The sequence below is a fragment of the Marmota flaviventris genome, chromosome 5, assembly GCF_047511675.1.
Source record: "Marmota flaviventris isolate mMarFla1 chromosome 5, mMarFla1.hap1, whole genome shotgun sequence".
NCBI classification, from domain to species: Eukaryota; Metazoa; Chordata; class Mammalia; order Rodentia; family Sciuridae; genus Marmota; species Marmota flaviventris.
In genome coordinates this window covers 53,442,102-53,514,190 of record NC_092502.1, presented here as the reverse complement: position 1 = coordinate 53,514,190, position 72,089 = coordinate 53,442,102, and the positions used below count along the sequence as shown (strand labels likewise).

General features: G+C 38.0%; 1 long non-coding RNA gene across 2 annotated transcripts; it reads right to left on the bottom strand.

The window, feature by feature from the left end:
• Nucleotides 1–31,252: 31,252 nt before the first annotated feature.
• Nucleotides 31,253–58,054, bottom strand: LOC114103620 (uncharacterized). Of its 2 annotated transcripts, XR_003584703.3 has the most exons (5): nucleotides 57,965–58,054; nucleotides 45,183–45,296; nucleotides 37,779–38,045; nucleotides 32,568–32,790; nucleotides 31,253–31,435 (listed from the first exon to the last, which is right to left on the bottom strand). It is a non-coding gene; the product is annotated as an uncharacterized lncRNA (long non-coding RNA). The 2 variants fall into 2 exon arrangements; XR_003584702.3 differs by lacking the exon at nucleotides 37,779–38,045.
• Between the last annotated feature and the right edge of the window lie 14,035 nt (nucleotides 58,055–72,089).

Below are 72,089 nucleotides of genomic sequence, written 5' to 3'. Positions count from 1 at the left end.
ATTTAGCACTTGTATCAGGGAATCAGCTAGAAAGAATAGAATGCATCCTACTCCAAAGGATATTTTAATCTAAATAGACATGTGTATAACTGGGTACTGTTCCCAGTAACCTGTGGTATTAGTACTATGATAGAATGTTAAAAACTATAATAATGGTGCTCAGAGGAGAGAAATATTTCAGAGTCAGGTCACAGAAGAGGTAGTATTTGAACAATCTATGAAGGATGAAAACTTTTACTAATTGTTGCCTTCATTACTACTATTCTCTGGGAAAAGCTCAGAAATTGTTTTTAACATAGTTATTGAAATTTTTCTATTTATCTACATAAAGAAAAGCTATCTTTTGTGTAAATGGATGCACTATCAAAAAATAAAGATAGTTCTAATGAATTGTTAAGGAATCAGATCTATAATGATATATTTATTAACATCAGTATCATGTAAAATAATCTTATATCTTCTCAAGAGACACATTAAAAAGCCCTCAAAAAGATACCTTAAATAAGAAAACTTCATATTATATAACTCATTCACTAAAAACATGGATTAGATGAAAAACCATCTAGAGTATTTCATCTTCAATATGTGCAATAAAGTATCTGATGGCTGAGGTCATTACAGTAATAATAATTTAGAATTTGGCATGTTAGTTACTGAAAAGGTCAGAGATGGTCAGATATTAGCAGTAATAATAATAATAATAATAATCAATCATTACTTTGAGGATTAGATCAAATAGATTCCCTAAAGCTGTACTGCAGCAATACAGGGAAAGTAATGATAGCAGGTAGAAGCCAAGGTTTTAAGTTCTAGTTCTACCATTTTACTCATTAGCACTTTTGCTTCCTCATCTATCCAAATGGCAAAGATGCAGACTATGCCTCCTTGAAAGGTTACACTGCAAGCATTAACAGTGTTGGTTGAATGCCCTTTATAAAACATAAATCATTATCAAATGTATAGTAGTTGTTACTAGGCAAGTATAATTTAAATTAGTTCAAGTTTTCTAAGAATGTCTATGAAGAAGAAAAGTTGGAGAAATCACAAGATGTATCCAATTGCCTTATTTGGACTACCGTAGTGGGAGCAGAATTGAAACCTCACTCAGATGGGTTTCCTGTAAGTGGCTAATTTGAAAGAAAACAAAATAAACTCAGCCAATCACAGGCAGCCAGCTGGTCATTGTGTTGTCTTGAATTTCCCACTAAGGTAGTCCAAATAAGGCAATTGTTAAAATTTTAACTAAATAATTTTTTTTTTTTTTTTGCTTTGCTTCCATAGTCACCCTATAAAACCTTGCCTTCAACTACCTCTGGCAGAACTCAGATTGCTTGTGGTTTGGCGCTGCCCAATTCATAAACTACTGTTTGCTCAGATAAACCAGTTTTCAATGTTCATTAGTTTATCTTTTAACAGAACTATGAAAACATGTTTTGAAATCCAAGGTGATATTTAAAAAAAATTTTTCCCTAGAATTATGCATTTAGACCTTGTCCTAGCATATCTTATTGAAATTCTGTAATTATATGTACTTTGTTCTTGCCCAATTCTTTGCCTTTTCAATGTCTCATTTTCTTTATAGATTGGGCAGAGTCTCTTCTGCCCTGTTAGGGAATGCCCCTAGAGCACCACCTTCACTGCATATGGTTTTGAGGAGTAGTCAGATCATTCCTGACTTACAGAATAATGAAATAAATAAAAGAAAGGCTTGCATATTCATAACTATTCCAAAAGAAATAAAGAAATTTGTTTTACCAAATGTTACTAAATGTGACAGGCCAAAATAAATTCTGTCAGGGAAAAGAGTCAATAAAGGAAAAAGGAAGATAGAAAGAACAAAAGAAAGAAAGAAAGAACAAGCAACCTCAGGGTGCTGAAGTTCTTTTAAAACATAAAGGCACAGAAACAAGCCCTTAATGTAAGGATTGATAGATTTAATTCCTTAAGTCAAAAACACAACAGAAATAAAACTAAAATGAAAACAAATTAGGGAAACTATTTGTAGCATATGTGACAGATTTATGTCTTTATTGTATAGGGAAATAAGCTATGTGTGTAAGGATGGATATGAAAGGATTTTATAATAGTGATAAATTCGATAATTCAGTTTGTAAAATAGGAGTAACTTATGGAATGGTCAAAAAAGAATATTACATATTCTTACAAATTTGGGCATAAACAAATATTTTGAAAAGAATATACATAAAGGTATATAGACCATAAATAAAGTACTTAATAATATTTAGAAAATAATCACATCTTATTCAATTAAAATTGTTATAGCATGCTTAGTATGATACAAATTTTTATGTAAGTGGATATTTTGACAAAACTGCCAAAATGATTAGTTTAGAAGATGTGATTTTGGGCATTAAAATTTTTCTTTTCATTTTTTATTTTCCAAAATTTCAACACTGAATATAGAGAATTTAATGCAAACTAAATATATTACTTTAAGGTCACAGCATAAGCAGATTAAACATAAACACTGAGTAGAAAAATATCACAACATATTTAAAAAAAAAAGGTTAGTATTCTTCCCTTGATACCTCTTCCCCTTTCCTGGGCTTAATCCTAATTTTATCCTATTGTTGAAATACTTGGACAGAGCTGTCACAAATCTCATATTAAGAATTTACAGCACAGAGAAAATAAGTAGAACTGCTATAATTGTCCAATCATAAAGTTAAATAAGTTATGTTAATGCAAAGGTAGAATAATGTACACCTATAAAATATGCATGTTTAAAAGAATAGTGTTATGAACAAAGTAAATTGCACAGTGCTCCGTTCAAAATGATCCAAATTACATCCTTGTTCAAGTATCTCCTTTTGGAGAAGACTTCCCTGACCACTCCATTTAAAGTCACAAACCCTGCACTCTGCCTCCATATTACTCTGGCTACCATACTTAACCTGCAGTTTTTTGCATACACTTGGCATCCTCTACCATACCACATCATTTTGTTTTTATTATGATGATTGTTCATTGTCTGTTTCCCCATAGAGTGTACCTAATGAGAATTCAGTGAATGAGTGGATGAATGAATGTGGATAGATACATATAAAAATTAGAAAGTAAAAAAATAATAGCTGGTTTTAGATGAGTGTGATTATAGGAGTAAATATTTTCTGTGGTGAACATGAGTGCATGCATCACTCAATCATTCTAGATAATTCTGCATTTTCAAAGGTTTTCCAGGGAAATGATTTTACTACCTTTTTCATCAATCTGTGTCAGTTTTAATATTCTAAAAGAACCAAGAAATGTTTCTTTCTGTCTAATTCAGCTCGATTGCCACTGGAAGGTTCAAGAGTGCCTGTGGGTATAGTGTCAGACATTAGGACAGGTGGTGAAGACAAGAAAAAGAAGAGAGATGAATTTTTTCAATGACAGAGTAATGACAATGGAAAGAAAGGCAAGTGGGAGGAGAGAAGAGGAAAGATGCCACAATTATGGGTTGTGAATATTTGTGCCACCTCTTATGTGCTAGCACCCTGTGGTGGATGCTGAAGGATACCTGAAGATGATTGCACAACAGAGTCCTGGTGCTCAAGGAGTTTACAACATGATAGGAGGCTCTTGGGCTAATATTTACTTCTTGTTTGCTTCCTTAGCTAGCATATATTGACTTCAGGCATGCAACTCATTGATGACTGCATTTAGTGGCCCTCTGATGAGTACAGAGCCAGACACTCAGTGTCATAAAACTGTTTTGATTGTAAAAAGTGACTCCTTTCAATTTTCCTTCAATGGATTATCTCCCGAGGCATTATCTGTGGCTTTATTTTATTGGATACTATCTTTTTGCTTTGTTTTAATCCTTGACTAGCTTTTCCTTAACACAATCATGATACATGCTTAGAAGTTTCAGAACAACTTAAGACTAGCCAGGATGAAACACAAACAGGTAAATTTGGAATAGGAAAGAGAATCACATTAAAATTCCAGAGCAGAACACAAATGACCTTTAGTTTTTGTTTTGTTTTTTAATATATACATATATATAATATACATATACATATATAGGTTGTAGATGGACACAATATCTTTATTTTATTTATTTATTTTTATGTGGTGCCGAGGATCCAACTCAGTGCCTCACACATGCTAGGCAAGCGCTCTAGGGCTAAGCCACAACCTCAGCCCAACCTTTGGTTTTGTAGTTGCAGGTATTGGTTTCTGGCATCTCTGTTTTTCTCTAAAACTTGAAAAATTGCCTGTCAGGCTGGTATGATCCTGCTTCTACCTTCTAAGAGATGATAAATACTAAACTAAACTGGTCATTCCAGTCAAAGAATAGTCTTGAAAAGCAAACTTTGAGAGTTTTTTTTTTTTTTTTTTTAAGAAATGAAGTTTCTTCAACTTTCCCTTGTTAGCATCTATTTTCTAATCGTATTTCTTCAATAAACATGTTCTAAATCTTCCACTCTCCTGAAGCTGTGGGGTCCTATCTGACACCAGAGTTGCGTTAATTCTCATGTGTTAAGTATGCCTTGGCTCTGATTTTGAATCATACATTTTGAATTTTTTACATTCAAATAAAATGTATGTTTTAAGGCACCAGTGTTACCAGTAATCAGTGTTGCTGATTTATATGCACCTTCAAGCTATTTGTGCCCTATCCTTTCTGCTCCCAGACTGCTGAGTCCCTGTGGTTTGGTGGACTCCATAGGAACTGAAATCAGGAGACCTAGGATCAGGTTCCAACTCTGTCCCTTTCTGCCTCTGTGGCCTTGGTTAAATTTGGTTCAAGTCCCTAAACCTACATTGGGCTGTTATGAGCATTAATCAGAAGAGCAAATGAAAAAAATGTTTCCCTAACTGGAATCAGAAATACAAATATTCCCCCTTTATTCCTGTTTTTGTTGTTTTGTGTAGGGTGTCCCTTGAATCTGCCCTTGCTCCTTTCTATCAAACTGCACTCTTCCTCCAACTCCTTCTGAGTTAAATCACATCTGCTTTCAGATGCCAACAGTCAGAGCTCCAGGAAGACTCCACCACATATTTATTAACTGGGGAGTTTCCCCTTCAGATAGGCTTAACAGGGCCATGCACCTTTGCTCCTTAGCTCTTGGAAGAGTTGGAGATTTCCATTGATCTATAAGATTATTTTATTATTAAAAGTCCACATGACTGAAGAGGCACATCACCTGGATCCTGCTCCTGGCTGAGGCTTACCAGCTGTGTAACTTTGGGCACTGTAAGAAACGCCTCTGAGCTTCAGCCCTTGAACCTGTAACACAGAGGTGATTACACTGCCTACTTCACAGGGCTGCTGTGAGAAGTGGTTGGACCAGTCAGTGCATGTAAGCCACTTAAGCTGTGATGGCCACACAGTCAATTCTTGGTGAAAGTTGCCTGCCGTTGAGAGGGGCATTTGCCTTCTTCACTCACCACCAGCATGGGAGGGAGCTTTATAAGAATCATGGCTTGTCTTTCAAATGCAAGGACAAAGCCTGGCTTAGAATAAATGTTTAATAAAGCTTTTTTTTAAATGTAATAATAAATGATTAAGTGCATGGATTTAAAGTCTAAACTGGGATTCATCTTAAAATGCTGGGATTTTAATAATTTTATTATTCATGTTGTATTAAATCAAGTAAGTGTTAAAAAAAAAAGAGGGCTTAAAAACCAAAGCTTTAGGAAAAGAGTTTCCCCTAAGTTGTAGCTAAAATACTGATCAGTTTTATGTATACCATAAATTTTCATCAGTTATATTGCCTAGTTTGTTGTTGTGTCAAAAATAATAATCATTTATCAACATGCAAAGAATTCTGCTAAGCATTTTGAATAACACAACAAATGACTCTCTCTCTCTATTCAAGATCTGCCTGGAAAGTTATAACAAAGCACCAATATAAGTCTCCTGTATAATACATATAATAATAATGTATGATAATATAATAAAGAGGAGCAGTCAGTTCTACCTGTCGGTGGCAGAGGGTGGAGAACACTTAGCCATGGGTCAAGAAAAGATGGAAAAAATAAAAATTACTAGCTTGCTTCTCCTCCCTCACCAAATCCATAATTTTGTTATTACTAAGATAACTCGGGATGTACTTTTCTTACCCTCTGCCCTATAATTGCAATTTTTTTTCTCCTAATGGAGAGTTCTAAAGGTTTTTTTTGATAGACACCTTGAATAATTTTCACAATATTTATTTTTTTTGGTGTTAAAAATCAAGGAATGAGGGCTGGGGATGTGGCTCAGGCGGTAACACGCTCGCCTGGCATGCGCGGGATGCTGGGTTCGATCCTCAGCAACACATAAAATAAAAAATAAAGATGTTGTGTCCACCGAAAACTGAAAAATAAATATTAAAAAATTATATCTCTCTCTCCCCCCCCCTCTTTAAAAAAAATCAAGGAATGATTGTAAATGTAAAGAAAAACTTACACTGAGACAGCAAAAAGTTTGTTAATTAATTAGATTATATAAAACACATTCTTTTCAAGGGGAAATAAATATCTCTAAGAGACATCTCATTTCCATGTTCATTGCAGCATGATTCTATGATGTGGAATCAACCTAGGAGTCCAACTACAGAATAGAAAAAGAAAATGAGATTTATAAAATGGAGTAGGGTTTGGTTTTAAAAAATAAGAAAATGTCATTTGTGACAGCATGGATGAACCCAGAGGACTTGTTGCTAAGTGAAATGAGCAAGCCAACCAGACATAAACACTGCTTAATCCCACTTGCATGTGGAATCTAAAAAATTTGATCTTGTAGTCCCAGAGAGTAGATTGGTGGTTTTGAGAGACTAGAGAAAACAGGAGATGCTGGTTAAAGAATAAAGATGTTCAGTTTTGAAGGATAAGTAAGTTCTGGATTTAATATATAGTTAATAATACTACACTGTATACTTGAAATTTGCTGAGAGATCTTAAATATTCTCACTACACATGTGAGCAACAATTAAGAGAGGTGAAAGATATGTTAAGTAGCTTCATTGTGAAATCATTTCACAATGTGTGTATTTCTAAAAAAGAATCACATTGGGCACCTTAAATATATACAATTTTAGTTTGTAAGCTATACCTCAATAAAGTTGGAAAAATAAAATGTGTTTATGTTTCAAAGCAATTGTGTCTGTTTCAGTGAATTATGAAAAGAACACATATTTCAAGTTTGTGGTTTAGTATAAGCAACTGCATCTCGAAAAGTAAATCTCCTAGGTAAGAACTTATCTTAAAGGTGCTTATTTATGATATTATATGCAATAAAAGCATTTTCTTGGTTGAGCAGGTGGTTTTAGAGGATGACACTTTTATCAGATATGGCAGCCACAATAGTGTCCTGTGACCTTATGACTCTCCATCTTCTTTGTTACCAGGGTTTATCTCCCTAGAGGCACCATGCCAAATATTTGGGTGATTTTTCACCTTATATACAGAGAAAGCCTGGGCATAAGATCCCAGGGGGTACAGAAGGAAGTTTCTGGGAAAGATTTTCCCCCTAATTACAAACAAAACAAAACACTTTTTTTCTGCCTTGACATTGTTTTAGAAAGATGCGATGTCTGGGGTCACAGCAGCCTTCTTAAGATTCTTAGATAAAAGCCCACATAATAAACATATTATAGCAGAAAGATGTGAAGAATCTAGGCTTCTAATGACATCTCCAACTGCTGTACTCTTCTTCCTGGTGTGTGATAAAATAGAAGTGTCTGTGCTGAACTATCTTTTAAATTTTTTTATTTGTTTTAATTAGTTATGCATGACAGTAAAATGCATTTATGCACTTTGATATATCATACATAGATGGGGTATAATTTCTCATTTTTCTGAGTGTACACGTTGCAGAATCATTTGGTCATGTAGTCACATATACATGTACATACAGTAATAATGTCTGTTTCATTTTACTTTCTTTCCTATCCCTACATCTCCTCCCTTTCCCTCCCCTCCCATCACTTCCCTCTGCCTAATCTAAGGTAATGCTATTCTTCCCTAGTGCCCCCCCCCCTTATTGTGAATTTAGCATTCACATATTAGAGAAAACATTTGGCCTTTGGTTTTGTGGGAGTGGCTTATTTCTCTTAGCATGATATTCTCCAACTCTAGCCATTTACTGGCAAATGCCATAATTTCACTGTTATTTAAAGATGAATAATATTGCATTGAGTATATATACCACATTTTCTTTATCCATTCATTTATTGAGGAACACCTGGTTTGGTTCCATAGTCTAGCTATTGTGAATTGAGCTACTATAAACATTGATGTGGCTGCATCACCATAGTATGTTGATTTTAAGTCCTTTGGGTGTAAACCAAGGAGTGGGATAGCTGGGTCAAATGGTAGTTCCATTCCCAATTTTTCTGAGGAATCTCCATACTGCTTTCCCTAGTGGTTGCACGAATTTGCAGTCCCATCAGCAAGGTATGAGTATGACTTTATCACCACATCCTTGCCAACATTTATTGTTGCCTGTATTTTTTGATGATTGTCATTCTGACTGGAGTGAGATAAAATCTTAGAGTAGTTTTGATTTGCATTTCTCTAGTTGCTAGAGATGTTGAACACTTTTTCATATATATATAGACAAATATTTTGGAATTTTTCAGTGGTTGTGATTGCCTTATTTGTTGATCAATTGTATTTCTTCTCTTGTGAAGTATCTGTTCAGTTCCTTGGCCCATTTATTGATTGAATTATTTGCTTTTTGGGGGTTAAGTTTTTTGAGTTCTTTGTATATCCTAGAGATTAATGCTTTATGGGAGGTGCTGATTATTCTGTTATAAGCTGTCAAATATATATGATACGGTGCCTTTTGGCCCATATAATACAAGACCAAACTAAATAACTTATTTTCAAAATGGGCCTTTATGGATCCCTGAAATATTTAAAAAGGGTGATGGGAGTTAGAAATTATAAGTTCCACCATTTCTTTTCTAACATCAGCTAGTTAAGCAATTATTGCTGAAGAAGTCATAGATGCTTTTCCATGTTTAATTTCCTTACCTGCAAAATGAGGGATTTGCATTGAGAAAGTGCTTAGGTTCCTTGCATTCCTAGCATTCTTGGATTCTAGGTTAATAGCAGTGTCAAGGTTTGGGTTCTCCGAAGAAGCTTACTGAACCACCCATATGTTTGGAGAGGTCTAATAGGAAGTGCCTTGGTATTAGCACCTGTGGAGGCGGTGGGACAGATGCAAGTTGAACTAGAGGGAGAAGGTGAGCTGCCATGTGGTCTCAATGGAGGCCTCTGCCAAGCCTATGGGGTTGCTGAGGGTGTGGTACTGGAATTGAAGAAACTGGAGCCTTTCCTACCCCCACATTAGTCACAGCAGGAGGCTGCCCCAGGAAAAGTGTGCAACCTTGGGTGAAGTGGCTCCTCTCCACCAAAGACAATCCACATCCAGACTGGTGGCCAAGGGCTTTCTGTGGAGAGCTCCCCTGCAGCTGGGGCTTTCATTCCTGAAGGGGATCTGAGCAACATACCCACCAGAGATAGGAACCAAAGCTCACCTGTGTTAACAACGTAAGCTTCTTCTCCTTTCTAATCACTGAATTAAAATTAAGTATAGAAAAATTTCAAACTTCTTCAAAAGTAGAAAGAATTGCATAATAAGCTGCCACTTACTTATCCCTTCAGCCTCAATTGTGACCCATGGACGACCATTCTTGTTTCATGTACTCCCTCTCTCTACATTTCCTCCCCCTCGTCTGGAGTACTTTAAAGCAAACTCAAAATATTATAATAATTAATTATGGTTGATTAAACAGCATACTATAGATTATTTAGGATATCCACATGTGTCTCTAATCTTAATGTTTTCATCTATGAGAATATTTTAAATTACAATATAGCTTTTCCCGCCCCCTTCTATGAATTAATTGCAAGGGCTTTTCAGGATCCCTAAAGAGATCTTCCAGGCATAGGAGTTTTCATTTGCCCCTTTTTCACCCCATTATAGGAAAGTGTGACCTTGGGTTTTAGTTTGGGAGTGTAGTTCCCATCATTAGCTGAGTCCTTTAGGGGCTCCTAGTGGGGAGTGTTTTTTTGCTCATCAGTGTGCAGATGAACAATGGCAGGCTGTGAAGCACGGCTTGGAAAATGATGATTTTCTAGTTCCCAAGGTCAGTAGGTGTAGGTTTTAAAATAGTGCTTGTTTTTACCATGCCCTCACTTTTCAAAAATTTCTCCACATAATGGCCCTGTTCAATCATTTTCATTTCCAAACAACTATGTCTAGTGACACTTCTAATAAAATGGACGGTCTCCACCCCATTACCATAAAAGGGGTCCCAGGCCAAAAGAACCACTAACAAAATGAACAGTTTGATTCCTCTTAAATGTCAGTTGGAGGTGTAGACAGAGAGACAACTGGAGAAAGTTGAGATGGGATCCTCCTGAGCCACCGGCTCAGGAGTTCATGTGAGGGATCTGCCACTCACTTTGTTTTCTGGGGGTGCATCTTTAACCCAGTGTTGTTTCCTCCCTTGTGAGAAGCTGAATGCAAAGCTCTACAAATATTTTGGAATTTTTTCAGTGGTTGTGATTGCCTTAAGCATGAAGGCCCACAGAGGGACAGGTGAGGACTGGAGACTGCAGGGCCTGTCCTAAAAAGAGGGACGGCTCAAATGTGAGGAAAAATTGGGCAATCCAACCAGAACACTTACTTGAAAGCACAAAAATAAGTTGACTGTGATTCATATAAGGATAAAATTGCCTTGAAAGAGAAGCTCTCCACAGTTTACCGTTATGTGTGATGTTTATCCTTTATCAGGCTCAGTATCTAAGTTCTATTCCTTCTTTGATAGGAAATTTGTTTGTTTGTTTGTTTTTGTTTTCTTGCAGTGCTGGGGATCACACTCAGGGGTCCTTTACCACTGAGCTACATCCCAGCCATATATATATATATATATATATATTTTTTTTTTTTTTTTTTTTGAGATAGGGTTTCTCTAAGTTGCCCAGGCTGGCCTGAAGGTGAGGATAACAATATGTAAGAAATTGGATGCTTCTGATGCTGCTTGAAATGTTGCTCAGATAATAAACTCAAAGTTTAAAATTCAAAGAATGCAAAATATACTTGGGGATTGAAATGCCAAACATATATGGTATTCCAGGATGCTTATGGCAGAGGTTTTTGTTTGAAAACATTACCAAGGTTAAAAAGTAGAATATAGTTTTAATGACGCTCCTAAGGTTCAGTATCATTGGGGCTGGGCAGAGACTGCTTAAATTATTTTGCTTCAAAGGAATGACTTGGAGCATTAGATAGACAAACCCTAAGAAAAATATTAGTAGACTAAACCCAATAACAGAAAAAAAAGTAAATATATATATATACACACACACACACACACACACACACACACAATCAAGTTTTTTCTGGACTGCAAGTTTAACTTAACACTAGAAAATCAATTACAGAAATGTATCACAGTAATAAAGAAAATTATCTCATAGAGAATTATCTCAATGATGTAAAAGTGACAAAATTGAATACACATTCATTTAACAATAAAAATAGCCCTGTAGCTGAGTGTCCTGGTTTGTGATCCCCAGTACCATCACCACCAATAAATAAATAAATATATTTATTTAAACATATAAATATAATATAAATGTATAATATTTAAATATAACAATATATTTATATGAAATATATATAACCAAATATATTTTTATGTAAATAAATGCATATATATTTATTTATATATAACAAAAACATCTACAATAAAAAACAACTTCTTATCATAGAAGGAATAGAACTTGATGAACCTGATAAGGATTTTTATAGTAAATATCACACTTATGTAGTCAATTATTGAAAAAGTTCTTTTCAAAGTAAAAAAATAAGACAAAGTTCATTGTTATTATTAATTCTGCTCAATCTTGTATTAATGGTATTTTCCAATGTAATTAAGGTAAAATTAAATAATTAAATAAAAATGTTATAAAGATTGAATAATAACAAACTGTTTTGATTCCCAGATAAGATCATTGCATAGAAGAAAATAATCATCAGGACACAAACCACTACATTGGCATATGGATATTTAGTTTATGACAGTAGTATTACATTTCAGGGACTTTGAATAAAGAATTACAAGCTGCTGGATACCAAAATTAAAAAAAAAATCCTACATAAAAATCAGTAGAATTTCTACATTTCAGTTAAGAAGTGTAACTTTTAAAAAATATTAATATGTCATCAAAAATATAAAGATTCTAGAAATAAATGTAATAAAAGATGTTTAAGACTTTTAGAATAAAATGAAAAATATTTATTTAAATACACTGGAAAAGTCTTAAGTCATATTACATACTATGTTCATGGATTAGAAACTTCAATATCATTAAGGTTAGTATTCCCCAAGTTGATATTTAGATATGATTATATTTTTCTTTTTTTTTTCTCCTGTAAAATTGACAAGTTGATTCTAATATGTATATGGAAAATCAAAGGGCCAGGGGGAATTTAATTTAACATATATAGAAATTTATAATTCATAATTAATTCAATCTTATTAATTTAGAGATAGACAAATTGATCAAAGGAATAAAGAGCCAAAAACAAAAAATATGAATGGTGTATTAGTCTGCTTGAAATGCCATAACAAAATAGTATAGACTGGGTGGCTTAAACATTTATTTCTCACAGACTGATTTTAGACTGGGAACTCCAAAATTAAGGTGCCAGCTAATTTGGTTTCTGGTAAGGGTCCCTACCAGGTTTGCAAATGGCTGCCTTCTCACACTGTGTCCTCATATGACACCGAAAGAGCCATTTATCTTCCTATTTTTATAAAATCCCATCCTCATGACCTCCTGTAACCCTAGTTGATTCCCAAATGTCCTATCTCAAATTACCACCAAATTGGGAGTTAGGACTTTAACACATGAATTTTGGGGAGGATACAAATCAGTACATTGGCATACGGATATATATTTAGTTTATGACAGTAGTATTACATCAGGGACTTTGAATAAATAATGCTGGTACAACTAGATATCAATGTGGTATCCAACATTTGGTCTGTACCTTGTGCCACATATGAAAATAATTTCCAGTGGATTAAAAACTTAAATGGGCAAGGACAATTATAAAAATTTTAAGACAATATAGGAGACTTTCTAAGCTAGAATTGGGGGAGGACTTAAAATAACCACAAACCATATAGACAAAGGTTTATAAATTAAATTACATTAAATCTAAGAACTTCCATTCATTAAAATTAGCCATGAAGATAGTAAAAGGAAAAGTTATGAATCAAGGGAAGACATTTGCAAAACACATGGAAATGAGCAAACAGCCCCCACCCAACTTCGCTCACACCCGCCAAAAAAAAAAAAAGAGAAAAAAAAAAACCCAGACATTTTACAAAGGAGAAAAACTCAGCCAATAAACATGAAAAGATGTGCAATCTTATTAGTACTGTAACTGTAGAGATGCAAGTTAAAATCATAAGAAGAATCTGCTTTGTTGCCACTAAATTGCCAAAAAACAAAGACAACAACAAAAACAAACAAACAAAAAACAGCCGTGAAGTATTGTGAAGCTGTGGACAATTTATATCTACCTATTTATCTGTCTATGGCTAGTGACAGTGTTAATCTGTGTATCCAGTATAGAAAACAATTTGGTATTAATAGTGCAGATGTACACGCCTATGACCTAGTAATTCCAATTCCGGTCAGATCTAGAGAAATTCTAGTGTTAACTAGGAGAAATGAATTAAAATGTTAACAATAGCACTGCTTGAATAAACATGGGAAACAACCCATATGTCAACCAGCAAAGAATGAACAAATACAGCAATGAACATGCATAAATTATAGCTACATGCAGCAGAATAGATGACTCTTAGGAACCTAAAAGTCACTTGTAGAAAAAAAAATACTTACAAAGAACATGTATAATGACATCATTATACAAAGTACATGTATGAAGACTTGAATTGGGTGTCAACATATTTTATATACAGAGATAAGAAAATGGTGGTATATATGTGAATTAAGAATTGTAATGCAAAAAGTACATGTATAAAGGCATAAATTGGCATAAACATATTTTTAAAGAGATATGAAAAATTGTGCTCTATATGTGTAATAAGAATTATAATGCATTCCACTGCTGTCCTGTATTTTTTAAAAAATAAAATCAATAAAAGCTAAAAAATAACATGTAAATGATTCCACATATATAAGGTTTGAATTTGAATATACAATGTGTGTGTGTGTGTACACACAGAGACATAATTTTACAGGTGGAAGTACATGGTAAAAATTATATATTAAGATGGTAAGGGACTGCTAGTGGAAAATTCAGGCTGGGAAAGAGATAGGAAGTAGAGAGAAATATTGGATTGGGGAGTTCAAGGGTCTTAAAAGGAACTAGTTATATTTTTTATGCTACCTATTCATTGTATCATTATTGTTTGTAATTTATGTATATTTTAAATATTCTTTTGCAACAATTTAATAGTCAAAAAGTTTTTTTTAAAGGAAATACCTGTTAGTAATCTTTACATTGATTACATCTAATTTGTGGTTTTTAAAGAGAATATTTTCCTACAGAAATCATTTCCTGGCATTAATATTGGAATAAAAGCAAAAAATAAATCCTCATTATCCCAGTAAACATGACAAGAAATCTTCAAAGAGGAACTTCAGGCAGAGAAGGAGAGAGAGAATAAAATAACCACCCGCCTACACGAAGTCAAAGAGTCTGCCTTGGAAAAAGCGCAAGGAAGACAAGGATCCCCCCAGCCCACATTGCCTTTAACTCCAGTGATAAGGCTGTAAATTCTCTTCCAGGGCCTGGAGTTTAGTGTAAACACTCCAAGAGCCTGCAAGACCACAGAGAGAGAAAGAAATGCTTGGCTCTGGCTGCTTTTCCTCTGGGGGGGAATGCTCACTATCAACTGTTGAATCATAAAACCCAAACTCTCCACATCTATCCAGGGAGGTGCGTCCTACGTGTGGAGGAAGGGTCCCAGGATCCTGCGCAGCGCCCAGCTCCGGATCAGGCTGCAAGGGCACTGTGCCAGCTCCATCTACCAGCCCATCCCGTGCACCCGGCCCCTCCATCTCTAGGACTACTCCTCCTTTAGGAGCTGGGACTGATCTGACTGAGCACACTTTGCTGCTCTCTGGACTAACCAGCACTGGGAAATGGAGACTTGTAATATTCCAGAACTGCCACTTCAGCACTTGAAAGAGAGAGAGAGGAAAAAAAAAAAAAAAAAAAGACCGGGCAGCGGGGAGCGAGCTGAGCACGAGATGGATACGTATTTCCAAGCTTATGTAGGAGATTAAAGCACATTTTGCAATTAATTTGGTTGCCTCGTGATGCGTTACTGTGAACGAACACGCCGCCGCGTTCAGCAACAAAAACTGTGCGCAGCCTGGGGGAGGGCAGGAAGGCTTGCAGCTCCTCCCGCAGAGCCAGCTCGAAACTTCTCAGATAGCAGTTGGCAATAACAGCTCAGCCTGTCAGCTGCAGCACTTAAGGCTGATGGATATATATTATTTTTGTTTGGGAAAAAAAATCCATTCTACTGTTAATGACTCCTGGAGTATTAGCTCGACTATTTTTCTTTTATATTAAAATAAAAGATGGTTTAGAAAGTTTTCCCATGGCTCCTCAGTAATTCATGCCAGCATATTTTTAAAAATCAATTTTATTGAGGTATAATTGACATACAATAAAATGCACTTATTTTAATTGTACACATTGACGAGTTGAATTTGTGCGACTACTGCAGTTAAGATTTACAATATTTCCAACACCCAAAAAGTTCCCTGTGCTCCTTTTCTGTCGCCTTCCTCCTCTCTTATGCTCCTGGCCCCAGACAATCCCTGATCTGCTTTCTGTCACTATTGATTAGTTTTGCTGTTTCTAGAATTTCAAATAAATGAAGCCAGCTAATATACTTTTAATTCAGTATGTATCCCCTTCCAATAAACTCCTATTTTCTGAGATGTTTCTCTTGATTTTCTTTAGTCAAAAGGGCAAGAATTCATTTTGTTCATCCTCCCAATCTAGCTTTAAACCTAAAAGCCAGAAAAGATTTTTAATTGAAAGTACATGCAGCTCACACACAGCTTTTTTAAAAGAGCATTTCTATCACATCTGAGTTAACTGAACAAGTTGCCCAATCCCATGGCCAATGGCTTCTGGGGAATTGTGACAAGATCCAAAGATCCATTTACAATATTCATGAATAGAAAAAGAAAACTGACTAATCAGTCAATTATGAAATAGTGAAAAATAAAAAAGCACAAATTTGAATTAACTATGAAATTTTCTTCTTTGTTCAGTCACTAATTGGGGTCAACCAGGAAGGTGGTCTTTCTTTCCCATTTCTGAAATGCCTTCTGAGATGTAAATGAGGTTGGGGTGATACCATGGGACTTCAGTGATTGACAATGTGCTGGTTCAGAGACAGCTGAAGGTTCTGTGTGGTGGGCAAATCCAAGGTTCTCACTCTTCACAATAATGTGTTCCTAGGCACAGAGCATTTTAGGGACTCAGAAATTTCTTGTCCCCTTGCACGATGTTCACCTATTTCCTACATCTTCCAGGCCATCAGCTTTGGAGACTTTCCAAGAGGGCTGCAAGTCACTGCTGTAGCAGCAAATGAGAATGCAGACTGTTTTCCTGCCTTCTATTTTTGTTACACACCATATCTATTTTAATGGCAATTAAACTCTGGTGCCCTCCCTTATCTCTGAAGGCTAATGTATTTAATTCCACCACTCCCAAAGGGAATAATCCCAAATCTAAAGCCTGTACAATATTAAAGACCCATGAACGCTTAATCAGAGCAAACAGAGGATTTGGTTTGTGTAAACGGCAAAAGCTCAGTGTCTTTTATGTCCAGAGAGCAGGACTGAAAGAAGACGGCGATAAATCAATTTTAAGAAACAGCATAATGTAAATGTTGTATGTTTATTTAAAACCTCACATGATCATTTATCTAGAACTACAGGCCAGCTTCAGAAACTGACTTGTCATAATGAGGTTCAGAGGTGAGCAGCGTTCAAGAGTGACAAGGCATAGTCCCTCCTCCTCCAGCTGGCTTGTGGGAAAATGATAAGCTCTTAAGTAGGACCCAAGAATCTGTGAGGGAAATGCAAGAGTGATATAAACTTCTGATAATAATTTAGGTACTCATAGTTTAGGTATCAGAGCACACAACATTAACATGGTTTTAAAGAGAATCAAAAGATGTGATTTCTTGTTGTTTGAGTTGAAATGAAGAATGCAAGCCAGTATCATCTTCAAGCTAGCTCCCAACAAAAAGGAACAAGAAAGTTAACAGCATGAGTGGAGGTGGTGTGAAGATTTGGTTGCTTGTTAGATCCTTATTAAGTAAGAGGAGGTGTCCTGCAGGCATTTAGAGCTGGGGAAAGCTCTAGCTGCAGGATGCCTGGGTTTGAATTTTGGCTTTGCCATCTCTCAGTTGGGGCAAGAAAATTCTTTCCCTCAGTCTCCTCCTCATCAAATTGGGGATAAAATAAAAGCCCTAGCTTCAGGGATTTGTTATAAAAATTAAATATGTATGGAGTCCTCAAATACTGCCTATAATAATCAGTGCTGACTTTTGAGAGGGAAAGATCTTCCACATTCTAAACATCACATGTGAAAGGCTTGGAAGTGGCTTCCCTAGAAGGTGGTCATGGGTAAGGATGGGCAAGAACATAACCTTGATCTGTAACCCTGATGACTAGGTTTCCTGGAAAGGACAAGCAAAATTATTCTCAAATTGTTTCTGATGTGAATGACACATAAAATTCTTTCCGGAACTGCCTCAAAACCAAAATGTAGGAAGCCAGAGATAAGTCCTTATTTTATAAACTTGCAATGTCTTTTAAGGGATGTTTCTCTCTTTTATTGAGTATACCTCAGGACCAGGGAGGACTCTATGCACTTTCTTAATATGCTTTGGGTTGTTGGGAGAACCGATCCTTGGAAAGAAAAATAGATGTGAAGAATATATACTGCAACCTCAAAAAAATATATCAAAATCATACAGTTTGCATGAATATTAATAAAAATTTCAACATAATCCAAAGGGAAAGTGCTGTGTTTCATTAGTCTCACTACCATCAAATGCAGCTCTTCTAAATCAGAAAAGCCAAAGCTGTTTTAATGCTATGATAATGGTACTTAAGCTATGCACTTTTTCTCTTAATTTTCCCAAGGAAGTCTTAGTGTATGTGTGTATAATTATGCATTGCTTGCCCAGATAAATGAGGATTACCGGTTTTTAAAAATCAATTATGCTATTCCATTGAGATCAGTGTGTTGTTAATGCCAGCTACACCAATTTAACCCAGCACTTACAAATCCCTGTTTTAAGACACACTAAAGCAGTAAGATAATGTACCTGGTGTCATGGTTTTTTCACTTCCCTTTAATTTGCTTGAATTTAAACATGAAGCTTCCTTATAAAAATCCAACCAACATTTACATTGATATTAAAAACACTGAAAAGGCAAAATTGCCAAGCCTCTGCCTGTGAGACTTCTTAATCCAAATAGTGAGAAAGAATATAAATACATGGATGTTTTACTATGAAAGGTGATATAACTAGCTTTTCAAATTTTTTGAAGAAGCTCTTATTGTCTATATGTGATGAAGTCTTCATAAAATTCCCTGTGGGACTATTTGCTGGGAGAATTCAAGGGAGAAATTCACTTCCAATGGTGGGAAAGAGAAGGCAGAGCTTTGCTTGCAGGATGGGAAGGCAGGAGAGGGGGAGGTAAGAGCCTGAGATAGGCGTCAAGAACCCTAATCCTTTCACCCAATGGGGACTGACTGAGCTCTTCCTACATGCCAGGCACTGCTTATTTATGAGGTGCTCAGGGTACAAACTGAACAAACAGGTCCAGTCATTGCCCTCTTAGAGCCTTCAAAGAAAAAAATTCAATAATTATTTTAATTTTTGTTGGCAGACTCATTCGAGCTTCCACTTTAGATGTGCTAAGTAGCAGGACACCTGCTGATTCATGCTCCTTGCTCCCCTTTATGATCCCTGCCCTCACTCAGGAATGCAGGACCTCCTGTTCTCTCTACCTTTTTTCCCATGAAAAAAATTGTTTTCATGAATAATTGGATACAGTTACATAAAATACTGAGAAGACTGAAAAGTGCTGTCTCTCTCAGGAATTGTATTTTAACAAACCAAACCACAGCTAATGGTGCCATCCCAGCTACCAGCAAGCTTGCTCAAGAGGCCATTTTAATGGGGAAGAGAGGTCTTCCTCAGCACCATCCTGACATCCCTGGCAAATATATTCACAAGTGCTGCTTGATCAAAAATCTAATATTTCTTGAAAATGGCTTGAGTTTCTCAACCTGTTAACTTGTTGATTATTTCAAAGTATTTCTCAGAAATCATTTAAGTGGAGAAAATAAAAAGGTATTTTAATAGTAAAATGAGAATGAAATCTTTGGAGTAGATTTACTCTGGTCATACATACCTTGTGCCTCTTTTGTTTCTTTGAGCACTATGATGTACTATCCTTTTAATTTGTTTTGTGGTTATTTCACATTAGAATTACCAGTCAAAAATAATTTTAAATATTTTCCCCAAATAAGGATAGTGCTGGCATTATCTTTGCTAGAGATCAGAGAAAGAGGACTGGGAAGGTAAAGTCTCAATGTGCAGGAGAGGGTGTGAAAGAATGCAGGACCCGTGGATAAATTGCCCTGGATTGTATTTAATAGGTTTTACCACTTAATAACTTGCATGACATTGGGTAAATTCTTTAACTTCTTTCAGCCTCAGCTTTTTCATTTGTAAAATGTAGATAATTGAATGTAGCCTCTGTTTCATTTGATTGGCATAAGAAGTTGATGAATGAGTGCATCTCAAACACTGAGCACAGGGGAAGCTAGTATGAGCCAGTTATTATTTTAGGTGTTGAGAAAATAGCAATGAATAAAAGTCCTTGCTCTCATGCAGACTGCATTCTTAAGGGAGTTTACAGACAATGAACACATAAATACATAACATGTCAGGAGTGATAAGATATGAGGAAAACTTGAGCAGGAGATGGAGAGAGAGACAGTCTGCTGAGAGTACTTATTATACATAGAAAGTCAGAGTAGGTCTCCATACCTAGGCAGATAGCTGATGGAAGGGAGTGGGGGAGCCATTTGCATTTCTGGAGGAGACAAGAGAGGCAAAGGTCAGTGTTAGTCAGTGTTACTGGAAGTGAGTCTAGGAGCCCAGAATTTGCCTTCTCCTCCCCAGGTCCACTTTTCAGTTATTCTGTGCCTTTTGTCATGTCTGTTCTCTTCACTGTTGTAGTACAAAATGCAGACACTTATGTGCTTTCTTGAAATTGTTGGGAAGGTGAAGAGACAGAATCTGGTATGAATTTTCAGGAATGATTCCTAAAGTCACACTGCAGTGCTTCAGCCTGTGCTACAAGGTGGAGACCACCAGGGGAACTGGAAGGTTTCTGCTACCACTGCTGGTCCAGAACCATCCACATCTGTGGAAATCTGCACCAGCAAAATGATTGTTCTGCTTCAGGTTGCTTGCTCACCTTGGGGTCCACCTCTCAGTGACAGTAATCTTCCCTAGACCCTGAACCAAGAAGCACCTCGGTCCTTTTTGAATCCCAGACAGCCCATATAAAAGCGGGTGTTCCCAGTTTAAGGTGCCTCAGAACAGACTTGGATGTAGTTTTCAAACTTAAGCTGATTTACTGCTGGGAAGAACTGATTGATTGATGTAGGTCAATCATGTCAAATCGTCCCACAGTTGTGAAAACTATGAGATGCAATTTATCAGTAAGCCAACTTTGATGCTAGTAATGGTTTTCTAGGAAACTCATTACTTGAATCATAAATGTTTTAAAACTAGTATCAGCATGCAGCACTATGCCAAATACAAGCGATATTAAGCAAGACAATGGAGTTTCTCTCAACCAGGACATTATTCAATCAAGGCATCATTTATTGAATTTCTCCTGTGCCTTATAACCCCTGTTGTGGAAACTGGATTTAGAAGGGACTGAACTAGGAGGAATCTTCCAATGTTACGCTTTGGTTAGGGAAATGCAAGCAATACTTAGGAATACCTGGGGGTGGGGATGGGGCAGAGATATCTAAACTCAGGGAATATGTGTATAATCCCTTCATACTGGATAGTCCTGATCCCTAGTAACTATGTCCTAATCAACACTCTGTAATTTGTCCAGATTAATAATCCCTACTCTTTGGAAGAATGAAGCATAAGATGGTCAGAGAAAAAGGAGCAAAAGGTATCCCAGAGCAGAGGTGGAAGCCTGAGAACTTCCTGCCCTACCACAATCACAGAGTGACAAATCCTGGTTATAGGCAAAGCATTGCATATATGGTAGCCTTATGGAGTTACCAAGTCCCTCAATAGTGGTAAACTCATGCAAGATGATTGATGAGTCATTGTCACACTATGTGCCAGGTGCCAGGGCCTAGGAGTGGTCCCACCCGCCATTTTTTTTTAAATTTCTTTGTTCACAGTGGCCTTCCCTTAGCACTCACATGGCATCTCAGTTTTAAGACTCTGTTCAGACAATTCTCTTACTAACAGAAACTATATTTAATTCTTTTTTATTCATTCTTTTTATTTATACGTGATGGTAGAATCTATTTTGATATATTTGTATAAGCATGGAATATATCTTACGTATTTAATTCTTTTTTTAATATTTATTTTTTAGTTTTACGTGAACACAATATCTTTATTTTTACGTGGTGCTGAGAATCGAACCCAGTGCCTCATGCATGCTAGGTGAGCGCGCTACCATTTGAGCCACATCCCCAGCCCATTTTTAATTCTTGATCAATATTATTATTCTATGCTAAACTTCCTTTTGAGTTAACATTATATATGAAAACAGGGGGGAAAAAAGACTGCTCAAAATATTTCCTCTTTAGAGGCCCTATCCTAATTGCAAAGCCACCTGCTTTCCCACTTGGGTCTTCTTAGCACTCAGGTCCCATTTCTCTTAAGTTCTAATCATTCATATGACTTCTAGTTCACATCCTGTCTTTCTAGCCGGACACAGAGGCCCAGAGGAGCCATCCTGGTCTGAGGGAGGAGCCTCTGGAGTCAGTGACCTGCTTCACAGTTTTCAACCTTGACTCTAGTCTCTAGGACAGGTTTTATAGCCACCAGGTGCTAGTACTGAGATTCACACCCAAGCCCATGTGGCTGCAGTCAGAGCCTTTGACCAGGATAGTACATTTATAATCTTTTGGCATACCCAGTATCAATCCTTTAACCCAAAGGAACAAATGAGGAATTTAATTAGCTAATAGGGCAAAGAACCACAAGAAGATTCCTAAATCCCACCACTCAGAAGTTCACATACTTAGGCTGGATTGGGATGGCTTTAGTGGTTAGACAAGGAAGAACTCAGTCCCTCCAGAATAATTTGGGGGCATTGCACCTAAAGCCAGAGAGATTCTAAGAGCCTAGAAACAGGAAGCATCTCCTTTAATGAATGCATGTCCTTTTCACCTGAGGGATGAAGTTTGGGACTGGGATTTAAATCTGTGGTGACGATTTTACATTCTCCCTGTTGTGTTCTCTTTATGTTTTACCTGACTTGTGCTTAAGCGCTGTTGCTTTCTATAGATGGTACATCAGTCGCTAGGCTTCCCCACAACGTGGGAGCCTCAGGGTTAATAAAATCACACAGGAATATTTTCATACCTGTAAACACAGTTTTCTGAACCACTTTATCAAGGTTCATAGCTGGGGCTTTGGGTTTTCTTGAATGGTTTCTATACTTTGTTTGAGAATGTCTTTCTATGCACAGTATAATGAAAAAAAAATCTCACACAAATAAGAAGTCCTGCTGTCAGGTGTTTTAATAGCTCTAAGACTATAAAGCTGAGAGCTCACTCTCATATCTTTAAAAATGACCAGGCCCTCTTGGGCCCCTATTATTGTTTTTTCAGTTCTATTAATAGACTTCCTTCCCTGGTACCCTGCAATGTATAACATAGCGTGTTTTATGGAAACACTAACACACTCTATTTTGGAAGTTTCTTTCAGGCTTGACATTACATGTTTGATCATAAGTAATCATAATTTATGCTTCTTTTTTTTTTTTTTTGGTTATAAGCTACTTGTTTTAGTTTCTCAAAGTAGAGAATGTCAGTCTGGAGAAAGGTCTATTTGTGAGTTAAAATCCTTTGAAACATAGAACACGTTTGATTCATGAAAACTGTTCCAAAAGTCTGTTTGGTTTCCCTCTTCAAAGTGGTTAGATGCAAGCTGAAAAGTGTTTCAAATAAAAACCCCGCTGCTGTCTGTCATCTCCTGGGCTTGATAAACACAGGCAAAAACCCAAAACTCCTGGCTCAGCTCTGTAATGTCACTGACAAACACGCAGTACATCCCAATTTCCAAGGCATTGATGAACTTTTTAAAAGAGCAATTGCTACACATAACCTAAAATAGGGTCTACAATGAAAAGCAAATCTATCTTCCCTACCAGTCACCCAGTCCTCCAATTTTCTCTCCTAATTTTGCATGTATTCTTACAATAATATTTCAGGCATATAATAAGCATTGTATGACATCAATGGTAGCTACTCGACATGCAATCTTTAAATCTTACTTTCTTCATTTCATGTTAGATTTGGGAATTGGTGTCACATTAGCACAAATAGTTCTGAACACTTTTTTCATCATGCCATATTTACTGTAGTATTTACTGCTCAGTAGTCCATAAATTACTAACTAAATCCCCTTTTGGTGGACATGTAGGACTTTCCCAGTCTTCTGCTGATATAAACAGTACTTCAGAAGACCCAGAGTCACAGGGAAGGCTTAAAAGGACTAATCCAGCAGAGGCAGCTGTTTCTAAAACAGCCAGAGGAAGCCCTCCAAGGATCAAGTGTGGTAGGCTTGGCACACTTGTGTTGGGAAGCTAAGCAGCTGCCATACCAACATAGCTTTAAAACAAAACCATTCAACTTTTTTTTTTTTTTTTAACCTCAGAAGTATATAATGGTTGTTCCTGAAGTCAGGAAATTCCATTCTGGGATAGATTTTTAGTGAAAACGGTGACCTTTGCATAGTCTTTGCTTCTCTCATTTTTTTCCTTTTCTCTGTCCAAGTGTTATGCAAAATCAGACTGTTTCTACTAGGTACCTAAGACAATTTTTATGTGTTTTGTGCATTTGTTTTAATTGAACCCAAGGCCCTTAATAACAGAGTCATATCCCCAGCCGTTTTTATTTTTTATTTTGAGAAAGGGGAGTCCTGCTAAGTTGCTTAGGCCCTCGTTAAATTTCTGAGTCTGGCTTTGACTTTGTGATCCTCCTGCCTCAGCCTCCCAAGCCACTGGAATGAACAGGCATGTGCCACCACACTCATTTTAATGCATTTCAAATAGAAAATGAATTTTTGGTTCTTTCGCCATTTTAAAATTCAAACCCCAACAAAATATTCTTGCCTAAAATGTTGAACCTGAATCTAAACAAGCCTCCAAGTCTGATTGCTAAAAACAAAAACTATAGAGGAGAGGGGAATAAATTAAACCATGCCACAAAGAAACATTCAGCAAAATCAGGTAAAGTGTTCTTCAGGACAAACTACCCCCTGCCATAAGTAACAAACATATACACATACAGGGAAGACTACAGTTTTGCTAAAATAAAAGACTTATAAGAAATAGTAACCCAATGCAAACAGAGCTTGAATTTTGATTCAAACTATCTGTAAACAAACCTTCTTTGAGAAAATTGGGTTGAGTGATGGGTAAATTATTTTTAGGTTTCTTGGATAAGATAATGGTCTTGTAAATGTTTTTCCAAAAAGAGTCCTTAAATGGAGATGCACAGTAAAATGTTTATCAGTGAAATGATATGCTATCTGGGAGTTAGAATACTCTAGGAAAAAAATTGAAGTGATAAAACATGATTAGTAAATCATTAAAGCTGGGTGATGGGCACATGGATTTCCTTATTCTATTCTTTTCATTTTTAGGGTACTACATTTGTTTCCAGATCTGCCTTAACAAAGTACCACATTCTGCGTGGCGTAAACAACAGAAAGGTACTTCCTCAGAGTTCTGAAGACTGGAGTCCAAGACCAAGGTGTCGGCGTGGTTGATTTCACTGTGAGGACCCCTTTCTTGGCTTGTAGGAGACCATCTTCTCCATCTTCCTAGTCCTTCCTTTGCACATATCTCTACCCTAATCTTAGAAAGAGACTAGTCTTATTGGATTAGAGCTCACCTCAGTGACCTGATTTAACCTTGATTCCTCCTTAAACTCCAAATGCTCACATACTGAGGCACTGGGGGTGAGGACTTCAGTATATGAATTTTGGGGGAACACAGTTCAGTCCACAGCAGGTACTATAAATATTTCCATAATAAAACAGTTTTATGATTAAAAGAAATGCTGGCATGTGTGGGAGACAGTTTATTATGGGAAACTTGTCTGTTAAAGCACAAAACCATGCCAGGTGAGTGTCATGGGTCCCCCTCCCTCCCCCAAGAGAATCACAAAGCCACTTTTTCCCAACCGGAAAAAGCTGATTTATTTGTTTCAGTTATTTGATAAGCACAACCACCACAAACTCTAAGGACCCACTTTAGGAGGATTATATATTTTATGATGTGAAAAGATCACTCCAACCTTGGGAAGTGTTTACATTCCTAGAAAAGGAGGTAAGCCCTTCCATTGAGTCTGAATTTGTAGGGGAATTGAACCTACTGATCAAAGCAGATTGGTTTTGCTTGTTTGGCTCCTGTTTTTCTTAAATAAACCACAATATATTTCTTTAACCATATCATCCAATTTTTTCCCTTACTGCTTTTTGCCCCTCGTCTCTTTCAAAGTAAACCTAAGGACCATTTGTACAAACTTTACATGGAAAATAACGTCAGACCTCCAGGTGTTAGTCATTTGTGAGTACAGGAAGATGTTTTCTTGCTATTCTCACAATTTGCCAATGGGCCTTGTTTTGGGAAAATTAGTTGGACAATATGTATCAAGAGTCATTTCAACAATTTATTCTTACCCAAAATAGGGTAAAATTTATATGTATGTATGTATATACACACGTAATATAATGTAAATATATTTATTATTTTATTTATTTATTATGGGTAATCTATGTGTACATGGATTATCGTTGTAGAGTTTTTTATGTCAAGAGTGACGATTAGCCGGGTGCAGTGGTACCTGCCTGTAATCTCTGCTGTTAGGGGGCTGAGGCAGGAGAATGGTGAGTCCAAAGCCAGCCTCAGCAAAATTGAATTGCTAAGCAACTCAGTGAGACCCTGTCTCTAAATAAAATACAAAATAGGGCTGGGGATGTGGCTCTGTGGTTGAGTATCCCTGAGTTCAATCCCCAGTGCCCCCACCTCCCACCCCCCACAAAAAAAATTAAAGTGACTATATGGTCCAGTTGAATAAATTACGTCTGTCTATATAATCTTTCTATCTAATGAAATACTATGCAGTTTTTAACTAAATGAGACCATTTTGTGTTTGCTGGCATGAGCAATGTAGAAAGGGGGAAAGGCTCAGAAGATTCCTTTTGTGTAGCAAAAAGGTCTCTGTGTAAATACATTTATTTGTGTTTGCAAATGCTTAGAAGCTGCATTGAGGATGCAAGCTGGGCTGCAGGCATTTGTTGTCTGAGGAATGAGATGTGGAGAGAGTGAGTCAGGTGAAGATAACCTTATGCTTCCTCTCATTTTACACCCTGATAAATTCGGACAAGCATGTATTCCTTATGTAATATAAAACTTCAAAGTGACCATTATGACAATTTTTATAGAGTCATAGGAAATGTTCAGAATTCTAGGTGATAAACAGGAGGTAATATCGAATTGTCAAAATAGTAAAAATTCATATGACAAATAAAAAGACCAGAATGCTCCCATATTATAATAGTTTGTGAATTGACGATGGAATTATAGGGAAATTTCTTTTTCTCCATTACCTCAATTTTCTGCAACCTGATTGCATGCCTTTTACCAATTATAAAATAATCGAAACAGAATTAAGGATTGAGATGTGGTGAGGTGAGACCACGAAGGTCTCTCATACAAATTTTCTTGATTGACTTTGTGTGAAAATGAAAAATTTATGTATTGGCCAACAGTAGGTCTGTGAAGAGTAGACAAGAGTGATATGAAGCCCATAGCTGACCCAGAACCCAAGCCCTACATCTGTAACTATTATAAAACCAAGAGGAAATGTTCCAGAGGCCTGCGTCCTGGCTGCAAGGCTTACTGAGAGTTCTCAGTGAAACCTCCAGAGAACCAGCTTTTTATCTTAACAATTCTGAAATTATCTAATTTCACCTTGCCTCAAGTCTGTGCTGTCCTTAGTGATTTTTTCGGTTAGCCTCACAAACCATGGCCCTCATTTATTCCCCACAGCCCACCTCCCCCCCACTCACTCTTCCTCATAACCTTTCAAATCCTTACATGTGCCACCAAGAACTATCCCACTTTGACCTCCAACTCTCTTTTGAGTCTTCTCTCATTAATTCTTCCACTCTCCTGCTGTAATCAAACCCCACTTGCCTGCCAACCTTCCTCATCAAAGCTCTCAGAGGGAAGTTCTTCATTCTCTCCCATCATATCCATCAAGGCTGAGAGACAGGCCTACCCTTGCCTCCCAGGACACCACCACTTCCAGCCACTGTGACTCCCAAATCTATTTTCCTTCCAGCTGAGTATTCCCTCCTGAACTCTAGATCCATATGCTCGATAGCTCTCTTAACAGATCTTCCACTGGGAGCTCTCACAGACACCTAGAAAACAAACCATCTCAAACCTGACCTTGATCATCTTTCCCTAAGTCCACTTCTCCTCTAGTGCTTTCCATTTAGAAGAAAACTGGGGATTCCTTGATATATTCTTCTCCCTTGCTCCCACATCCAACCCATCACCAAATATTATAAAGTTTTAGCTTTTAAGTACTGGAGTCCAAGAATCTTGCTCATCTTTACTCCACCATCCAAGTCCATTATGTTATTTTCTTTCAAGACTATTGCCTGGTTACCCCACGTCATCTCCCACCTGGCCTTTACATAGCTGTCCGCTATGTGCAGCATGTACATAAGATCACATTCTCCTTGAGCCTGCTCCACAGTAAGCCTTGGTTCCGACCAAGGCTCTATCTCCTTAGTCAGTCCAACATGTTTTTTCATAATCTGCCTCTACTCCAGCCTCCTCCATACCCCCAAACATTCAAAGAGGAGACCAAGACAAATACAGTTCCTGTCCTAGAGTCATGAACAAGTAAACAAAATAACTACAGCCTGACAAGTGCTGTGATAGAAACGGACAGGTTCTGAGATAGAGACTGAGTGGGAAGAGCTGACCTCCTTGAGATGAGACAGGAAAGGCCTCAGGGAAGTGGTAACTGCTAATCTGACTCCCCAAGTGTGAAGAGGCATCAGGCATTGTGAAATCAGAAAAATCAATAAATTTTCAAAAGAGTACTTTGGCACTTGAAAATGCTTAAGGCTGACATAGAGATAGAGAAAGAGATAAAAGAGCTATGAGGAGGAGAAAAGTGAAGTTGGAGAGTTATATGGGGTCCAGTAGCCATGATCAGGGAAAAAACTGGGTTTTATTTGAAGGACAAGGGGAAACCACAGTCCCCTCACTGGTTACACTCCAGTCCATGGGGGGCTCTCTCATGTCTTTAAATGGTTCAACAACCTTCCTAGCCTAGGTTTCAACCTTCCAAACATGGTGTTCTCTTTGCCTGGAAAGCTCATTTCTTCTCCTGTCATCTGGATGGTGCCAACACATTCTTCAGGTCTCAGCTGAAATGCCACCTCATCCCAGTGGTCATGTCTGGCCTTCCAGCTGAGGTCAGGTCATGCTCTCTCATATCCCTCCATTTTTTTTTTTGGTGGCACCACAACAGAAATGAATTGATGGGGCTGTGTGCAGTGGCATACATCTGTAATCCCAGGGACTCAGGAGGCTGAGGTGGAGGACAGCAAGTTCAAAGCCTGCCTCAGCAACTTAATGAGGCCCTAAGCAATTTAGCAAGAGCCTGTCTCTAAATTAAAAAAAAAAAAAAAAAAAAAAAGAAAGGGGTGGGGGTATGGTTTACTGGGGATGTGGCTCAGTGGTTAAGCACCCCTGGGATCAATCCCCAATACCAAAGGAAAAAAAGAATAAAGAAAGAAATTAATTAATGGCATGTCTGTCTATAGCCTGCATATATTAAAAAAGATTTTGAATAGATGATAAATGCCTAAATTAATGAAAATTTGGCAAGCTTAGAGTTTCTTTGATCAAGGTTGACAACAACCCCTGAAACTTCCAGTTTTAGCTGAAAGAGCTTTGGAATCTACCTAAGACAAGCCACTTGGTTTACCAATAAAGGGTGAGGGCAGACAGGAGAAATCATGTGTCTGGAGTCACTGAGCCGCTCACCACCAGGACCCACTCTGGGTCAGGAGATAGACTCTCACATTTTTCCCACTGAACTCTGTGGCACTTGAATAAGGTCCTGAGGGAAGTGGATTTCTTGAGACAAACTTTTTCTGGCTGCTAATAACTGACTAGGAAAGGAAAAATAATGTAGGCAGCATTATTATTTCACTGATGGATTTAGTTACAGAGATTAAAGTGTCAGCTTGGTACAGTTCCAGCGTGTCTCTGGTTTGACGCTGGGTTTAGAGTGAAGGTAAAGACATCCAGAGCTGGCTCCTTGATGTGTTGGGTAGCAGTGTCCCATGGGTCTTTCTCTCAAAACTTTGGTTCACTTTGTCACGGTGGGTCTGGTTGGCTCCAGGGAGACCCACAGCTAGAAAGAATAACAGGGGCGTGCAGTTCAGGCCTGAGACCTGTTGGCACCAAAGTGTGGGAAAGGTTCTCACAAGACCTGCCCACAGTCAGCCTAGTCCAGACTGAGGTTATTAATCTTTCATGTCCCAAAACACTCAAGTCGCTGAGTTTTGAGAAGAAAAAATAACGGGGGATTGCAGGGAGGCAGTGTGGTGGAGTGAAAGAAGAGCAGAAGTTGACTTGGGAGATTGGACTCAAGTTCCACAGCTTGGACATAATCTCCTGGTTCAGTTCCTCACACCAGGAGATGATGTCCAAGCTGTCCACCAGCTTTAAGACTGGGTGGGAGTCTGTGGCTTCTGTCCAGCTCCATGACTCGAACACATGCAGGCAGTGAGGGTGGTGCTTGTGATCATATGGACTTGGCACCTCAGTTTTCTCATGTGTAAAATGGGCCTAGGAGGGTTGTTCTGACAATTATAAGGGACATTCTTTTAAAACGACTAGCACATAATAAGTGCTCAGTAAGGGCCATCTATTGCTATTATTGTTTTCTGATACAGAAAAACATGCCCATAAAAGACACAGAGAGACAAATCTGGTCACTTACACAAAAAAAGAAGAAAGATAATTCCCAAACTGACATCTGTATCCAAATGGTGTCAAAGGAAATTCTTGGTACTCAAGACTTAATAAATAAATGAGCAGGACCCAAAACAGTTCATACACCTAATCTCACTTTAGACAAATTTATTACAAAGGCTGTAGTACGTATTTAGGTAAGAAGGCTCACAAAAGAACATTAGTGATTGTCTCTGGGAGGAGGCGATGCCCTGTGTGGTCTGTACTTTCTATTTAATTTCTTATTTGCCTGTTTATGTCTCTAAATTTGTTTGGCAAACATGTATTACTTTGTGAAAACAAAACAACATTTTTTGTATTAACAGAGAAAAAGGAGCAAAAAAACAATTTTGAAAATGGTTCTATATGCTTATAGATTGTTCATCACCTGGGATCACAAGTCATGCTAATTTTGTGCCTTTTCACTTGGAAATTGTCCTTAACAATTCTTTCTGAGCTTCTAGTTGCAAAATAAAACAAAAAAGAAGGAGTGAAGTGTCAGTGGGAAATGAGAACATGAGGGCAGACATGATAATGATTGTTTGTTAAATGAATGAATAATGAATGAATGAAGGAGACAGTATTGCTGGTAGATTCTGTGGCATGACAACTGATTATACACAGTAAGATCTGTGCTTCTTAATATGCTCACAGTAGGTTCCAATTTTGTAGTAGAAACCACACACACACACACACACATACACACACACACAGGTTTCCTCTGGTCTTAACAGCCTGTATGTACTAATGGAGTTATGTTTAGGGCAATATTTCAAATTCCATTGGCATTTGTCCCTACCTGCTTAACACAAAATCCCCTGAAAGTAACAAAGAAATGGATAATGAGAAAGTAGAAACAAACATACAAGAGAAATTACGTCCTGTTGTCTTTATTTTTTTCTCACTTGATTTCTAACATATCGAACTTTAAAATGTCTTCCAAAATAGACCTTTGGATAGACCATTACATCTTTGCTTCTTTGAAATCTGAAGATCACATGAGTGTGGGAGTCCATGTTTCCTTTCTCATACATTCATGTCCTTAGTCAGGCTCTTTCTAGAAGGGAATAAAGAGTCCTAAGCATTTTCGGTCTCCCAGAGCCCCAGGACAACACCGGACACATAAGATCCGAGAATACCTATACTTTTAATCTGGAAAAAAGGGTTCAAAAATTCTCTTGCCCTCTAACTTAGTGGGGTTTCTTGGAATCTCCAAAACCAGACAATCATCCCAAGGCAAGTCTGGGGCCTGCTGCTCAAATGGGGCAGTTTTCTTTCCTCTGTACCCAATATTTACTAATTGAAATGGGATCTGAAAGCCTCCACTGGGAGTGCTCCAAACCATTTCTCTCACAGACTCTCAATCCTCTTTTCCCTCAGTAATCCAAGAAGGAGAGTGGATCACATTGAATTTAAAGATTTAATGAGTAAAAGAACATAAACCTCAAAGCACTTCTGGCTTTCAATACCTCATCCCATCTGAAATAATATTTTAATAGTGTTCTGAGAAAAAGAAACTGCGAAGATGAGTAAATGAAGAGTTGAATTAAGTACTTCTTCCTTTACTCACCTGGAGCATTTTGTTGGCTTTCTGCTACACATCTAGGAAAACCTAGAGACCCATGGGGCACTTTGGTGACAGACTCCCCTTTGCATTCTTCCTGACCCTCCAGTGCCCACTCCCCTCCACTTATCCCTGGGAGAGACCTGTCTTAGTGCATTAATGAAATCACTAACGTCTAGCAATGTGCACCCTAGTACCACTGTTTCTAGAATGACATTTATATTATACTCTGCCTCCTGTATCTTTCATGAGGGAGTTTTTATGTGTCACTAAAAAATACTGGATAACACTCTTTATTAGCCCCATGATACCCCAGCCCATCAATACTTGTCCAGGGCTGATGAGATCATGCTCTGGTTTTTAATCAGAGTGAAAGAGAACAAGAAATACCTTTATTAAAAAATCAATTAAAAACCAGTTGTCCTAGGTAAACAAAAAGCATCACCAGGGCATGAAAGGAGGCCTAGTCCTGAAATGCAGCGGCAGAGGCACTGCTGAGGAGGAGGCCACATTTAATGCTAGCTGCTATCATTATCACCTTTGTCATCATCCCTCTCTGCTCGTCACTTTCCTTTTTGTATTTAGATTAAACCCTTTCCTTCAAACACTAAAAGTGGCCACTTACCATTCTCATGTACTATGAATAATTTTTCATAGATGAGGGATGGATTTTTGCAGAACTCTCTATAGATGTATCCAGTCCTCAATCAACCCGGCCTTTAAGCAGGAAACCTGAGTGATGTTCCAGGGTGCTGCCGACCTCGGATTTCTGCTTCAGAAGTATGTGGGGTGATGGCTTAAAGTACCAATTTCAGGGTCTCATTTCCAAAGAATCCTTTGTAGTCATGCTGAGAAGAACCCAGAAATTTACATTTTAAGCAACCAATCCAGGAAGGACTCATGTAAAAATAAAGGCTGAGAACTTCTCCTATAGGAGTCATAATCTGCAGGCCTGACTTCCTTAGGGCAAAAAGTTCACGAGATGACAGCTACCAGAAGCTTAGGTCTTTCAACATAGTCACCTGTGTAGTCACTCACAAAACCTGGTCAAAACCTAGAATTCTTCCCCAAGGAAGTTCCCTCCTATGTCACCCCCTGCCCAGACAAGCACTGGTCTGACTTTCATTAGCAGTGGGTAGTTGTGCCCATTCTAGAACATTGTACAAATGGAACCAAAATCTGTTATGCCTTGATTCTTTTGCACAATATCATATCTGTGAGATGTCACAATACAATGAATATGGTGCTGGGCCACATTTAATGATAGCTGCTAACATCATCTTCATCATCACTGATTTCATCCTTTGAAGTTTTTTTATTATTTTAATTTTACACACAATCTGTAAAAATACTTTTTTAGTAGGTGACTGGTCTTCCTGTTAAAAGGTTCCACTATTTCAGGGGCAGCCTGGGACCTCAGACACAACATGGCCGGTTAACTTAAAAGCAAAATGGCTACCACACAGATGCCAATCACCAGAGCTTTGAGACTCTGATGACAACAATTTTATCATGAGTCCCTAGACAGCTAGGTCACAATTTTTATGTGGTTATTTCTGCTGAGTAAATAAATACTGGTTCATGAAGCTCATGAGTAATAAAACAGATTCCTTTAAATGGAGGAAGAGGCCATAAATAAGAAAAGAGTCCTAGTATTCCTCAACTTCTAGAAAGCTGAAGATGGGATCATTGTGTTCCCTAATTGCATTCTATCTGGATGACATTTAGAATCAGTTATTGAGGAAAAATATCACAGGACACAAATATTAGTCTTCATTCATGCTTTGGTTCAACTAGTGCTCTTTATATGGGAATGTAGAAAGTAGAGAAAATAGTGTTAAATTGATTTTATTATTTATTGTATTTATTTTTGTCAAGAAATTTTTCAAAACTGGAAGTCCCTCCAGAGCAGATTTAAACCCTTTCCAGTAAAATTAAATCTGGGCCTAAAAAAATATTTGTGGCATTAAGCTCTATTTAGTAAGGTAAATTCCCATGATAGAAAGCCCAGGATCAGATATTATGCTGTACTTGAAAAAAAAATAACATTCATATTAAATAGTTTGCCTTTGGAAGAAAACAGATAGCAAGAAACAAACAAACAGAAGTCCTGAAAAAGGACAACTTCTCATCACCATGTGGATGGCGATAGAAGAAAGTGGCTCACAGGGAAGAAAAAAATGTTTCATTTTTTACACAGTGAGCTAGGTATTGTTGATGAACACAGGAAAGAGGTAGGAGTCAGAAACCCACACAGGAACACTTGGAACAAACACTCTGAGGCTCAGTACTTACAAAGGGATTGGAAGAATCCCTTTGGTCTGCCTTATTACAACAGTGGGCATTCCTATTCATTAATTTGTTCAATAAATACTCAGTGCCAATTTTGTGCTAGATACTGTGCAAGTTTAATCTGGCTCTATCTTGAAAACAAAAAGAACCTCATTTTACTGCAGGTTGATATTCATACTAATTCAATGAGAAATTTGTTTTGGCTACATTTTTTAATTTGCAGGATTACTTCTTTCAAACAGATGAGAATATAGGGTTTTTGATTTGCATCTCATTCTTACCCATCTCTCACCACATTATGCTTTGTGTCTTATTGTGTCTTGTCTCCCTTATCATCTTGAACACAGGACTGGTCTTATTGGTCTTTGTCTTCCTGCTTAGCAAAGACCTGGGACCTAGAAATTACTCAAAAAATTCTTGAATGAAATGAGAAAGAACAGAGAGCACTTTTCTAATTTGCCTCATAAAAAGTGCTAACAGTTAATGGAAGGTGATTGAATTAGAATCACCCAGAGAGATTTTTAAATGCTCATTCTCCAGGAGTCCTTCAGAAATCCTAATGAGGTCTGGTGAGGGTCTCAGGAATGCAGGGGGTTACAAGCTCCCTTAGTGAGCATCAGGCACACTTGAGAAACCACTGGAAAGTAAAATATTAGCCATAGAATATAAATTGGAAAAAAAGAAATGATGTTTCAGCCGGAGACTTATTCATTTGGACAATAAACATTGGCATCTAACATGCATTTTTAAAAAATTAAGTGAATGTTTCAGAGTCGGCTTCCTTTCCATAGTGGCATATCAGTAAGTCATGCTCCATGGCATGAAGGTCTGAAGCCCTACCTTCTGAGCTTGTTGGACCATAGTGGTCCATTGCTACAACTTCCATTTCCCTGTTTCAATTCCTGATGTAAATGAGGGCCATTCTGAGGTTGTCTGAGAGGTAAATTTACTGCCCATTGATTTTCACAAATCCTGTGGGTCCTGTGAAATCCTCTTAAATGAGTATCAGATACAGGAACAAAACTGGAAAATTGAATAGGAAATGCCATAGCTCAGAATGAAACACAAATGTTCATCTGTTCTGCTGAAAAACACAGGCCCAGTGTGATCTGGTATAAGCCCAGGCTGATTTGATAAACACATATTTTAAGGAAAAGCCTCAGACATGCCCCAATTATTGTAAAGATGTCCAGTTTAGAGTAGGACAAATGGGCAGTGACTCTAATTGGCTCCTTGGATAAATTCAAATTTTGAATAAGCAAAGTAAATCGTGAGATTGTTGTAGCAGCATTTAGTTGAAATTTCTTGCAAAAGCATTAATTAGTATCCTAAAACACAATATGGCTCCTCCTAGAACAGGTTACCAAGTGCCACTTGCTAGCTGATAAAGTCACAATGATGTACCATGATGCCTTTGTGGGTGAATGGTTGGCAACATGAGGCAATCACCTTTCTTCCCAGCCTCGAATGCAACAGGCTTTGTGTAAAATTTGCTTATTTGCATTTTAGTGCAATCGAACACATTGTATATATCTGTTAGCATCTCCTCTGCTAGCTGTTAGAAGTATAAAGTGAAATGATCCATGTGTCTGACCATACAGAGTTTATAATCGGACAGAACAGTTGCCTAAAATAAATAACATCGTAAAGGTAGAATGTGTTAAGTCTCCAATTGTGGTATAGACCACTGCTTATTAAACTTTAATGTGTATATGAATCTTGGGATCTTGTTATAAAGCAGCTTCTGATTCAATTGGTCCAACAGCCCAAGATTCTGCATTTCTAACAAGCTCCCAAGTGATGCTGGTGTGAGGATCACACTTTGAGCATTGAGGTATTAGACATCCAAGTGGAGATGGCCAGGAGATGACCAGGAATATGCCTTGAAATTCAGAAAAGGGGTACAGATAAAATCTGGGGTGTTACAAACATCTGGATGGCATTTAAAGCCTGTAGACTGGCTGAAGTCACTAAGAGAGGCTTGTGGAGAAAGAAGTCCAAAAAGTGGAATGTGGAGAATGTATTTCATGCATGCAAATTTTGCTGGATCTAAAGGCTCCTTTTGAGAGTAGTGAAAAACAGGAGAGCGAGGTTGGAATACAGTTGCAAAGGGACTTGAATGCCATTTTACAGAATTTGGATTTGAAGAACAATTCTTGTTTTTGATGGTCCTAGGAGAATCTAGTAGTTCATGTAGTTGATGGCAGATGACATCAGCCTTACATAGTCCCGTCACCCAGTGCTCATACAAAGAGTCACATAAAACAAGTTAAGCCATAATGCTACTCTGGGGCTCTGATAATTCCATAAAACATTTAAGGAAAGCAATTTTGAGTGACTTTCTTAAAACTGCAAGCAAGTTATTCCTGTAACCAAGAGCAGACTATAAATATGACACATCTCTGTTTAGTAATTGCTTTATTTTGGATTAAGACTAGCAATTTTCTTGTCAGAGACAGTCATGAAGTAGAAAGGGAGTGGGGAAATTCGTACAGCTTGGGCAGTTTTTGCAACTTGAAAGCCAATTTACAATTATTTTAACAGGGCTAATTCTGCATTAGCGCCAATTTTTTCCTCTGTGGTCTTTTTGGTTTGATGTTTTTTTAGGATTCAGAACTTTATTAACCATATTAATAACCTCTTGTGTGTTGTTATTCCCTTCTAAACTGGACTATCATAAGAGACTTCACGGGGGAGGTGAATGAGAAAATTGGGAAAATTGGATGTTGGTAATAGGTGCTCAGGATTTACCAACCCCATCTAACCTAGTCGTTGACGCAAATGTGCAGATCCCCAGGACTGGGTTGGCTCTTTGTAACCAGCTAGAAGCCATGTGCTTATGTGCCTTTTATATCTTAACATGTGGGCCTCAATCCAATTTTACCCAGGGCACCCTCTGTGCACCCAGTGATTATATGATAAATATGATTAAATTGTTTCATTCACTGAAGACAACATTCACAATTCCACAATTCCTACCCATCCCCCCAACCAAAAATTTTCTGTCTATTCTATTCTTTTTCAGTATCACTTTTTTTTCAAGTCAGAGAATGTGCCAGGAGGGGAGAACAAAAGGGTACTTTGCCTTTAAAAAGTTCTATTTACATATAAAAATTGATACAAAAATGATGAAATGTTAACATTTGTTAATTTAACTTTCAGTACTAACTATTCTAGTGTTTGTTATATTCTTTGTTTTCCCTACTTTATTTTTGGGGTGCTGGGGATTGAACTCAGGGCCTTGTGTCTGCTAGGCAAGAGCTCTACCACTGAGCCATATCCCCAGTCTCCTGCTTTGTTATATTTCAACTGTTTTTCAAAGTAATAATAATTGTAAAATTATTCTTTGCTGAGAATCCAAGGTAAACAAGCATGCAGTACACCAAGCTGTTTCCCTCTAACTTGTTTTCCTGCCTCCACTTGCCTGGAATCAGAATCCACGTCAAGAGATGATCAAAGAGGTAGTGATGAACTTTTTCACCTTAAACTTAAAACTGCTTTTGGTTATAATGATTCTTTTATAGTTAATGTTTTGCTTATTTACCTGCAATAAAATTCATTCTTTTCAATGTGCCACAGTCAAGGTCTGAGCAGGCACCACCACCTTCTGCAATCCACTTCGCCTCTCAGCTCACTCCCTGGATACCACCAATCTTTGTCTGCCTTCGTGTTTCCTTTCCCAGCCATTATTATTTTTTAAGTACAGTCACATCCCAAGATATAATTTTTATTTCCAGATGACTTCAAATTACTGGGTTCTAATTGTGAGAGGTTTCAATGAACATAATATATCACTTTTTATTTTCCAGACCTGTTGAAAATGAAAAGTAAAAGCAATACAGCTTAATATCACAGAGAACTCACTTGATTTTTTTTTTAGACCCACAATGTCAAATCCAAATCTTCTGAAATTTACTTTTAACTTACTAATGTTTTGTATAAGTGGATTTCACATGGCTCTCCCAGAGCTAACAGCAGCTCACATTTAGCTATTAGAATCTCACATGCAGTTTCTGTCAACATCCTTGGGCAAGGTGCAGAATGAACCAAAAACAAATTTATTTCACTCTGAAAGGATAAACGGGACTTCCTTTCTGGTTTCCATTTTGTGTCAGAGCTCACAGTAAGCTGAACTGACACGAAGGTGACAGCGTTTCTTTTCTTCTTCTGTTCCATGAAATTATTTTTAACACAGACATAAAGAAGTTTTAAACTTGCTTTCAGCACCTTCTTTTCAAATACTACATTCCAAGTTTAAGCTCAAACTTAAGGGTAATGAGACTGTTATCAACACCTGACAGAAAGGAGTGTAATGAATGAATATACCCAAACACCCTCTTGACAAGACTGCTTATATCATTCCTTAGGAAAGCACAGTAGAGATTATTTCTGTCTACTTTTTATGCATATCATTTTCCTAATATACCTTGGTGTCTTAGTAATACCAGGCATTTCTGAGAAAATCAGCCTCTGTCTACAGACACTGTGGAGAAAAATAAATGAGAAGTAAAAACAACCACTCTGTGTGTTCCTTCTGAGAAGAACTTTGAGTATTCTCCCAAAGCATTTAGAACATACATTTCTACTTGGGAAGTACATAAACTCTATCAGTGAGAGTCAGGAACCAAGCACAACTGTTTTCTTTAATAATTTTAAAGAAAAGATAATTTCATAGAATGCACTAGGAAAAAAACCCCCAAAATTTCAAAGATTCAGAGACTGAAGAAGTAGCGTATTTCCTGTTAAAGTAAAGCCTGTTTCCTTCATCAGCTTAGCATTATTTTAAAGTGCTTCTAAGCATGTGATAGTTTTAATTTACCCTAAAGCTTTCATGATATCAAACGAACACAAAATATTTACTTTCATAAGGAATAAACCTAATACATAGGTATAAAATAAAAGTTAGTTTTACAGCACAAAATTCCAAAAACAGTAAAGAACTTTGTGGTCTGTCATCTTTTAATTTAATTCTTAGAGCTTTACAAGATCATCAGCCTTCACTATGAGAACTGTATTTGTACATATTCTTTAGATAAAGCAAGGAGTTGCTTAATATATTTGAAAAACTAGCAGCCAAAATAATCAGCTCCTAATCTACATTCCCATTATAACACTTTGGACATTTTAAATTTATACATATGGGTCTACTTGAATATGCAAGCAAATACACCCCTGCAAAGAAAAGACAAATATTTATGTACAAATAAATAGTGTTTTAGGGAACAGGCACTCAGATGTGAGGACTGATGTTTTATGACTTGACTCTTAGCCTCGATAAAACATGCTCACGAGGCAGCATTTTTCTTTGGGGATAAGTCATAACTTTGCCATAGAGGGCTATTAGGGGACCATTTACTGACATGGGACTGAACCTACAATTCCCACAGATAAATGTTATTTAAAAAGGAAAGCTGATGTAGGGGATTTTCGGGAAAATCTCCCCAGGGGACATGAAGTTCCCCTGATACCCAGCATGTAGTGCAATTTTCCATATTGGATTAGAGGATATTATGTTGTTCCTAAGTGAGATACGGCATAAACACATCACTTTTCCACATAAGATAACTGCACGTTTACATCTATGGAAAACTAATAACTATAAAACCGCAGGCCGATTTAGAGTTATCTTGGCTTGCACGAGAAAATGTTTGTCTCCCTATGTATGGAGAGGCATGTCCTTCAGCTGAAGGTCTAATAATATCTCCCGGGGAAGGACTTGACCCAAGTTCTAATAGGACCGAGTTCTCGTGAAATATGAAATTGATTTCATCATAAAGTTACAATTTCTGTTCTCTAATGCCCCAAAGTGGTTATAAAAAATGGTGTGTGTGGGAGGTCGTCCTTCTTCCGTCAGTTGCTGGTGCTATGAAGAGAACTAAATCTGCACGCATCAGGCAGCTTCCTTCTCCTGTCTTCACCCCAGTGTGGAATCAGGCCCTAGGGAAGTTTACCATTTTCTGTCAGAGGACCGAAAGCAACGTGGGTATGAAATGCTACTTGCATGTTACACTTAATATGGAATAAAGCAGATAAATTCCTTTATCTAGTCCCTCTGTGTCACTTGAACCTCCTGAAATTTCTTTTTTGGGCAATGAAATTAGCCACAGCATAGATTAGCTAGAGAAAACAATCAATTTGAATTTGGCCCAGCTTCATAAATCCCTCTGGTTCACCGGTGATCTGATAGAATAATGGATGGGATCCCTAATAGCCAGCAGAGCATCACTTGAGTTTTAGTAAAAAGTGAACAAGAAGAAATGGGCTAATATCTGAGTATGAAAATTTGAGCTGCACATAAAACATCATTGAAGAATATATTACATTAGCATATGGGACTCAACTTTTCAAATTACTTCCAAAATGTCTTGTTTTATTCATTCAGCAATTCATGGTGAAAAGAAAGGGGCTCATTATTACTATTAATTTAAAGGTAAGTGCATCAAAGAAATTCTCAACTTTCTGCTCCATTGACAGAATGCCCAGAGTTCCTCTACTCCTGTGACTAGCATTCTAGTAACACTTGATGCTTTTGAGTGTTTACTATGTGAAAGGATTCTGCTTAGTATTTTACATGCATTTACCTAATTTATTCATCCCCAAACCCAGGAGATATGCACAGGAGAAGATAATGACACACTTTAGTGGAAATAGCACTGGGATTAGGGTCTGATTGAAAGACCTGCTCTTGATTAGTAGATCACACAGGTAACCTAGGGGAAGCCTGCAGCAGCTTGCTTGCCCTGAAGCCCACCCGTCCTACCAGGTTCTCTGGCTTTTGGTAGTTCCTGGTCATTCTTCCCCTCCCTTTCCTCATCTTTTAGATGGGGACAAAACCTCTTTGAATTGTGAGTGGGTTAAAGGAGTTAATCTAGAAAACATGCTTAGAGCAGTTAGTGCTTCATTAAATGTTGGTTCTTAACATTATTTTTACTTCCTTGCTGAATGTCATTGGGCAGGTCCCTCCACCTCTCCAAACATTAAGGCTCTCACCTGAGAAAATGTTGATGATATTACCTGTCTACCTCATAGGCTCAACGCATGTAATATATATGAAAATGAAAATAGTTTTTTAATGACATGTTCCTTGACTTACCATGAGGTTATATCAAAATCAACTATCATAAATTTAAAATATCAAAAGTCAAAAATACCCTTGATTCATCTAATCTCCTGAACATCCTCGCTTAACAGCACAGTACAGTATGTGAGTTGTGCCCTCTTGTGATTGTGTGGCTAGCTGGGAGCTGTGATTGGCTGTCTCTGCCCAGCATCGTAGAGTATCATATCGCATGTCAATAACCTGGGAAAAGAGCAAGCTTGAAAACTTGAAGTAAGCTTTCTACTGAGAACATTTTATCTTTGCACTGTCATAAGGTCAAAATTTTGTAAGCCAAGGACCCATGTATAGGGTTTCAGAGGAATTTGGCATCCTTTTTATGACAATAATATTGAGTTTGTCTCTAGATATACTCCTGAAAGAGTATTTTCCTATGGGGATAGAAGATATTAATTCCTCAATTTATTCTTTGAGTAAATATTAAGTACTTCTTCTGGGCCAAAAGGTGGGATGTGGAAAAGAACATGTAGTATGTGCTCTCAATGTGTTTGTAATCTGGGAGCAGAAGCAGATGAGAAACCACAGTGTTAATGACACAGCGTCCTAAGTGTTATGATGGACAGGTCTAAAGGTTGGATTGTTGGCTCAGTTTGCAACAGAGGAAACATGGGAGGTAAGAGTTCAATATCTCTGTGTCCAAAACAGCCTCATTGTTGATATGGTGGTCATCTTCTCTTCTTATGTCTATAAAAGTGAATTTCCATCTGTCTCCAGGGTCTTAGTATGATTTTTTTTTTTTTTAAAGAGAGAGAGAGAGAGAGAGAGGGAGAGAGAGAATTTTTAATATTTATTCTTTTTTTTAGTTTTCGGCGGACACAACATCTTTGTATGTGGTGCTGAGGATCGAACCCGGGCCACACGCACGCCAGGCGAGCGTGCACACCAGGCGAGGGCGCTACCGCTTGAGCCACATCTCCAGCCCCTTAGTATGATTTACTATACAATGAAGACCATGATCAAAGGCCTCTTAAGTAATTTCCTGTTGTGCTGCTATTAGAGTTGGGCCCAAAGAATACCAAGAATTATAGAACTCACCAAAAAGCTTCAATTATAATTTTTCTGGTTGGGAAAAAAAATCTGGGTTTTCTAGAATAGGCTTCAGAAAATGGAGTCTATGGCCAGTATTTCATTAGATACCTTGATGACTTAATATCACTGGGCAGAAAGAGTTATAGAATATGTCATTTTGAGTGACCTTAATATGACTCTACCATTTCAAGACTTATCCCAGTGCTCCTCAAACTCTTGCTCCAGAGTGCCAGGAGGGAGGCCACTAGGAGCTAGGCATCTATAAAGAGTCTGGGCATAGCTTGGGGTCCTCTACAAGCATAACAGTTTTTGAAGTTTCACATTTTATCTAAAAATTAGTGTGAATTTTGCAGTCTAAGCTATGTTTATTTTAATTTCAGATTATTTTACATCTACGCTACATAATAATATAAGCTTATTTTCTCTACAAATATTATTTCTTAATTTTTTTTCTAACCATGAAAGAAATGTCATTGTAGAAAACTATATCAAAAAAATAAAGAAAAAAAAGAAACAAAAATAAAAGTAATATTAAAAAAAAGAAAACATATATCAAATTGCAAGTTAAAAAATTAAACTCTTCTATAATTCCCAAACTACCATTGTTGGTACTTTTCCTTCTAGTTATTTTCACATGAATATAGATATAGAGATATAAATATGGAATTGTATAAATATATACATACAATTTGAAGTCTTCCCATATTCTTCAAGGCTATGTCTCCTTTTTGAAGTTAATAGTAATTATGTGATAATATGGCAAACATTTTTATTTAACAGTTTGATGAGTAGAAAAATTTAAATATAGTTTCTGTAGCCTCGGTTGGAATCCAAACTCTGTTCACTTACTAGCATCAGGCTCCTCATCTATAAATAGAGGCTAACAATATTACTTTTCACAGAAGGTAGATGTGAGTTTGAAACACTTCAGTATATGTGAAGGGCTTAGACATGCCCTGGCACATGGTGAGCACCTAAATAAGGCACAGTGTTATTTCTCTTCACTAATTTGAAACAGTACCTTTGTTATACACTGAATTCTCTTAGGTACTTTGGTCTGCATCTGGACTTTCTATCTTCTTTCATTGGGGGCAATTTGTCTTTTTATGCACCAAAACAACTTTGTTTTACATGTTGTCTTTATACAAAGAAGCCACACTTGGTTAGGCTAATTCCCTTTTATTATACTTCTTTTCAGAATTTTTCTGGCTATTATTTCTTGCCTATTTTTCCACAGGAGCTTTAGAACAACTTGTTTCATTAAAATATTTAAATCTTTCATTTAAATTACATTTGCTCAACATGGGAATATGTTCTTTGCAATCCTTCCGTAACTTACTGTCCTTTGTTTTCATTACATGCTGCTTTATTCTTACTTTAATCTACCCTGTCATTGAGAATTTTTTTCTACCACACTCTCTCCCAGCTCTGCTACCTAGTTATTTTTAAAGAATTTGTTCTCAGGCTTGATGCATGCATGAAGGACAGAACAGATAAATAACATTTTGGCCTCTGAAAGCAGTACTTATGCAGCTATGCACCCAGGTAGCACCCAAGTCTGCTCCTTTAAATTCCTGTGCTGTAGAAGCAGGTTTTATTACCCAGAAAAACAGGGTGCTGTGTGGCTAAGACCATTTCAGAACTTCTAAGTTAAACAACACTAAACATATTTTTATTCTTCAAAAACTCTCATACACTTTAATATCACTTCAGTATTTTTAAACATTAAATCTTAATTTTTTTTCTGAGTCTCCAAAAGGAGATATGTTTTGCAGAAGTGCCCAATCCTTTGGTTATGTGAGCTTTTCTAGAAAGGAGCATCTCTTACGAATCAAAATCCTAGACACATCAGTTTGGGAAATTCTGTTGAAAAGGGTTCTTTCAAAGATTGTGGTACCCAGGGAGAATTTTTTTGTTTCTTTCAGTAAACATCTTCATGGAGGTGGACTATTCATTTTAAAATCTAGAATAATTTGTCTTGAATCTAAAGGAAATTCTCAAATTGGCCTGTGGGTTGAGTCTGAGTTCCATTTTTTGATAATGATGTCTATGTCCACATCTTCAAACAGCTTCATGTGTGTGTGTGAGTAGAAAGTTGACAGAGACTCAACCAGGCAAATGCTGCTCTGAATGAGAAGCCTGGGCCACTTTGGTTGTACAATGGTCTAACTTATCATATAAGTTTGAATTGTTGGCCAACAGAGAAAAATGCTTCCTAAAATACATACTGAATTTATTTTTAAAACTCTTCATTTAGAAAAGAATTACTTTTCTCCTTCAGGGAATTTTTATTATTTAAACAAAACAACACCCTGCCCAAGTATTAGGCTATCTACCAAAATAAAGTTTTGGTTTTCTTTTTTTGGCAGACGGGAAATTATTTTCATGCAGTCACTTGTTGGACCTCGGGGTAAAATTATATTTCATAGCTCCCTTGTTCCCAGGCTATGGTTTAAAAAAAGAGATTGATGTCTGAAATTTTGAGTGTATTTGTCTTATGAATTTGTTTGATTCTCTTGGGAATAATTATCTCATATCACTTGAAGGTTAGTAATTCCTTAGGAATGACCTCTCTATTATAATTAGTAACGTATACGTAGCTAGAAAAAGTGAAAGTTAATGGACTTAGTATCTGGCATTACTATTTTATTAAATGGTTGCTCTTTGTAACAAATAGCCAGAGTCATAGAGACTGCGCAATGGAGTGATCTTTTCTTTTATTTTCTGAGAACAGATAATGTAGAAATGGTAAAACGATATTGCTGCATAAGAAAGATCTCATTATCAATACTAATTCTGTACCTGGCTGTTGGGAAGAATTTCCAGTGATTTCTTCTTTCCCAGTTTGCCATCAGTAGTTTATGGAGACTACACATCAGGTTCAGGACTTCAATGGAGCAGGAAAGAAGGAATGAGCTAAAGGAGGAATGAAGGGAAAGGGGAAAAGAGAAAGAAAAACAGAAAAAAATTAATCTTAAAAATGGTGAATCCAGAAAGTCAAAATCTTTCAAGAGACAAATAACAATGACAACTACAAAAAGACTCAGCTTTATTCAGGTTACTTAGAACTCTGGAGTGTGGGTTAGAAAAAAAATTGCAAGGGGATTTGAAAGAATCTTCAAGTTCTACTCTTATACATCCATGAAAATGGAGGAAGGAAACAATCTAGCTTTGGGATATTGAGTGAAGAGGTTCTATCCAAGTCTTAGATGAAGGACATAGCTTTAAGTCAGATCTTTGTGTACACAGCCACAGGATCTAGGATGTTGGGTCAGGGGCTCCAGACACCAAGAAGATTCTTCAGCCCAATCACAAGATAAATTAATTATTTTCTATGTGTCCATAGAATCAAATCAAAAGTTCAATTTGGGAATACATTGTTCACTGTAGTTTATAAATTTAGTGTAGGATCCATCAATAATTCCAATCATCAGAGAAAAAAGCCTAGACTTAGAAGGAACACTGGATAGATGTCAACTACTTTCACCTCCTACTTCATAAGGGAATAAATACCCTTCCGTGCCAGACAGGCATAACCTATTGTGTTTGAGCTGATATGGCTGTAGACCCTAATTGTTATAATGAACTTTTAAAACCATACATGGACCTGCATGAGTTAAAGAGTAGTCAGTAAAAACTTTCCATGAAGTTGGACCTCTAGAAGGACTAGCCCTACATATTTAAAAAAAAAAAAAAAAAACTCTTTCCAGGAGCAAAATGAATCAGTAAGAAAGTTCAGATGTGCTGCAGTCCGGCTGCAGCAAAATAACCGGGGGGTGATGAATAACTTGTGTATGTTGATACAGCAGGAGTGGGAGCTGTTTATTGCAGGACAGGAGCAGTATTTATACATTCCATAGAGCTTATCTAATTAGCATAAACTAGATACATCAGTCAACCAATAAGGAATCTCCACACTTAATGGCTCGCTTTTGTTACTTCTCAAACCACGCCCTCTGGCATTTTGCCAGGCACCATCCAGACTTGTTTACGAACTCTAACATTCCCCTGACAAAATGCCAGGTGTTATTTTGACTTGTTTACAGACTCTAACATTTCCCCCTTTTGTTTAATTTAAATAAGGACCATAGTGGTTTTTACAGAAACACCATAAATAACCTGCTACAAACAGAAAGGGATGATACAAAATGCCACAATACCAAGCCAATTGATGGCTCCATGCAAGAAGCCCTTGGAAAAATTATACCAGCAATGACACCATTAGTAAAGATACCGAGTTACAATTTGTTGTAGATTACATTTTGTTGTCTCAGTCCAGGTAAAGCAGTGTCTCAATAGATTAACTCACAGTCCAGGTAAATCACAGTCCAGGTAAGTTCTGCAGGCAGCTAGCTTAAATCACAGTCCAGGTAAGTTCTGCAGGCAGCCAGCTTGATCCGAAGTCTCGTCCTTTTCTCAGCCGAAGTCTCGTCTGGTTTTCAGCAACACTGGAAATTCTTCCACCTTGGTCTTTACCGGCACTGGGACGAAGGCAGGAACTCCGGATGGCTAAAGAAAATCCTGTAGCATTCTACTAAGAAAACAACCTTCTGAACAATTTAGTACATTATCTCAAGGTTTTTTTGCATTTGAAATAAGCATTAATAGTGCTCATTACTCATCAGCTTCCAGGTGTGGGAGAACCATTGTAGCTTAGTTATTGGCATTGAAAATGACCAAACATCAGGGACACCAGTAGCGTCTTCTGCTGGCTGTAGTGCCTGGGCAGCCCCAGATGGCCCTGGGGAGTGTCCCGGACTCAAACTGCTACTGGGCACAGGGAGCAAGAGCCTGCGAGACTGTGCCTCCAGGTCAGGTCTAGATTTGGGCTCGCAGCAGTGGAAGAGCCAGCTCCCTGGCCAGGAGGCGGGGAAGGGCCAGTCGCCGCTGCCTTTTGGAAAATCCTTGCTGCGCTGTGACCGGCTTGCACACTCGGCAGCTGCCTCTCTGCTTCACGCACCCTCCGGTAACGAAAAGTATTTAGTAATAGCCTTTTGCTGCAACTTTTTTCCTGATAATCCTTCTTCTTCTGAACTTTCTTTTTCTTTCTGACTAGAGTTCCTGGGCTCTTATCAACACATGCCCTAACTATTCTTGGTTCCACTGGGGTGCCTTCTTCCCTTAGTAATTTACTTCTCACCCCTTCCATATTTTCATCACAAAGACAATACAATACACTGAGACAAAACAAGACACAAACATACTGTATCAATCTTCTCCATCTTCTTAAAATGGCCATTTTTCCTCTCGCCCTATCTGTCTAGGGACGAGCAGATTTGCTCCCGTCCTATCTATGGACGGGCAGCTTTTTTTTCGTCACTTACCCCCCGAGTGTCCCAGGGCTCCCGGTACAGGCCACCATCTGCCGCAGTCCGGCTGCAGCAAAATAACCGGGGGGTGATGAATAACTTGTGTATGTTGATACAGCAGGAGTGGGAGCCATTTATTGCAGGACAGGAGCAGTATTTATACATTCCACAGAGCTTATCTAATTAGCATAAACTAGATACATCAGTCAACCAATAAGGAATCTCCACACTTAATGGCTCGCTTTTGTTACTTCTCAAACCACGCCCTCTGGCATTTTGCCAGGCACCATCCAGACTTGTTTACGAACTCTAACATTCCCCTGGCAAAATGCCGGGTGTTATTTTGACTTGTTTACAGACTCTAACACAGATGTCCTCCAGTAAAAAACAGAAACTTAAAGCCTTGTTGCTTGCAAATTCTTAGTCTGAATATATAGTACTATATGTTGTGGGAATCCCAATCTGAAAATTCAAGATAAAAATTGGTTGTTTTAGTCAACTACTTTGCTGCTGCGACTAAAAGTTCTGACCAGAACAATTTTAGGGGAGGAAATGGGGCTCACAGTTTCATATGTCTCCATCCATAGACAGGTGGCTTCATTACTCAGGGCTGGAGGTGAGGCAAAACAATGTGGCGAAAGAGTGTGGCAAAAGGAAGCAGCTCACATGATGATCAGGAAGCAGAGAGCGACTCCACTGCCAGATACAAAATATGTACCCTAAAGCCATGCCCCCAGTGTCCCACCTCCTCCAGCCACACCCTACCAGGCTTCAGTTGCCACTCAGTTAATCCCTATCAAAGGATTAATTCACTGGTTGGGTTTAAGGCTCTCACAACACAATCATTTCTTTTCTGAATCTTCTTGCATTGTCTCACACGTGAGCTTTTGGGGGACACCTTACATCCAAACCATAACACTGGTCTTGGGTATATGAACTTCTAAGGGTACCCAATAGGTGCAAACTGTACAGAAGAATACTTCTATACTTTAGGGTGCACTGAATTCTTAAAATATATTTTAATTCCCACTAATGATGAGTATATCTTAAAAATTAAAAAGCTATGAGGGGGAAAAACACAATAGGGGAGAGCAGCAGACATAACTAACAGGACAACATTAAATAATGTTAAAAGAACTGAAAAATAAGTCTGCTTTAAAATGATTAAAGGATTACAGAAAGGAATTAAAACCATAATGACATTATAATATGCAATGAAATTAACTAAAATTAACTAATATTTTGAACAGAACTAAATAAAACTTCTAGGAATGAAAATGTAAGCACTAAATTAAAAACTGAATAGCTGGGCTGGGGATGTGGCTCAAGCGGTAGCGCGCTCGCCTGGCATGCGTGCGGCCCGGGTTCAATCCTCAGCACCACATACAAACAAAGATGTTGTGTCCGCCGATAACTAAAAAATAAATATTAAAAAAAAAAACTGAATAGCTGAATTGAAAGTAAACTAGTTACCATTAAAGAAAGCATTAAGGAATTAGGAGATGTTTGGGGAAATTACCTAAAGAATGGCAGAGGCATATTATATTAGTATATTTGTCACTGGTATAACAAAATACCTGGAGCACAAGGATAATGCAAAAATAAAAGGAAATAAAATAAATATATTTGTTGATATGCACGAGTTATGTAACAACAACAAAGTCTAATTCTAATTTTTTTTTAAAAGCAGCATAAAAATACTGTAAAACAAGAATATGGAAGATGAGTTGGGGGAGGTAGAGGCCTTGTAGTCACAGGAGTCAGAGCAACCCAAGGTTCTTTTGAGGTGAGGGGGGAAAACATAATGTTGATTAACCTAAGAAATCCCATGCAAATTTGTTGAATAACCTCTAAAAGAACAGAAATTGTTATGGCTTGGATGTGAGTTTTCCCCAAAAATCTTACGTGTGAAACGATTAGTTTATGAGAGTCTTAATCCAATCAGTGAATTAATATTAACTGAGTGGTAATATTAATAACTGAGTGGTGAATAATAGTTATTATTAACAATTAATTGTGTTAATAATTAATTAATATTAGTAACTCAGTTAATGCTAGGTTATGAGAGTCTTAACCCAATTAAGGTTATGAGAGTCATGATTAGGTTATGAGAGTTTTAACCCAAATAAGTGAATTAATATTAACTGAGTGGTAACTGAAGGTGGGTAGAGCATGGCTGGAGTAGGTGGAGCATTGGGGTCATGGCTTTGGGGTATATATTTTGTACCTTGTGAGTGGAGTCTCTCTGCTTCCTGATCATCATGTGAGCTGCATCCCTCTGCCACACTCTTCTATCTGATATTTTGCCTCACTTCAAGCCCTGAGTAATGGAGCTGGCCTTCTATGGAATGAGATCTCCAAAACTATGAGCCCTCCAAAGAACTTTTCCTCCTCTAAAGTTGTTCTTGTCAGGTCTTTTAGTTACAGCAAGTGAAAAGCTGACTAAAAGAGAAAAACATAGATGTAGAAGGAAAAAAATCACCCCCAAAGCATGGCAACTCTCATACTCAAATCATGGCATGTGCATATAACAATATAGCCTCTGTGTGTGTGTGTGTGTGTGTGTGTGCTGGGAAAGTAAGTCTTTAGCTGGTATGAAGGGAAACAGGGAGTCTCTGCCTCCCTTCAGACTGGGAAGCACTCCAAGAGAAAGGGCGTTCAGGTGCTGGTGGATAACAAAGAGTGCCTACTCCCTCATCTTAAGGTTATTGTGAGGAAAAACGAGCCCAGCAGAGTATGCAGAATTGTGAAGGGGTTCAGAGCTCAGCTGGGAGGCTGAGTGACGGCCCACAGAAGTTGAGAGTAGTTTTGGAAAAATGACAGAACACATTCTGACCAGAAAACAGAGTGGATATATTAGAATAGCTCTTTTGGTCAGCCAACTTAACAAATGTTTCCAGAGATTCTAACTCCTAAATTCAAACATGATACACAAAGGACCATTAGAAAAGAAAACTAAGTTCCTCACTAAGTTCCTTTGCTGGGAATCACCTGTGACACAGAGCAATCCTGTTTCCACTGCTTCCAGATTGTCTGTGTCCAGTGGGTATAAGGACATGGCCTTTCTGAGTGCAAGAAGTAAACATTCTTTTTATTCTCACAAAATTTGTTTAAAATTAAACTTATGAATATCATTTTAGTATAGAAATTCTTATAAAAATGCTTTAGAAGCAAGAATTGAATTCATGGAAAAAAAGACACTTCTTTCCAGATTCTTTTCTTTCCACAAATAAGCTTAACTAAGACTCACACTAGTGACTTTTCATTGTCACTTCTTTAAATTCTCTCCCACATCATAATAAGGCAGCAAACATGTGGCCGGTCATGTGGATTTTTGCACTCTTAATTAGCATTCTTCCTGCCTAGATGTGTGTGTTCAACTCTATCCCCATTTTCTGCAAACATGGGGTCTAAGATATACATTAGACTATAAGCCTGCCTGAAAGAGAACAGCATGCATTCTATTTCCTTATGAATTCTCACAAAAGCTGGTTCAGGGTGGCACAACTCAAAAGGAAAGTTCAGCAAGGATTTACCACAGGCAGTCTGTGTGCTGTGTCTGGTGAGCCACGGCCAGCACATGGCTCCCAGGAGCGTGCTGCACACCCTGCACATGCTTGCTGGGAGAGTGATCATCATTAAACAATATTTATTAAATAGTCCAATGCATGTGGTGCTGGGCTATGTAAGTAAGTAGAGCAGTCTCAGCCGGTGTCCTTTGGGAGCTTACAATATCAAACAGGACATTTTTCAGAGCCCAAAGTTGCCCAGATGAGGCACTGCACTAAAAGAGTTCATTCACACCAGAGAGCCAGGCTTTTCTCTCAGCCAGCAGCTCACTCTGTCTGGCTTTCCAAGCTCTAGGCTCAGGCTCAGATCACTTAAAAGGTCTATTATTGGAAAATCTCTGTGCTAAAAGAGACCTTACACTAGGACTTCCACAAATGCAGTCACTCCCTTCCACACCATCCATTGAGCAGTGAGGTTGAGGCATGCCCAGTTTCCCTGGATTGTGGTGAAGGCCAGCAGGTATAATGTGCTCTCTGTAACACACATCCGAACACAATACAGGATACACAAGGAAACTGCTCTTTCTGATATGTGGGGATCAGAGAAGACGTCGCCGAGAAGAGGGCAGTTGAATCAGTTCTGGCAGTTAAGTGAGGTTTTAATGGGTAAAGACCAGATGCATGCATTTCAAACTTTTGGATGGGCTCTGGAACACTTGGGGGAAATGATGAATATCTGCCAGGCTTTTGAGTAATACCTGCCCACATGGGGACTATATCATCTATTTCAAAACTCCCTGGAGCTCCAGGTTGGCAGTAGTATGGCATGCATTCAGCTCAGGGCTGAGAGCCACCCCTTGTTTTCCTACTCCCTGGCACTATTGCTCATTCCCTCTGTTTCATCTCTGAGAATGCTCCACCCCAGGAACACAAGAATGACAAGGTAAAAGAGTAGCCATAACCCAAACTTCAGCCATGCCAGATGAGCAAAGACTTTGGGGATAGTTCAGACATAGAAAAGAATCCAGCTGTCCCTACTGTTCTGGGTCACAGTCAGTCAGACAAGAACAAGGCATTCTCATACACTGTTAAATCCAAATGATCCTTTTCTCCCATTCTGGGAATCAACAAAGAGACCTCTAAGGACATTCTGTATGCCAGGTGTTTGGCAGTAACATCAGTGGAAAAACAAGTCCATGTAGCCTCGTAGAAGTTAGAGGTCTAAAGGATGTCAACAAGTCATAATCCATCCCCCTGAATTTAGCCTGGAGGAGAGACAAGCCAAAGAGCAGAGATGGTTGGTTCCTATTCCGATAGTTTCTTGGGAAGATGCAATTTAGGACTCGAGGTACCCAGCTGATCCTGCATGGTCCTTTCTCTTGAATCTTCCCTTACCACAGGCCACCACTTTTATTCTTCTCATTGATTGAGGTTATAGATTCAAGAGGCTCCTGCCTGTTCTTCCACTCCAACTTGCCACGGAATTGACAAAAAGCATGGCCTTCGCCAAGGGTCATCATCTTGGAGGACGAATCCTCTGCGCTGCACCAAATTCCTATTGTATTTCATCGTAGGATCTCTTCAGTTCCTTCTGCCATGGATATCTCAAATGACATCACACTATCATATATACACTTTTCTAACAAAACTAAATGATTCTTCCTTCATTTCTTTTCCCCCTAAAGCAAAATGCGAATGGCGCCTCAGTCCAAAGGATTTCACAACTTCACGTACAAAACAAGCCAAATTTGAAAGAAAACATTTCAGCTACATAAAATGAGACCTCCAACATGTGTGCAGCCAAGTTTGGAAAGGCCTCATTCTTTGCATGGATGAGTTGCTCAAAATTCTCCTGGATTTTGCTGGATATTCGTAACCTTCCTGTGAGCCTCTACTTCTTAATCAATCTGACTCACCATTTTTGTTTAATGTGGTTGCTTATTAAAGTCAAACATGCTCTACTTCTATAATGTAGTAACAATGTAGGTTTGGATTACACTCACATATGTCATTTAGAAAAAAAAATGTGATATCATCATCAACAGAATTCTTCTGGAAGCCTGATGAGTTGTACACCGTGGTTCTATCTTCCTGACAACATAATGGGAACAATTCTAGAGATTTTTGTGACATTGAGTGTAGAGAAATTACTTGGAAATTATCTGGCTAACAAGTAGCATTTGAGGTTCTGTTGATATTGTTGTGGTTTTAGATCTTTATTGTGTTTAAGCTGGCTGAGTTTGTTTCTTCATTCTATCAAGTGGACATTAAATAAAGTAACCCAGACAGGAAGTTTTTCACCAGTGAATGTGCAATTCAGATTGGTCACTCCAGATTTAAACTACCAATATGATTTTTATTCTATTGAAAAATTAAGAGGAATGTATTATTTTATCCAGGGAAGCAGAAGTAGGTCATTTGTTATTTTTATATTATTAATTTTTTTTACTCTAACTTTATAACTAAATAAAAATTTATAGCACTTGAGTAGTCCAAATCATTAATCTAATTTAACAGTCAAGTACCTATAATGGATGGGTGGAAGAAAAAGTTGGCTAAAATGGTACTTTGTTGAGTAACAAAGATATTTTTCCCCTGCACTGTGAATATTACAGTCTTACTATAGGAAAGCGGAGAGGAAACCATCCATAACCCAAGTACCCAAAGACCAACACTGCTTCAATGTTGGCGAATTAGCATCTGCTCTCTTCTGTATTCATGTTATTGGTTTGTAAATGTTTGTATTCATGTTATTGGTTTGTAAATGTGTGCGGTCACACTGTATTTAAAATTTACATATTATTTAATATTGCAACACAACAACTTTCCATGCCTTTATTAATTCTTTGTGGACCTTATTTTAAGTGGTTACATAATATTGTATCAAGAAAATAACTTGTTTAAATACATGAGATTGCTTTACTCTTTTAAATGAAATTATAATGGACTATTTGTAACAAAGTTTTTCCACTTTCAGAAGTAATTTTCTTTAGGATCAAGGGTTTATTTAGCATTCATTTATTAAATATTTATTGAACACATACTCTGTATTGGGATCTGTGGAAAGCAGTGAATTAGAAAAAGACAGTTCAAATGTTTAGAAGAAATTGTTCAAGCAAGTAGAAGAAATGCTCATAGAATTCATGTCTTAACTCATAATTCATTCAACAAGTATAAGATATGAACTTATCATGTGCCTGGCACTGGAGTAGATGCAAAAAAGACTCTATTGTATATTGGTTAAGCATCTCTGGCACTTAAGTAGTTGCAAGAATCTGCAAAAGTTTCTTAAATTTTTCTTTTTTATATTGATTTTTTTTTATTTTTTTTTAAATACACAACAGCAGAATGCATTAAATTTTTATTACACATATAGAGCACAATTTTTCATATCTTTGCAAAGTATGTTTATGCCAATTCATGCCTTTATACATGTACTTTTTTTCTTTGCATTACAATTCTTATTACACACAAATACCACAATTTTTCACATCTCTGCTAGTATATAAAGTATGTTGACACCCAATCTGAGTCTTCATACATGTACTTTGGATAATGATGTCCACCACATTCCACTATCCTTGCTAATCCCCTGCCCCCTCCTTTTCCCTCCCACCCCTCTTTCCTATCTAGAATTAAATACCTTTTTCAGAAGTGAGAGTGGTGTGTTTTTATGCCATTCACAAGAGTATTTAAAGTCTATAATTATTTTTATTTAAGTGAAATCTTTATTGCTGCCCTAGGGAGTGCTTAGTCTTCTATTATGGGAAAAAATGATTTTAAGGCTGTGGTGTACAATTTAATAATTTTAAAGGATTCCCTCTTCAAAATGTCACTATTTTTAGGAAAATCATATCTTGATATCATTGCACTGTTTTTTGTCAAATTTGGAATTTCCATGTTCTACTTTGACAATATCTAGTGCTTGATCCTGTGCTTCATGTAGAGAAAGGAACTCATTAAAGACCTAAAGGGAAAAAAGAGACAGCAACTTCTTCTGGCAGTATTAAAGCATTATTTATGTAGCAGGATCAGAGCAATATGATTTTGTTTTTGCACCATTATGTTATATAGTTCCCTGGAAGAGTGTGACAACAGAGTATGGGAATGTCTGTGCGTACACATTTCACATCTTGCTTGGCCATGTGAATGTAACTGTGCCAGGAGCCCTGGATGTCAGTTTTCAGTATAGAAATCATGATGTAGAGCTTTAGTTCCTGAGTAACTGTAAGAGATTCCAGAGGGACAAGTTCAAGAATGACTTAGAAATTATAGACCAGATCACACAACTGTCATAAAGCTATCATCAGTTAATAAAACAGGGTTTTCTTTTCATTTAAAAAAAAAGTTGGCTTTTTTCCTCCTTGAAAAAAAATATTGATGTTGGAGGCCTTTGCAACTTGTCTGACCTTTTTTCTGCTGACTTTTTCATTTCCTGTTTCTTTCCTTTCATTTTTTTTTCTCTTTTGCATATCGTGAGGTCTTTGGAACAAGCTCTAAATGTGTTGAAAACAAATATCCATTCCCTAAAAATAGTGTAGCTTCAATCTTCTTGCTCCCAGAACCCTGCTATTCTAGGGTTCTTTGCTTCTATGAATCAGTTTTCTCAAAAATGTACTCTCACCCCTCCTCCTCCTCCCTCCTGCTCCCACGGAAACCAGGATGTGGAGACATTTGTAGGAAGAAGTCCAAGAATAAACATGAGAATATTCTGAATGAAAAGCAAATTTCTAGTAAGGATGAATCTGAAGGTGTCTGTAGAATGCTTCATAAATGAGCTTGGTTTAAATGCAAATCATTATTCATAGCTCCATAGGAGGAAAAGGAGGGTACTGATAAACCAGAATAAAAAAAATCCCCCCTTCCCACTTCAGCCCTTCAGTGTACCGAATAACCCAGTAGTTAAATAGCACGCTTGGGTCTTATCTGAAGCCCTTAGGACATGCTTAGGAGCAGCCAGGTCCAAGGCTAACTGCTAGAATAGAATAGCAAATAAGACAGACACCATCACTACCCTATGCAATTTGCCACCGATAAACAATATACATGTAGTTTTGAGTACAAAGGACAGAGAAGGAGAGGTGTGTGTGCTGTGTGAGATCATGGGACAGATCAGACCTTATTGGGGTCACTTTTAATCAGGCCTGGAGCTTGCATAGCAAGTAGCCAAGTGAGGAGAGGAATGGAGGAAGAACATTCAAGACCCAGGACTAATGTATTTGAAGACCCCAATACTGCCTAATGCATCTGGAGCAGAGTGGAAATAAGATTGCAGGTGGGTGGTAAGCAAAGCTGCAGAGGTGGGCAAGGAAGGCATCTTATGGAGGTGCCCACAGGAGACATTTGAACTTAATTCCCAGGGCAACAGGAGCAAGTAATTGAGGGAGTGATACAAGCCATAAGCAGATTCTCCTGGAACCTGAGAGTATTTTGAAACACCTCAGACCTTTTTTTTTTTCCTCCCTGAATTTTATTCTTTATCCTTTTGCTTTCTAAGCAGATATCTGACTGTACTTTCTATTACTTTAAGAGAGGTATGTGACAAAGAAGAAAGAAGACCCATGCTGTAAAAAATCCTGGCTTTAATTTCAAAAGCTTAAGCCATCAGGGGAATGTGGAGATTTGCAAAGAAGCAGAAAGGCATTGTGGGCGAAGGAGGACTGAGGACCAGGGCTGGCCTCCAAGTTAGAAAAATAGATTCCTTTGGAGTTGGGGGAGGGTGGAGAGAGCTCTATGTGTCCTAGAATGATGGGTACATGGGGACCACCTCTCAGCAACAGCCTAGGGAGAGGGCAAGACAAGTCTCAGAAGCACTCCAAAAATAGAGATGTAGATGGGGCAACAGCCATCCCAGAGATGTTTGGAGGCACAGAGCTGCACCCACCCCACCCTGCCAGCCCCCAAAACCTAACCACTCAAACTCTGGAAGCTTGATACAATTCCAAGGAGGCAGGAAACCTTGACAATAACTGAGGATAAAATTTCTATCAGCCTGGAAGACGAAGGCTTTAAAATGGAGAGAGGTGATCCATGAAAAATAAAGAGCTGTGATATTTCTTGCACCGGGGTGACATTTGGACTATGATTCATACCACTGATGCATATTGAAAGGCTTATTCTGGCTCCCATGTGAAAAATGGATTGGAGAGAGGCCTGAGGGGATGCAGGTGAAAGATAACAGAGTCCTCTGCCTCTAGAATGATCAGAAGTGAGAATGAAAAGAAGTGGACAGATTTGGAAAATATTTAGAAAATGGAAGAGCAAGTACTTGGTGATTGGAATGACTGGATTGGCAGTGAGTAAGATAGAGGAGTCGAGGATAATTCCCAGGTTTCAGGATGAAAAGCCGGGTAGGTGGTTGTATAATATATGAATATATTTCCTGAAGAACAACCACACAGTGGAACTGGAAGAAGCTCACTTGAAGATTTTACTGGGAGAGCATATGAACAAAGTTAGTAAAGGCTCCCAAAGACAAAGACTAAAGTTATTAGCTAAGGGGAGACAATCTCAGAGGCCAACACATTGCTGGAGATTTCACCAACCCAAGTCCTTTCTGTCCACTGTCACATACAAAAAATGAAATGACAGTGTGGAAAGGGGTCTGAGGAGTCCCATGACTGAAAATGTTCCCTAAAGCAGGAATCTTCTCTCAGCTATGTGGCAGCAACCTCTGCGTTTGCATTCCCAGTAACCCAGCACTCTCTAACTTTAAAGTGAGCCTGTATTTGGAATTCATTCCTAATTATGAGAAAGCCCTCCTTACCTTAAATGGAAAACGGCCTCCTTCACTCACTGCTCAGTTTTATTCTCTGGAGCGACACAGAATAAGTCCAATTCTTCTTGTACATTACATTTGGAGGCCATCCATCATGTTTTCTCTAAGTCTTATTTACTCCAGGCCAAACCTATACATCATTTCCTTCATTTCCTTCATCTGTTATCTTCAATGGACATGCAGTAACAGGAATAGCAACTCATTTATTGAGTGTCGTGAGCAAGGCATTTCACACATATGTGGCAGGAGCTGTTATGAGTTCATCAAAACCCATTTCCTTTTCCTCTTGGGCACACAGTTTGACTACACTATGAGGCTGAGTTCTGGCCAATAGAACCTGAGAGGAAGTAGGAAGTTCTTCCCCCCCCCCCCCCCCCCCCGCAATAGAATGTCTTTGCCATCTTTTGATTAAACAGAGAGGATTCAGAGGATCAGAAGGTGGGTGAAAGCAAAACATGTAATAGGAACCTGGGCCTCTGTGCACAGAAAGCCACCTCACTATGACACCTGCCTTAGATCCTGATGTGAATAGGAAATACTTTCTTGTGTTGAGCCATTGAGAATTTGAAGTTTACCTGTTACCATACTTTTGTGTTACCTTAATTTAACTAATACAGAAATTGATGGTGGAAATCAAATACATATATAAATGTGTGGTGATAGTTTAGCAGCCAGTTTAGAAGCTCTGGAAATGGTAGAAAGGATAAGTGTGGCTACTGGCTGGATTTACCTTATTACAGAAAGAGATGGGATCAGAAGAGAATTGGTCAATTTTCAAGCAAGGATGGTAGAGAGCAGAGAACTTGTAGTGATCAGGGATCTTATAAAGATGAAAGAGTCAATTGCTTCTGAATCCCATAAGAGATCTTTTGTACCCCAAAGAGTACAAGGAATGCTGTGGTGGGTAATGACCCAGGGAAAATTCTTAGTTGAACAAATGACAGTCCTGGAACAAAAACCACAACATGAACACGTGGGTATATCTCTCTACATATTGTGACATCAGCAGAGCTGTCATTTAATTGAGATAGAGAGGCATGAAGACAAGAAAGCAAAGGAATATGAAGTTTTAATTATAATGTCTAAGAAAGAACTTTGTATGTGGTTAACTAACACAAGGAACTGGCTAAAGGAAATAAATCAGAATTCTCCTAAGTTTTGGAGAATATTCTATTGTCCAACAAACCTCTCTTGACTGTTTAAACCTTAAAACGACTCTCAGGGCTCCTGAATCACACCATTGGAAGTTGAACAGCTTGCAAGGGAGGCATGTTCATGGAAGAATGGGCAAGGAACGTTTCTCAGGAGATGGAGCCAGTGGCAACAGAGGGTAATAGATCAAGTCTCTCATGGAGAGCAGGATCATAAGGGGTCTCTTCTTGACTGGACAGAAAGGATTATATATCACCCAGAAATTCTGGGCATGGCACCAGATGCAGTCACTGGCCGGGATTTGGGCTTGTCACCTTCGAGGAAAGAGTGAATGTGGAGGAAGAAGGAAATGGGTAAATAGTAACCAGAAGGCTAGAATATGGCAGAGATTGCTATGAGTCCACTAAAACTCGTGTCCTGTCCTCTGGATGCACAGAGTATACTTCCCAGAACTCCTTGCATTTAGCTGTGATCACAGGTCTGAATTTCTACCAATGGAATAGGAATGGAAATGATTTATGACACTTTCTTGCCTAAGAGGTTAAGAAGGTGATCTCTCTTCTTTTCTGCAGATGGAATCATATTTTAGAAGGATTCTGGGTGCCTGAGTGAGTTTATGGAAGGCCGTCTAACAAGAATATCCTCAATGGACCTGTGATACAGTCAAGAATATATTTTAACTGCATCAAGTGACTGAGAAGTCAGGGTTTTATGTTTCAGCAGTCAGTTTTACTTTAATAAATTAATGCATTATCTCCTCTAATATTAATTTGATAGATGAAAAAATTAGACAAGTTAAATAGCTTGTTCAGGATGTGTCATTTAGTAAGAGGGAGGTCTAATGCTAGAAACCATGGCTATCTCCTTCCATAACTGTCCTTTTAAGCAATGTACCAAACCGTCTCCCAGATGAGCAGGTTTCCAGATCTTGTAGCCCCTAGAAATTCCTTCTTAGGATGTTCTTAGTTTGTCCATTTTTTTTTCAGAATTGAACATAATAATTTATGTTGCAATTTTAGGATGATCTAAAATATTTCTCCTTTCTGGAATCATCATCTATGAATGCAACCCAGCAGCTCTCCAGTTACGTTATTAGCCAGGCCTCTAATCGACCAATCACCGGTTTTCATTAACCAACACTCCCAGGCCTGACCACCACCAAAACCCCTACTCCCAATCGGAACTTGAGTAATTTTTTTTAAAATTTGTTAGTTTTAGTTATACATGACAGTAGAGCATATTTTGACATATTTATACAAACATGGGGCACATCTTATTCTAATTAGGATCCCAGTCTTATGGTTGTACATGATATGGAGATTCACTGTGGTATATTCATACTGAGTAATATTTTTTAATCTAAGGGCAGATATTTCTGTTCAGTTCATTTTAAATTCTTCTTAATAATTTTAGCTCAGTATTCTAGTCATGCTTTTTCTTGAACTGTCCAGATGATGTTCAATCTGGCTATTCCACACTGGGATTGAATCATTCCAAGGTGAGGAGCAGCATCTTTTAATTCTTCCTATGACCAATCACTGTAGTAAGGACCTCACAATGTCACTTCATTTAATCTTTCTCTCATCCCAACATTACAGACAAGGAAACTAAATTTTAGAGAGGTTAAGATCACAAAGCTAGTATGTGGAGCCCATCATCAGCCCTCATGCTGGATGATCTGAATTTGTGTTGGTGTAATATGACTCTCTTTCCCACTTAGCATGGAAATTGCTGAGTACCTGAAGTCCATCCAGGGCCTTATACACCCACCTCATTTAACCCTCACTGCTATACTACAAAACTTAGAATAAATTTCAAAGATTTTAGAAATTAAATAAAATTATTTTGTGATGGTATCTATGTAGTAAATGAGTTTATGTAAAGAAATAATGGAAGTATAACAAAATAATCAACTTGAAGAAAGAATCAATTTTGAGCCCATGCCCACTCGACTGAGCCTGGGATGGCAGAGGTCTTCTTCCCTTCTATGAACAGTGTCTGGCACAAAAGAAGGACCCAGTGATATTTCTTTAAATACCTATATTCAGCAATGTGTACCTTAGAGGACAGATTTTAAAAAATACTCTAGATGAGACAAAAATTTCACTCATACAATTCTCTGCCACTTTTTCTCTTCAGAGACATGAGATGCACTTTGAACTGTCTGTGAAACTTCATTTTCTTCTTTTAGGGACTCATGGCTTCGGAGGAAGAGCACAAAGAGAACGGAGAAATCATGAAGAAAACAATATACACACCAACCCGACATACATGCTGATGTCTCTGACCAATTTTCTTGGGTGTTGTAGAACTGAACTATCCTCAAGCCTGCAATGTCATGAAGTAGATAGGCAGATGACAGTTCTAGAAGCCTTGCATGTGAATCCAGGAACTTCAGCACAATGTTGGATGTTGTTCCTAAAAAATCAACATTGGGAAATAGTCCATGGGATTGAAATGATTTAAACAAAACCATACTAGGCATTGGGTAGGAAGGCGAACCATCCAGGCTTTCTCAATGCCATGAAAAATGTGGACTCCCCAGAGTTAGATAAATAGACAAAGAATGTTAGGTAAACCAGGTGAGCCCTGTTTGACTCTTCCCAGTGGTGGCTCCTGTCCTTAGGAATTTTCTTCATTCTCACTAATTCCTCCTTCCTTTCTTCCTCCCATTCTAGTCTCCTCCTCTCCCCCTTTCTCTTCCCACTATTTTCTTCTGAGTCTACATTCCTCCTGTGAATGTTACTGCCTTCCCTTTCTCTTTGTTCTTCCCTCCCCCATTTTTAAAAATTTTTTCAGTTGTAGATGGACCAATGCCTTTATGTTATTTATTTACTTTTCTTTTTAAAAATATTATTTAGTTGTCAATGAATCTTTAATTTAATTTATTTATGTATATGCAGTGCTGAGCATCGAACCCAGGGCCTCACACATGCTAGGCAAGCGCTCTACCACTGAGCCACAAACCCAGTCCCTCCCTTCTTTCCTTTCTTCCATCTTCCCTTTTTAATATCCTTTTTAAAAAATTAATATTACTTTATGTCTCTGTTCTTTTTTCTTTGGAACTATTCTCCATAGCTCTAAATCTAGAAGACAGTGGAATCTGGAAGCTCCAAAGACTTAAGGACTTTCTTGTCCTTGCTTCAGAGGCTGGCAGAAAACAACTAGATTGTAATTTTAGGAGCAGCCATTCACAGGCTACATCATATTTCCTGCTCACAAATCTACCAGCTGAGCTATTCACATGCTGTCATTTCAGGCAAAATTGTTTATGCATCACATAATGCTAGTCTATGTTGTGTCTGTTAGAACCCTGGCGAGGATTCCACCCTGGATTGGACAGTTGGACCCAGGCACATGGTCAATAGAAAACACAAGAGATCCATATTTGGGCATGAGTATGCCTTAAACACTAATGGGGTTTGGCACAACTGTGGTTCTGGAAATCCAGCCCACAAATCAGGTCACACATCAGGGAAAATCAAAACAGAATTAAGTTGGCCACTTTTTCTCTGCAGAGACATGAGAGGCATTTAGAGTTAAGTCCGTGAAACCTTGTTTTTCATTTTCAAGTCAGTTTTGGGCATGGCAATGTTATCAGTGCCCTAGTTTATACAACTTTTTCTCATATACCAATGAAGAAGTTCCAGATACTGTCCCAAAACATGGATTCAGAGGCAGCACATGATCAAACAGAATTTTCTTTCCTAAAGAGCTTTGAGCTCTCATTGGATAAACATTCATCTGCCAGAGGACAATTTGCATATGTTCCTGCTCAGTAGATGGGGAAGGAACAGGATCAGGCCCATGATCTTCAGAAGTGAAAGGACAAAACAGTGTTTCACACTAAATAGAGCACAGATCACTGGCTCCCTGATATTCCTAGCCTGACTTGAAATTTAGGATCTTTTCAGAAATTTAGGATACATTACTTTTCAGATGTATCCTTCATGATTCCTCCGTAGAGCTCAACATCTTAATCACATTGGTCAACTCTTTGTTCACCTGATTTTCTTTTTTTCCAGGTCTTCATTAGTGTGATCTTTTCTCTTTTCACGTTTGCATCTCCACCCTGTAATTATCCTTCAAGTCCCAGGTCATATGCGACTTCCAAGTGCAAACATTCCCTCCTTTCTCTAACCGAGCAAAACTTTCTGCCTCTTTAAACATGCTTGTCATTTTCCGTGCATTCCAGTTGTAACCTGAGAGAATTCTGGTGTCACTAGAGGGAGTGCTAGACAAAAAGAATGGAAGGTCTTTGATTTCAGAGATAGGATTAGTGTTTCTATGCTCCCAATGCTCCTGCCTCTCCTCTCTCAGCTCTGCACCCTTCCCTAAAATATATACTTCTACCCTATTAGTATTTTGGAGGGAGAATACTCAGATGAAGTGGAAAGAGAAAAAAATAAAATAAAATAAAAATAGCAGCAGCCCAAGAGTGAAGCTATGAGAATTTTTTCCCAACCATATGCACAGATGAAGGTCTTGCCTGGTGGCCAATTTAGGAAATTAAATAAATGATCACTACGAGAGACACAAATACAGATCTCAGATATATCAATACTGAGGCATTAGACATTCCAGGCCATCTGGAAACTTGAGAAGTTGGCTACCCAAATGCAAGCACAGAGGTCTTAAGTGAGAGCCCTGATTAGGAACCCTTCCCTTTCCTTCCCCAGAGATGGTGAATAAGGCAATAGCCACTTAAAGTTCAAGACTCTGACTTCCCATGTAATCCAAAGTCATAATGTCTATCTGTGCGCCCCCCACACGTTCTGTCAGTTAACCCCATTTCTTCACTCAATGTTAAAAGTATACTTTGGAGGTGAGTGTACCATGCTACCAAGAAGGAATGAGAAATGAGACTTTTGCAGGTTCTAATAAGGGAATTTGTCTGATCTTTGTCCCTAGCTCTGGGAGCTTACCTTTACACCCTTGGAATGTCCCAAGGGATAGGAGCTTCTGTTATTTTTGGTGGACCCTTGAACTGCACCTGAATTTATAACAATGAGATGACTCAGGATGGGGATGGTCAAGCCAGAAACACCAGTTGTGTGATTAGAGGGTTGGGGCTTTGATGGCAGCCTGTGCTATAGGGATGAGAATTGGAGATTGAGACACATGCCTACTTTATGAAACATCAATAAAAATTCTGGACATTAAAGCTTGGGGATGCTTGTCTGGCATTATTCTCCATATTGTCACACACTGATGTGCTAGGAGGGTGACACATCCCTAAGCGCACTTAAGCTTTGCATTTGGAACCCTCCCGGACATTTCCTTGTGCGTGTCTTCTTGTGGCTGTTTCTGATTTTTATCCTTTTGCTATATAAAATTACAAGCCTTACAAAAATGTAATCATAAAAATAGCCTTTTCCCACTGTGAGTCATTTGGTACGTTATCAAACCTGAGGGGCCAGTGAGAACCTTCAGATTTGAAGACAGTTGTTCATAAGTGTGGAAGGCCTGAGTACCCCAGCTCACAGCTTGTGCCCAAAGTGAGGGCTGTCTTGCAGAAGATTGTGCCCTATGGTGTCAGAAGGTATTGCCTCATTGCAGTAGAACACTAGATATCTACAGGACAAGATTTGTGATTGAAAGCTACTATCTCTGAATCCAGAGACCTGGGTTTCCTGTGAAAGAATCAGGACCCAAATAAAAGCTTCATGTTCACATACACGAGAGAGATGACTGTGTCTTAAACAACGCAGTGTCTGCGTGTACAACCAGCACAAAACCTTAAATCTCTTTGTTGAATGAAGTGAAGAAGTCTCATGACTATGACTTTTTCCCAGATTCAAGACAAAGTGTTACAAAAAGTCATATGTCTTCTATGCCTAAGTTTGAAAGAATGAAGTATATACATCAAAACATTAAAAGTAGTTATTACTGAGTAGGATTGTCAAGATATTCCAAAATACATGCTACTTTTTGCTTGCTGGTATGTTTATTTATATTACATTTACTTTTAAAACCTATTAATAAGGGGAATTACGAGGAAATGTTGCAAGCTTCTGTGAACCAGAGATATTTACCGAGGGCTGGATAAAGCAGTGGACTCTTTCTAGACCTGCTTATCCATAACATATAATAATAATTTTCTCCTGTGGGTGTCATTTTGGCTCTGTGGTCTTGGGCAAGTCATTTCACCATATGTTAAACTGGGGTTTAAACAAGACGTCTGCTCATATTTCTTTTCACTCTAATTCTAAGAGCACATCTGAAGACTTACGTTTATGTGCCCATATCTCAAAAACATACACAGATGTTGGAGGTGAGGTAGAAGAGTTCTTGAATAGGTGAGCCCTGCTATGGGAAGATTTGCATAAAGCTGATTTAGCAAGTGAAAAATGGACTGTGACAGATTAATGCTGGGAGGCTTGATCTGCTCAGTATCTGGCCCACACAGCCTGGTCTGATCAGATCTTCAAAGTCATATGGTCCCTATTTGGTTTTACAATAAATAACTCAGACTTATGAGTTAGACACCAATTAATGAAATCATCTAGCCCAGAGGATAGCAATCCTCTTGGGCAGTCATTTGGAAGCATAGACCATCCATTAGGTTTGCCAAGATTGGGGCCTTTATTCCTGCCCGTGATAGAAATTACAGGATTCCTCCCAATTCCAGATGACCTTTGCTCTGGAATCTACCAATGGTTGCTGTGGAGGTCAAAGAGGGTTTGGCTCTTACAGATTTTACTAATGATACAGGGTAATTCTCATTGAGTCAGAGGCTGCACTCAATACTGGGAAATACTTGTCTGTGGGACAAAGAACTTGTGATAAAACCGAATTTACTTAATTTGTTTATACTCATCCTGAAAGGATATAGGACTGACTTGAGGTAAAATTGTTTGGGAATGTACTAACGGCGGCATCTTGAGGCATTACGTTTCTGGTTGAGAAAGAAAACTATTGATGTATTCATGTGTATTGAGAACTTATCTCGCTATGGGCACTCAATAAATATCAAGCAATCAATCAATTCTCCAGCCACAGAGAAGCTTCCTGTTCCAAATATGTAGTCATGGGAGAGAGTTTGGCCCAAGACCTATCTCCCTCTTCCAAATGATGTGACTCCAAACTCCAGGAAAAGTTCTGTGTGTGTGTGTGTTTTTTTCCTCCCCTTCATGGCACGATCCTTGGCAGCACTGAAACAGTGATTTCCAAATCAAGACAGCAAAGCAATGAGATCCTGTTCCCTCTTGGTCAAACTGTTATAACTTAATGGAAAGACTATTTTAAATTATAGTCAGGCAGCTGTTTGGAAGTGATCGTACCTATTTTGAGAAATGCTCCAAGTAAAAATGGAAGTGATTTTGAAAATGCAAATCTATTGTATGGATATCTTTGGCTTGGAAGCACCTGTTGGAAGATAGCCACAAACTGCATTTATCTGAATCAATTTTGCATCCATCAGTATGCCTCAAAGATGACATTTTGCATTTTTAAATTTTGTGATCTATGGATACATTTCAACTCCATGTGTTGCAAAAGAGAACATTAAAAATGCACCGGAATGTTTGACAAGCTAACAATTTTTGAATATTGAAGTTTGAATATGTGGAGTTAACCCAGTTTTCAACTTGTAATACTGAGATTTCACCAAATGTGATTCACTTCTGAGGGTTCCATTTCTACATTGCCCTTTAAAATGATGCATGTTTTAATGGGTCCTTGGGCACATATGATTTGCAAGACTGTTTGAGCTGTAACTTTATAGACCTTTTGATGGACCATTTGTCTTTGGCTTTAAGAGAAAGGAGCTACAGTTATGTGATCATTTATGTTTTCTATTTAATAGCCATGTATCAAATCTCTGCATACTTCTTAGCATGGTGGGATAATAATTTGATATATTAGTCATGTGAGGATTTTTTTCTTTTGCATTTTTTTCAGCCTCATGACCCTAGGAGTGTCTCCTCTCAGGACCATTAGAAATATGGCCTCAACTGGAGGCCAATTTCAGAGGGGATAGGAGAACAAAGGGACACATTATGAGTTTTTAAATTCAAAAGCTGTTTACCCTGGAATATTCCAGAAGAAGTGATAGGGATCAGTCTGAACCCATTTTCCCTGGGGTTCCATCCCTCACTTCACCCAAGATAGTGATCTTTAAGGCAGATAGGGAGAGAAATTACTGAGAGATTTCTTGAGGAGTTCTAAGAAGGGGTTAGATACTTTGTCCAGGTTGGGAGATGGGTAATCAGATGTAGATAATTGAGGCTGTTTTCCATCATGGGTTCTGAGAGGTGACCAGTCCCCCCAAAATTCCTTTGGTCACCACACCTCTGAAAAGCAAAGTAAGCAGGGTTCAGCAGTCAGTGGAAATAAGAGAGAGAGAGAGAAAAAAGATAGCATTCAGGAGGTCATAAGGCAGGACAAGTAGCTATTGCAGAAGGAGATATGGTTCCCAAAACACATGGCACATCTCATAAGAATATATATATATATATATATATATATATATATATATATATATATATATATATATAAACAAAGAGGCCCAAGTGCTTCTTATTTCCCTAATAATTCACCTTTCAATCAATCCCAAATACTTTGTTTTACTAAAGATAGCCAGCCTGAACCCATAATCCCACACAACAGAGAGAAAGCAAGAAAGTCTAGCTTTAAAATTATTGATCAAATGTAAGAATTGACTGGATGTGTTTTGGCTGCTAGATGTAGAGAGAAATTAAATCTAAGTATGAAGCCATGAGTCTTACAAGTTTGTAGCTTTAGAAATGAACCTTCTCCACAGTTCAGCATGAAACAAATACTCTTCTTATTGCATGAACAAATATAAACAGTGTACAGTGCAGAAAACAAAGAGAAAAATAATCTTGGACTTAGTGAGTTCATCAGTTCAAGGCTTACTTGATAAATGGAAAGTCATCAAAAGCTAGGCTTCCAGTCCCAGCCTTACCACTTACTAGCATAAGTGAGTAAACTTATGTGAGTCATTTGGTCTTTCTGAGATTCTGTTTGTTTTTTTTTATCTGTAAAATGGGGATAACATAGCTGTATCTCACAATGGCTCACATAAAATCATGGTGAAAATCAAATAAGAAAAAGCATGAAAATGTGCTTAGGCTACAAAATACTGTCCAATTATAAGGTATTTTAGCTATTTCTTTCTGAGAAACAGAAACATTTTTAAATTCTAAGCAACAAGAATAAGAAGCATCACGTATTTGGATCATTCAAATCATCTTTCCTCAAGTTCCAAGAAATAAAAGCTCACTTGAGATCTCAATAATTTGCCTTAACTGAACTATTAGAAGAATGGTTGGTAGTTTATTTTTCAGCACCATGATTTTAACTACATCTAAACCCAGTAATGGTTGAAAGCATGACTCTTCCCCATCCCAGAGTCACCAAAATGTTGAGAAAGAAATCATCAGAAATTGTTACCAACTTATCCAATTGGCCCAAACATTGTGTTCATCTTTATTTCACAAGGTTGACTTCTAATTCTCTATAACACCTGTTCTTCATTTCAGATGAATGTATTAAGTACTTGACAACTAATTTCAAGAAAAAATGTTGACCCTCTTATTCTTCATGTCAGGGAAGGTCAATCAGAGGCCAAGAAGCTCTGAGATACTGTAAAGAAATGGGACCATAAAAACCAGGATGGTTTGACAGATAAACAAACTCTGGGAATAAAGGTATATGAATACAGAAGAATTATTCAACACTAGCCCCAGTGTCTGTGTGGCTCACACACACCTGCAAGAGGCCACACATACATCCATTTAATTTACAGCCACATGTAGTCAGATGGTGTCTCTCCATCTTTTCATGTAATTAGAGACACTATAAATTGTTTCTTGCTTGTGTAATCTTTATTATACTTCGTATTTACTACATAATTAACTTTTAAACATACATATTACCATGTGTTACAAGGATTTATCTGTATCATAAGGGTTTTCAAAGAATGATTTGACTAAACACATTTCTTGCCTTAAATATGACGTCGCAATCAAATTTTCATATAAAATGGGACTTCATAAGGGATCTTACTAGCCACTTTTCATTAAGGTAAACAGAATTTTAAACATGAAAGATCATGCTAATTTCTCAGGAAGCATCTTCTTATTCAAAATTACCTACCTTTGGCAATTGATGGCCTAAATAAATTTAATTTCAAATTGATTTGGAAGTGAATATTCAACTAGAAATATAGCCCTTTAGATCATATTGGTACCTCCTTTGCTAAGCTGTTTATTTCACTTACAACTAACCCAACTCCAAGACTAACGCTGTATTTAAAATCCATAGGAACTTGGCTTTAAGAGGCCCTTGGCCTCACATGTGGAACAGACGGCAAGGCGAATAATGCGTCACACACATGACCAACGCCTGATGTGGGCCAGAGGCATCTGATTTGAAAATAAATCTATTTTAGTCATATCCCAAATTAAAAATATAGACATAAAGTCCTCAGAGAGGGGCACGCAAAAAGTCAGAAAATAATCTTAAATACTCTCATTTGCTCTCAATCAGTCTCTGGAGACCCAAATAAATTTCTGTTGAGAGTAATTTCATAAGTGCGATGACATCAAATTATGATTGACATTTCAACAGGAGATATTGTGATAAAAATTTGTTTTTCTGTTACCTTTCAGAGTAGTTCCCTCTAAACATTAGCAAATTCAGGAATTAGAGAGTGATTGTAGCAGTATCCCTGCACAGGAGGGACCCCGAGTGAATGGATCATTTCACATTAATCATAACCTATGATCTTGGTACATTCAGTAGCTTCCATATTACAAGGGAAGAAAGTGGAAAATGACTGCATCCTTTGGCAGCATTCTCTCCTAACGTCACTATTCATGGCAAAACCAAGCCCAGATGCTTCTTCTCCAGAAATGCCAATGTTCCATCAGCTGTGGCTCCTCGGTGATAAGTTTGTGGAGGATGTCTGGTCCAATGACTAGTTTTAAAATAATTACCTAAAATACAAATTTACATACTCTGTTCTACAGAGCATGGGTGCTTCAATGGGCAATGTGAAGGCCAGTGGGTATCTCTTCAATCAACACATTTCCACTTTTCTTCTTTGTACTGGGGATTGAACCCAGGAACACTTTACTATTGAGCTATATCCTCAGCCCTTTTTATTTATTTATTTATTTATTTATTTATTTATTTATTTATTTAGAGACAGGATCTCACAAAGTTGCTTAGTGTTTCACTAAGTTGCTAAGGCTAGCTCTGAACTTGTGATTCTTCTGCCTCAGTCCAGCTTCCCGAGTCACTAGGATTGCATGCATGTGCCACTGAGCTTGGCAACATTTCCACTTTTAACTGTTCTTTGTATTGGAATTTTGTTTAAGATTTCAGGTTTTAAAAGTTCCACTGTTACCAAAAAATATTTTAAAATTTTTGATCTAAATAAACTGCCATCCCAATCATTTGTTCTTTTCTTCTGCATTTGGACCTTAAATATTGCCTTCGGGTGATGAGTGTTATAGGTTAATGATTCATAGATTTAAAGAGTAATGTTCTTGAATCAATTTTCAATGGAAACCTTTTGATTTAACTGAATACTGTCTGGGATTGAATAAAGAAAGAACAAATCAGAAACACCTGCATGACTGTGTATTATTTCATTGTCTGTCATTTCTCCCCTGACATGTCTTATTTGACTAAGTACTATAAACCAATATTTTTCAATTGGTCTTCTGTATCATTCTTATGTCTTTATATTTTCATTTCCTTCTAGAAACAAGGCAAGCCTTGATAAAGTGAAAAGTTAGGACCTTCTTCTCATCAACCCAAGAACTTCAGATGCTTCTTTCTCCTTCTTGCTAGTCAGGCTTGCTGACTGAAATTCTTTTTTACCCTCCTAGACAGTGAATTAGAGCCAGAAGAGCAATCTTCACAATTTTTCTCATTAAGAATAAACCCAAATGCCTCTCCAAAGTCTGAGTAGATCTCTTGTAGCTTCATAGGGAAATAAGAAGGGTTTCTGTACATCACTCTGAGACTTAGATACTGAAGTCAATCGGTTGCTGGCCAGTTGTTAGCCATCAGGTCTTCACGCATAGCTCTTTGCCCATAATGAGTCATATCCAATGCTAAGTCTCGTTGTTCTGCCGAGTGACCGGAGGAGACACAATCTTGACACTTGCCTCGAGAGAAGAACTTCATTTGAAGACACCAGGTCTTATTAATGAAATGCTCTTTGGCTTTAGTGAGGGACATTTGGGCTGCCCTTGAAGCTAAGTCACTTCAAAGATTTGTTATGGTGTAGACATGAGGTGTCCCCCAGAAGGTCATATGTGAGACAATGCAAGAAAGTTCAGAGGTGAAACAACTGGGTTATAAGAGTCTTAACCTAATCAGAGCATTAATCCACTTGACTAGATTAAGTGGGTGATAACTGTAAGCAGGGTGTGACTGGAGGAGGTTGGTCACTGGAGGAATGACTTGGGGTTTCTAATTTTATCCTCTGGTAATTAGAGTTCTTTCTGCCCCCTTTATGGTGGCCATGTCTTGAGTTGCTTTCTTCCTCCACACCTTTCTGCCAGGATGCCCACCCTCTCTTAAGGCCCAGAGCAATGGAGTCGGCCTTCTATGTATTGAGAACTCTGAAAATAGTGAACTCCAAATAAACTCTTCCTACTCTAAAATTTTTTTGCCAGGTCTTTTGGTCACAGTGGTAAAAAGCTGATCAAAACGATATCCACCCACTAGTCTTATATAAGAGTGGTCCATGCCAACTACAACGGGCCTGGGAAAAGATATATAACTTCCAGAGCAGGTCGTTGGGAAGAGGAAAATGTGGTCGAGCAGGGAAGGAGAGGCAGCATCTTATCACAAAAGTTCCTTTGATAGAATCAAATGCACTTGCCTGCTTGATGAACCCCAGGCCTCCCAGGGCCAAATTCAGCACAGACCAGCACTGCTTTCCAAGCATTCCTGCACTCTGAGAACCTCATGAAAC